The sequence below is a fragment of the Lissotriton helveticus genome, chromosome 8 (genome assembly GCF_964261635.1).
Source record: "Lissotriton helveticus chromosome 8, aLisHel1.1, whole genome shotgun sequence".
Classification (NCBI taxonomy): domain Eukaryota; kingdom Metazoa; phylum Chordata; class Amphibia; order Caudata; family Salamandridae; genus Lissotriton; species Lissotriton helveticus.
This window is the reverse complement of record NC_136069.1, coordinates 546,545,413-546,617,501: the sequence shown is the minus strand read 5'-3', so window position 1 is coordinate 546,617,501 and position 72,089 is coordinate 546,545,413.

Genomic DNA, 72,089 nt, shown 5'->3' with positions numbered 1-72,089 from the left:
ATTAAAAAGATAAGAGATATGTGGCCGTTAGATAAAAAGTATTTTTAAGCTTCTCAGATGTGAGGTTCTGGTGTGTAGCTTAGAAGGTGGTTGGCAGGGTCCTCCTGATGAGGTTAAGGTCGTGGATGGATGAAGGCAGTGTGCTCTCTCATTTTCAGGCAGGTTTCAGGCAGAAGGTTGGCACGATGGACCAAGTCTTTAGATTTTACATGATCCACTGGAAGGTAGTGGCCATTGGAAAAGGCAGTTTATAGCTGGCCTTTATTGATCTTAAGACCGCGTTCGACCTGGTTCCTCGTGCCAAGCTTTGGCAGGTGCTGTCTGACTTAGGTGTCCCTCCTCTGATTCTTGATTTCATCAAACGCCTTCATGAGGGCAACTATGCGAGAGTCAGGTGGGGAGACCAGGGCCAGTTGACAGAAAGGGTGGCGGTGAACAGGGGGGTACGCCAGGGTTGCGTGTTGGCTCCAACATTGTTCTCTCTGTTTGTTAATGGGGTGGTAGACCATTTGAGAGAGGACCCATCAGATGCTCCAACCCTGGCCGGGGAGAAATCCCCTACCCTCCTTTTTGCCGATGACACCCTTTTGATGTAAAAAAGACCAAGTGGACTACAAAAACTGCTAGATAGGTTCAGTCAGTTTTGCGACTCACGGGGTCTAGTGATCAATACTAGTAAAACAAAGCTGATGACTCTATCCCCATCCAAACGCTTTAGGAACGGGATTACACTTAATGGCACACCACTAGATATAGTAGAGTCTTTTGATTATCTGGGTATTAGGGTTAATAACTCGATGAAGTGGAACACCCATCTGGCCAAAATGCTTCTCAATCATAAGCAGGTGTCTGGGGTAATCCTAAGAGAACAGCGGCTTTCCATCAGTAGACCAGTAGCCCCGGCCCTCGTGGTATACGATGGGAAAGCATTAACCTCAGCACTCTACGGGTCGGAGCTTTGGAGGGTTGAGAACATTAGTGACCTCGAGAAATCAGAAAATAAGTTTTATAGAGGTTTGGTTTCTCTTCCGCCTTTTACCCCACTGTTACCGCTTCGTAAAGATCTGGGAAAGCGTTCCATCAAAGACATTGTAAGATTACATCCTCTACTTTTTTGGGTGTGCTTAAGAACTACCCCTGAATTGGCCATTTATGCCGCTGCACTGAATGAGATCATTAAGTTAGATACAGGTAACAAGATCAACTGGATCTGTAAATTAAAGCAGCTGGTAATAGAAATTGGGTATGGGGAGACATGGGTCAGCCAGACTCCACCAGCAAAGCAAACCATTAAGTAAGCATATTGGGACTGGGTGAAAAATGAAGAGGCCCGCAATCCCAATCGGGGGATCCTTACTGTTCAGTTCTTAGAACATAAGCTTGATGACAAACTAGAACAGTATCTTGACTTTATACAATCTCCACGAGATAGAATGCTTTATTTGAATGTCAGGTTAGGAGTACTCCCGCTCAACGACTTGGTAGCAGGTTGGAAAAAGAACACCGTGACATCTGCTAATTGCCCTGGATGCCGGGTCCCCAAAGAATCCATTCCCCATTTCCTCTTTGCTTGCCCAGCCTACGGCGGTGCAAGGAGGAAATGGCTTAGACCAATTTGCAAAAATAAGGGCTTTGAGGATTACAGAGTGGCGCTGCGTACTTTTAGAACTGATGCCTCTTCCCTCTCCTTGGTTTGCGGGGTAGCCAAATATCTGGGATGCGCCTGGTTGATGCGTACAAAGCTGCTTAGCCATACTAAGAGCCAGGTCCAACGCTGGTTCCACATTGTTATCTCTAGAAGATGAGTTTTTTATGGTTTTTATTGTAAATACTTTTTTAATGTACATTTTATATATTCACTTGTTGTAAGTAATGCGGTTTTTTATAGAATTAAATCAAGTTGTCCTACTTTTATGATATTTTATATCGAATAAAGTATACTACAACATTGTAGCTTATTGACTCTGCCCACACCAGTGCATTCTTTAAATAGATATGGCTGTTTTACAAATTCACAGACACATTTATATAGTTGAAGTGAAGAAGGGTTATGTTGTATATGTAATTGTTATACCTGCTGCTCAGCCAGTATGACTGTGTTAATGGAATGTTGGTATGTGAGGTGGCAGTGGAATGTTGGCGAGTGTATCCTGTATTAGCCTACTTTACTAATCTTCATGGAACTGGACGTCTTTCTTCCACAACATGTTTTGGCGATGATTTTGAAAAGACCTATGTGTGCAAGTGTACTGAGAGAGGAAACTGTTAAAACTGAACAGGACTGAATTTACATGAAACAAAGCAGAGAAAACTAATGAAACAAGAAAGTTTTAAGGACCTTTGGAAACTTGAAGTGCACATAAGGACAGTTTGCCCTATAGCCCCACCAGTGTCCTATTCTAGTAGACAGCCCAACACCCAGGACATGCTGGAACCTAATACAACCTCACAGGTGGTTTACAGCAGTGTTATTCCCAATCTTCATCTACGTGTCTCCCTGCAAGCAGTGTATGAGGATATGGGCCGCTGGGTCAATTTGTGTGTGCTGAAAATGTTGTTAGCACACTGGAGGCAGATTGAAGTGTTGAGGTGTCATAAGGAATCTACAGTGCTGATTGTGCCAATGGTTTGCTCCTGGACATGATTTTGTGTAAAGTATTGTTGCATGCTGCGCTATCATCTCTGCGTGTGTTCCCGCTTCTGGGGAATGTGCAGTGCTTCATATGAGCATGGCCACAGTGCTGGTGGCAAGTTATTCTTTTGCTGTGAGTATAGTTTACTGGCGTATGGTTGTAATGCTTCAAGACACAATGGTTTTACAGCCATGTTGATTGCAGTTTGTGTTGGACTTTGGCAGTGAAACAACAATGCCAGTTCAACAACTTTGGTGTATTTTAAAAGGTGACACGAGTCAAGTAATGCACGCTCACTCACCTTCATCTGGCCTCGCGCGCACCCTCTCTCTTCAGCTATGTTGGGACAAGCGCGTGGCTCACCAGTTTGTATGCTCGAGCACTCCCACGAGGATCCTTGAATCTTCATGTGTCACAATCCTGCCTTCTTCCGCAACAGTACATCTGCATGACAATGTTTGGCGCATGTTCACTCCTGGAGCCACTCCGCGCATGTTATGCATGCGTGCCGCCATCTTGATTTAGTGGCACATTCAAGCTTTAGACCTCCATAGTTCCTGTGTGATGCAATGTTCATCAGAAGTCACTAGCAAAATCCGCGTTTTTCATTTTCTCCACATGTTTGTTTCCATAGGGGTAATTTTTGACTAAAGGTACTTTTTACTTCGTTTACTACCATCCGCCTGCAAGTCTTCAAGCACATGACCTGCAGTGCAGTATTATGTTAGTGTCTTTTTACACTTCACACAATGACTATGATTGTATTATTATTAATAGTTTCATTTTGGTTTAGCCTCGGATGACTTTGTGGGGAAGTTGGAGAGTTCGACTTTACTTAAGAGGCAACATCGCTATCCTGCCCAGTGAACCGGTTTCCAAGGACTACCGCCGTAATCTACTATGGATATGTGTGTGAACACATTGTTTTGTTTCCTAAAAACAGCACCTTTTTGTGGTTTATTTCAAGCATGATCTCGGGTGAGAGGTCGCTCACCTATGTGTTCACATTTCCTTCTTCAGTGTTGCCATATTTTCTGACTTTCAATGCCTTGTTTTTCCCCCGCTTGGGTCTGTTTTAACATTGTTGCTTTCACGAATTTTAAGGGGGACTTATCTTGGTGTGTTTAGTATATTTGCAAAGCTTTCCTTCCCTCTTTTAAGATGTTGTGTTATTGGGGATTATTTCTTTTAATTCTCCATCAAGATGTGTATTGTAACCTGTTTATTTTTCTGGCGTTCGTCTTGGTATGCGTGGAAATGTTCAACGAAGACTTCCCTTTCAGCAATTTTGTGATTTTGCACAGTGTGTGCGGACTGATTCCTTTGGTGAGGTACTTCTTTTCCTGTTCCTGAGGTGTTGGGAGAGTGCAGTGTTGTATCTTTGAGAGAGGCAATTTCTTTCTTTATGTTCCATCCTACCTATGGGGTATGGGTATAGGGAGGAGGGAGGAGTGTCAGCCAGATTTTGAAGTTTTAGTATTTACTGTGTGATTGGATGTCGAGTTGTGTTGTGAATGATTGGTGTAGAGTTTTTTCCAAAATACCACCCTTACTTAGGGTAAGGGTGAAGGGCAGTGGAGATGCCAAATTTTGTTATTGTTGTGTGGCAGTGTGAAGCCACAGTACATGAGATTTTAGCGTTTTTCAACCCAGCCAATGGGGTTAGGGTGAAGGGCAGAGAGTGAACCGGATTTTTGCGGGGTGAGTGTTTTATCACTTGTGATTGCTGTTTCCATTTTACTACGAGATTGGATGTAGAGCTATGTTGCTCTTTTCTTGGTTTATGTGGACTCTTTTTTCCTCACTTTCCACCTTTACTATGGGTAAGCGTGAAGGGCAGTAAGATGTCACTTGTTTTTTTGTGGGGTGTTGTCCCACACATACTTGTTTTGGATGGTTTCCTACCACGCCTCCTGGTTGGTTCCCTTTTTACCAGTTGTGTCCTCGTCTGGCCAGCTGGCATATGAGTGGCACAGGGGTTTTGTTGTTGTGGTCGGGTGCTGTAGAGCGGTAGAGGTTGTTTTTTTTTTTTGCATGTTGGAAAGGGAGAAGAGGTGAGTGTTGTGGTGCTTATGTGTTTAGAGAAGTTGTGGATTGCGTGGTATGTTTTATTCCTTTCCTTATTAATTGTTATCTTTGTATGTATTTCCCCCATCTTTACATGTATTACATTGCATTCTTGCATTCTCTTATTGACATTTACCATCTATACATCTATACATCTAATATGTTATTCATAGTTGCATGCCGTGTCTTTTACCATTTTTGTATTTAATAAGTCAACATGTACCTCCCGTTCATTTATTACCTTGATGTGCGAGTCGTACATGTTGTAGTAGCAACATTATCTTTGTTTATTTAAAGAAAGAATATGTGTTGTACCTGCCGCTCAGCCAGTGTTACTGTGTTGATGGAATGTTGGTGTGTGAGTTGGCAGTGGAATGTTGGTAAATGTAAATGTAAATGTAAATGTACAGGGATTTATATAGCGCAAATCACCGAGCGGTTTCTAAGCGCTTGCTTAGGGAACCCGTCCTGGTATTCCCCTGTGAGATAACCCCGGCAGGGTATCCGCAAGGTGAAAGCCAGGCATCCCGCCGCGAGGGGCCGTAGTGGAGATTAAGCAAGCTATTGCCCAGAGTCGCAGAGTGTGAACCCGTGAATCGAGTAGGCACCGGAGCGAGAATTGTCGAGTCGTTGGACATTTTAGGACTCAAGACCCCGCCGAGCCGGGAATTGAACCCTGGTCCCGGGCTGACCTCTGCTTCCAGGTCTGCCTCCTCTAACCAGTGAGCCACACTTCTCCACTTCTCTGGTGAGAGAGTCACTTGGTAGATGGGCTGAGCAGCAGGAATGCTGCTCCTGGTGGGGCTTCCCTACTTTGTAACATCTATCCCGAACACTAACAAAATTTGGCATTTCCACTGCCCTTCACCCTTACCCTAAGTAAGGGTGGTAAGTGTGGAAAAAACACTCCACACCAATCAATCACAACACAACTCGACACCCAATCACACAGTAAATACAAAAACTTCAAAATCTGGCTTACACTCCTCCCTTCACTCATACCCCATAGTTAGGATGGAACATAATGAAAGAAATTGCCTCTCTCAAAAATACAACACTGCACTCTCCCAACACCTCAGGAACAGGAAAAAGAAGCACCTCACCAAAGGAATCAGTCCGCACACACTGGGCAAAATCACAAAATCGCTGAAAGGTGAAGTCTTAGTTGAACTTTTCCTGGCATACCAAGACGAACGCCAGAAAAATAAACAGGTTACAATAAACATCTTGATGGAGAATTAAAAGAAATAATCCACAATAACACAACATCTTAAAAGAGGGAAGGAAAGCTTTGCAATTATACTAAACACACCAAGATAAGTGCCCCTTAAAATTTGTGAATGCAAGAATGTTAAATCACACCCAAGCAGGGGAAAAGCAAGGCATTGAAAGTCAGAAAATATGGCAACAGTGAGGAAGGAAATGTGAACACATAGGTGAGCGACCTCTCACCCAAGATCATGCTTGAAACAAAACACAAAAATGTGTTTTAGGAAACAAAACAATGTGTTCGCACACATATCCATAGTAGATTACGGTGGTAGTCCTTGGAAACTGGTTCACTGGGCAGGATAGCGATGTTGCCTCTTAAGTAAAGTCGAACTCTCCAACTTCCCCACAAAGTCATCAGAGCCTGAACCACAACTAAACTATTAATAATAATATAATCATAGTCATTGTGTGTACTGTAAAAGGACACTAACACAATACTGCACTGCAGGTCATGGGCTTCAAGACTTGCAGGCGGATGGTAGTAAACGAAGTAAAAAGTACCTTTAGTCAAAGATTACCCCCTATGGAAACAAACATATGGAGAAAATGAAAAACGCGGATTTTGATAGTGACTTCCGATGAACATTGCATCACACAGGTACTATGGAGGACTAAAGCTTGAATGTGCCACTAAATCAAGATGGCAGGCGCATGCTTAACATGCGCCGAGTGGCTCCAGGCGCGAACGTGTGCCAAACATTGTCATGCAGCTGTACTGTTGCGGAAGAAGGCAGGATCATGACACATGAAGATTCAAGGATACTCGTGGGAGTATTCGAGCATTCAAAATGGTGAGCCACTCGCTTGTCTCAACATAGCTGAACAGAGAGCGTGCGCGCGACGCAAGATGAAGGTGAGTGCGCATGCATTACTTGACTCGTGTCACCTTTTAAAATACACCAAAGTTGTTGAACTGGAATTGTTGTTTCACCGCAAAAGTCCAACACAAACCGCCGTCAACATGGCTGTAAAACCATAGTGTCTTGAAGCATTACAACCATACGCCAGTAAACTATACTCACAGCAAGTTCAAGTATCAGTTAATATGTGTGTGGGCAATGTATGTTCCAATGTGCATATGTTTAAGTCTGTAAGTGTTTTATTCATATGAGCTTTTGTTTGTACAAATATTTGTGAGTATGAGTATGTGTGAACACATGTGTGTGTGTTTGTGTGTGAACGCATGAGCAGATACTTGAACTTGGCACTCCTTACTTAGCTGACTTTTGGGCTAAAATGTCTTCTGCTCTTCTCCGAGCAGAGCTCCTGCACCTATTGAAACTGTCCGATATAGATAGGAATCAACCAATTTGAGCCTCATGAAACTGTACCTTGGCTGAAAAGATACAAACAACCCGAGTCAGGGTAGGTCATGCTCAACACGCTATTTCTGGTAACTAATAAAATGTTCCAATATGACGAGATTTGTCATAAGGCAGCAGACTAGAAGACCAGCAAAAAGATACATATTTGATGAAATGTAACAGAGTGCCTTTCTGTCCTTGCAAGTGGCAAAGAAATTATACGTAAAACAATGTTTTCATGTTGTTGCAAACTGTTAAAGTTACATTGTGTTCTGCATGAGCAAGTCGGATGATTTAATTGGAATTTCCTGACATGCAATAATAACTGTAGAACGATACTAAAACAGAATGTACTTTTACATAATTATATATAATTATACAACTATTTATTACATCTGTAGAGAATCGTCTGTGCCATGTAAAGCACATGATCACTGGGCTTCTGCTTGATACATCATATAACTTAGGGTGTTTAATGATATTCCTAATAAAACATTTTTCTCTTAACAATATAGGAAAAGGTTTTACTCTTTCGAAACTCTCATTTCAATTCAATTTAAAAAATCCATATTCGGCCAATCATGGCCATACAAGACACAAGTCAATACAATGCAATCATATACAGAATAATACGATCATGACATAGAAATTAGGTGAAACAACATCATCCACCACACTAATACTTGATAAGAGAAGTTAACATATCCTTTTGGGACAGCCAAATCACCTAACAAACATATTAAAATTACAAGCGATTAGCAGCACTTGCATATAGTGTAAAGTACATAATAAAAATATAAATAAGACATTTTCAAAACAACAGTTATAAAAATACAGTAGAATCTAAAGATAAAAATGCCATTATAACAATTATTTAATCAACAAGATAGAAACAAGTGTAATTACCCTTCCATAGTATTCCTAGCTCAGATTGCGGCTTCAAGAAAAAATCACATCCGAAAACAAATAGTTGGTGCATTCAGTACTTGCAGGTGATACAAGGCCTCTCCACATCTACAGTTGCCTAAGGATTTAAAAAAAGATTTAGGAAAAAGTCTACGAACATAACTAAATTGATTGCAAAAAAACATATACTGTAATAATGATTGCAAAGAAGCCCCACCGCAAGAACAGGGCAGAGCTGTTATCCCAGGGTAGCAATTTGATTTCTAACACTCAAGAGCCGCCAAACTGGGCCAGCTCTAAAGTACTAATGCGTTAATTCTATAGATATATAAAAAAAACAGGCTCTGCACTAGCGAAGAGCGTATAATAAACCAGCACGATGTTTTTCGACAAGCTGACACAGTCTAAGATGATATTTCTACAAATCTGTTCTTGGGAGTTCGTCCATACACTGACCTAAAGTAATAGGGAGCCAATTAGACCCTGTCCTCAATGTAGCACTGATTTAACTCTGCATGGATTATATAACTAGAGGCAGCCAGAGGACGCTGCAAAAGATAACGACATATGCTGTTTTTCTCAAGCTGGAGAAGGGAACTCTTGTGATAACCCCATATTTCTGTCCCATACATAGCAGCCAGGATACATTGCACTTTATACACTTTTACAAGGGGTGGGCCTTTCCCCCTTGCTTTGGAGAGATTAAAAATGGCTCCAGCTGACCTGCTAAACTTAAGACATGAGCTCGTCAACTGAGGCTGCCAGTAGCCTGAGGGATTAAAGATTATGCCCAGATAACTGAAGTCTTGTATGCAGTGCAGAGACTGGCCCTTGATAAGAAGCCTATGAGTTTCGCTTCTACCTGGCCCACAGGCCATGATCTGAGATTTACCATAGTTAGTGACCCATAAACTGGAAGAAGTAGTTCACCAGCACCCTCAGTGCATTAGGAGTTCGAGCCAGTAGGACCGCATCATCCACATAGGGCAATGCTGGCACCTGGGTGTCAACAACAATGGGAGTGTCAACCTGGATAGAGATCTGAAGAGGGCAAAGTCCATTAACAGATCAAATAAAAAATTTGAGGGCCAAAATGCAGCCTTGATGCATGTATGACTGAATACCGGGGACATTTCTCCATTTGGGCTTAAATGCACTTTAGCTACCAGATCAGTGTGTAGATTGTACAGAAAATTCAACGCTAATTTGGTAGGAGGTGGCGGGGTGCTGGGTACATAAGAGATGGAGGATACCTATGTACATTTTGCATTGTACATTTACTCATAGCAATCGTCTCAGATGTCTCTGGGGGGTTGAGGTGAAAATTAAGTGAGGCATTTGCCCATAAGGAAGGTTTTGGCATCCTTTTTGAAGCATGGCAGTAAGGGGATTCTTCTGAAGGCGGGTGGGAGAGAGTTCCATACTCTTGGTGCGGCCCCAGAGAAGGCCTGATTGTAGTTTATTTTTCCGCAGGCGCACAGGTTGGAGCAAGAGGTCTCTGGCGAACATGGAGTTTCGGGTTCCTCCAGATACCATGAGTTTCTGTGCAAGATATGCAGGGGAGTTTGAGTATAGTTCCTTGTGCATAATGCATGCCAGTTTGAGTTGAATTCTGGCCTTGAGAGGAAGTCAACTCAGAGCTTTCAGATGAGGTGAAATGTGATCGAATTTCCTTGTGCCAGTAAGAAGTCTGGCGTCCACATTGAGGCAGGCTTTTAAAGGTAGAAGACTAGAGAGGTACGGTGCTCCTGGGTGGCTAATTGACCACTCTGTGAGTACTCAGAGTTGTGGGGAGGTGGGAATACCTCCTTTCGGAACTAGAACCCTCACAAGCAAGCTAGGTGTCATGCTTCATCATATGCGTCTGCTCCTCATCGAGCCAGCGCTGCAATGCTGTTGTCAAGTAGATGAAAGTTGTTGATGTGATGGCTTCTCCAACACTTTGGCTAAGAGAGGGATATTGGAGAAGCTGGATCCAGAGACTGCTTTTTCAAGATGGGGAGAACTTGGCCGGCTTTCAGATAGTTGGGTATCGATCCCTGCCTTAGAGAGGCATTGATTATTGCAGTCCAGCTAGGAATGATGGATTGGGTGGTGGCAGCTAGGCAGTTGGAGGGGAGCGAGTCATTAAAGTGGTTGTTCGGGTTTAAGGTAGATAGGATTTTTGAGACAGAGACTTCATCATAGAGCTTGAAGTTTTAGATGGGTTTACCACAGTCAGGAGTTAGTCAATGTTTGCAAGAGGTTCAAATCAATTAGATGTGGGGATGGAAAAAAGATCAGTAGGTTTCTGCGACTGTGGAAGCTTGATAATGTTATCTGTACCATTCCAATTGGTTGAGGGCCAATACATTGGGCAAGAGACAGATGGTGAGATTCATGAATGATTTTAGGTCGATGAAATGAGGCACCCATCAGGCTAGCACTTTTCTGAGAATGGCGGCTCGGCAGCTTGTAATAAAAGGAAAAGCCCAGTGGAACCAGGGCAATAATGCTCCTCAGGGTAAAGGGCAAACAAGAACCAAACATTGAACAGCAGACTCAAAACGAGAATCCAAAACAAAAAATGACCTTGGGCCCGATGTAGTTAATCCTCATTTACCGACTCTAAAATACCGAATTTTACCGATTCGGTATTCTAGATTCGGTAAATGAGATGTAGCTAAATATTCAGTAATTTTTTACCGAACCGGTAGGATTCGGTAATTACCGAATCGGTATTTACCGATTCGGTAATTGCCATTGATTCCTATGGGCCTTGATGCCCATAGGAATCAATGTCAATTACCGAATCGGTAAATACTGATTCGGTAAAAATACCGAATTGTTAAGGGGAACAGGGTGTCAGTTTGCACCCCTGATTTTGGCTTGTGTGCCATGTGACACACATACATGGGCATGTATGTGTGTCACATGGCACAGGTGTACATGCTCAGATGTGCATGTACACAGTAATTCTTTATTTACCATGCAATAGTATTACATGGTAAATAACGAATCGGTTATGGCCTGTGGCACTGTTTGAAGTGCCACCTACATCTGGATTTACCGATTCGGTAAATTTACCGATTTGGTATTTTACCGAATCGGTAAATTTACCGAATCGGTAAAATTAAGGCCACCTACATGTCAAAACCCAAATACCGGTCAGTAACGGCCGAAATCAGCCGTTACCGACCGGTATTTGGTGACCTACATTTGGCCCAAAGTCACTTATGGGGTCTCCAGATTCAGTGTCAATTGAGGCACAGCTGTGCACCTTTAGGATGCCTTTCTCATGCAATAATGGGAACCCTTGGTGCCGCACTAACCAATCCAATGGTTTATTATCGAGTTCCTCATAATCTTCAATCTGTCCCCTACACAAGAGTGGGACCCCAATAAGTACAGCCACATATGAACATGCATCTGACGGCATTAACTTCAACTTTATCCAGCACCAACCTGTCACTAAGAAGCCCTTAGTTAACTTTGGTTCCAAGGGGACTGCATAAGAGGACCCCAAACCTGTAGCCACCAAAGCACCGGCAGGTGTATCTCACAGCATAACCCCATTTGGTCTGCTCTTCAGTCGGTTCAAGCAGGCACACTCCTCACATGAGAGATCCCTGGTAGAAGCCGAACCCACAGACGCCTGACTGACAAAACAGACATGAAAGACATGGACAGCAAAATAAGGCATCAATGTTACAAAAGATCCTCCCTTAAAGTAGACTTAGTGGGCATTCACATTGAGACAATGATCTTAGCCATGTAATGTATTTGATGCAAACAGAATTTTACCCGTATAATCTATCATTTTGTCTCGACCATATTAATTTACAATCAGATGTTGTGGAGATATGGATAATATTCTTTGCTCTGCTCACTTGATCAATGTCACACATTTTAAGTCTAAAGTAGAAAAGCTTGTCTATTCATGCATTTTGCTATTTGGGGACCGGTTACGATCTCGTTTGGAAAGCATATAGACCGAATCAGTTCCGGAATGCTTTGTGAAGGACTCAGATCGGGGGAGTCAGACTGAGCGATTTGGATGTATCTGTATGCATCCAGATACGATTCAGTCGGACTCCCACTGACTTCAAAGGAAGCTTGCGTTCAGAACGTAAATACAGGCTCACATTGATGAGAGGGGTGACTGGGGAAAAATGTGCTCCCTGTGGAGGGGACCCCATGGGGCCCGCCACACTGTGCATTGTTGGGAAGAGGGGACCCATGGGTACCCCCCACAGGCCCGATTCGGAGGGCCCTACCGACGGGGGGACTATTACGGGCCCCAAAGACCTATTCCGACAGCCATTTAGTTCCAGGCAAAACAAATCTGAAAGGCTGTCGGAATCGGTCATGGTAATCATTTGCTCAGAAATCGAGTCCCTAGAGCTGTATGAATCACCTCCGGAAAGGCTCAACCTGTCGGAATGCCTTTTGGAACCGTTTCGGACAGCCCTTACGGTTTCCGGGCACCATAACTGGTCGTTCGGAACTGGGAATGATTCGGTTGAAAATAAGGCTTCCAAATTTGCTTCAGCAAGCCCTTCTGAATGAGATCGTAATTGGCCCCTTGGTCTTTTAGATGGATCTTTCTTGGAAGTTTGTAACTATTTCACATCCACATTCATCACATCCATTGTTGCAATGAATACCGGCTGATTTACAAATTAATATGTTCATATTTTTATGTTTATAAAGGTTAAGATATTGTTTAAGAGCAGCTGGGGCTGTGACATAAAACTGTTCTACGCCAGTGCACAGTTAGAGAAGGCAGCATGCTATCCATTTACAAAGAAATCACCAGTTGGGCATCATTTGCAGTCAGTAGCTGTACAGGTTAAAGCATGAACTGCAATCAGCACATGTATTCAGCACAGGAATGTGGTTGCTGTGCATACATTAGCTTGTAAGTTACTACGTTAATACATGTATTGTAGACAGTACAATTTCAGGATAAAATGGGCACACAGTTCTATGCTGCACCTCAGCGGATGTGTGGAACCAGTTTACGAGGCACATGGGGCTGTACTGTGAATAACATGCCCTTCTGCAAATATTGGGGCCATTTTTCACGATGCACCAACATAGAAGTCGTTTTTTGGGCCTCTTGAGTGCATACAGAAATTCAAAATATCTCTGACCTAATGCATGTTTTGCTCACAGCACAGCTCAGAAGAACAAGGCCGTAACTGGTTCTATGTTTTTCCAAAATATGCTGTCAGACAATTAATGCACTAACGTGGAAATATTTCCAGTTAATGTATGTAAGACACCAAAACAGAAGTGCACAGACCCTTTTAGTGCTGGGTAACTCATGTGGGTGGTGGGTGCTGCCGGGGTTCACACACAAAGGGAAAAGACCCAATTTTTGATGTGGCACGTAACTATCAGGTGGCTTCACCCAAAGACCACCAAATTGGAGGGGATTGTTTTGAACATGTGATAGGTTTGTGCCTACTGTGTATATATGTATGTATATCAACATCAACACCACACATTTCCTACATCCAAAGGCACGGACATAGACCCAAATTTCCATGTAGTTATTCCTTTATTCGCTGTGCCGCCATAATGTTTCTTTTCCCAACGGAGCCTTGATCACATATATATGCACATAATCCTTACTCCAGCAGGAAAAAGTTACGTACACGAGGGTTGTATGTTTACAGCTTATTTTAATTAAAAGGGACCCTCACGACCCAGCATGTGAAGGAGAGACGCCTTTCGGCTTTGACAGCCTTTATCAATCATACAGACGCCATGTTATACATTGACTATATAGTGCCTAATGTATAGAAATGGAAAGGATCACTGACATTATATCGACCACAAAAATATCGAGATACAAAAATATCGTGGAAAAAATATCGAGGGACAAAATATCGACTGCCTATCTTCAAACAGGTAAGTACTAAAATATCGACTCAAAAATATCGAGTTACAAAAATATAGACTGTCAAAATATCGTTTTTTTTAAATATCTTTAAATTAAGTTAAAACTAATATAATAATAAATATATTTAATATAAACTTAGTTAAAATTATTAAATAAATGTAATATTAATGAATAATTAATGTAAATTAAAAAAAATATAACAAAAATAATACATATATATATATATATATATATATATATATATATATAAATACATATTATTGAATAAACATATATAATATTTTTACCGTAGCATAGCAAAATGGTTAACATTTATTGTAACAACTCTAGTGAGTTCAACAGTAGCGAAAACGTTGGATAGCGTAGGGGTAAAATTTACTATTCCCACTCCAGTGGGTGCAACAGTAGGGAAAGCGTTGGATAGCGTAGGGGTAAAAATTACTATTCCCACTCCAGTGGGTGCAACAGTAGGGAAAGCGCTGGATAGTGTAGGGGTTAAAAATACTATTCCCACTCCAGTGGGTGCTACAGTAGAGAAAGCGCTGGATAGCGTAGGGGTTAAAATTACTATTCCCACTCCAGTGGGTGCAACAGTAGGGAAAGCGCTGGATAGCGTAGGGGTAAAGATTACTATTCCCACTCCAGTGGGTGCAACAGTAGGGAAAGCGTTGGATAGTGTAGAGGTTAAAATTACTATTCCCACTCCAGTGGGTGCAACAGTAGGGAAAGCGTTGGATAGCGTAGGGGTAAAAATTACTATTCCCACTCCAAAGAGTGCAACAGTAGGGAAAGCGTTGGATAGCGTAGGGGTAAAAATTTCTATTCCCACTCCAGTGAGTGCAACAGTAGAAAAAGTAAAAACTTCATAAATAAATATAATTAATAGAAATATTATTACCAATTAAATTTAATTTCCAATACCAATTACTTTTATTTACCTATTACATTTTATTTAATGGACAATTATTAATTAATTAACAATTTTAATTAATTTACATAATTAATTATTTTTTATTAAATTACTTCCCACCCTATCCCCCTATAAACTCACAACCCACTACAGAAAATAATTTACTAAATATTAATTATTTATCAATTAAATATTTATAATTACCAATTATATTTTAATTAATTACCAATTAATAATTAATTAACAATTATTATTAATTTACATAATTATTTATAATTAAATTACTTCCCACCCTATTCCCCTATAAACCCACAACCCGCTACAGAAAATTATTTACTAAAAATTAATTATTTATCAATTAATCAATTATTATTAATTACCAACTATATTTTAATTAATTACCAATTAATAATTAATTAACAATTATAATTATTTTACATAATTAATTAATTATATTTAAATTACTTCCCACCCTATTCCCCTATAAACCCACAACCCGCTACAGAAAATAATTTACTAAAAATTAATTATTGATCAATTAATCAATTATTATCAATTACCAATTATTTTTTAATTAAATAACAATTAATAATTAATTAACAATTACAATTATATTACAGATTTAATTAATTATAATTAAATTACTTCCCACCCTATTCCCCTATAAACCCACAACCCGCTACATATTTATATTACACAATTATTTAAAACTTACCTTATTTTCGATTTTTTGGTTGTCTATATTCTATCTAGTCGATAATATGTCTATATTTTTGATTCGATATTTTGGTTATTAATATCAATATTACTCGATATTTTTGTAGTCTATATTATGTCTGGTCGATATTTTGTCTAGTCTATATTTTTACCTCGATATTATGTCCAGTCGATATTTTGGAATCGATATTATGTCTGTTCACCAAATGGGATAGCATACTATTACACAAGCTGCTTGACTGATCTTAGAAAAGTTCGCAATACTAAAACTGCTCAGTGCAGCCAACAAATTGCACTGAATATGCAAATGTATCCACATTGAAAATATATGGCGCAGCATTTGAAATACTTTGCAACCATTTCATTCTGAATGTGCATGGCGTCATTCATCTCCCATGTTTTCTGTATAAATATATTGTAATGTTAAAAGTTATCAGTTATCATAGGGCTGGATGTAGTGCGAGTCATTTAAACTTGCGGAGCTGCCAAAACGAACATGTACGTTCTGCTAGCCAGATGGCTGCTGAAGGGAACTAAAGTCCAGATTTAGGTAGAATAGATTTACCGATTCTTAATTACCGAAAATTACCGAATTTTACCGATTCGGTAATTAAGAATCGGTAAATCTGATGTGCTGGAATAACGAATCTGAAAAATTCAGTATTTACCGATTCGGTAAATACCGAATCGGTAATGCCCATTCATTCCTATGGGCTTTGGAGCCCATAGGAATGAATGGGCTTTACGGATTTGGTATTTACCGAATCGGTAAATACCGATTTCACGAGGGTGCAGGGGGTGTCACTTTGACACCCTCTGGCCCCCCCAAAACAGGCTTGGGTGCCATGTGGCAGGCATACATGCCCTAAGGGCAGGTCTTCCTGTCACATGGCATAGGTGTGCATGCACACATGTGCATGCACACCGGAATCGGTATTTTACCATCAAATTGGATTTGATGGTAAAATACCGATTCGGTAAGGCCTCTGGGACTCAGAAGAGCCCCACCTACATCTGGGTGCCTCAGAATAGGTAAATTTACAGAATTTGAATTTTACCGAATCGGTAAAATTACCGATTCATTAATTTTACCGATTCGGTAAAAAAATGCCCCCTACATACCTGTCACCCATTTACCGATCGGTAACGGCCAAAATCGGCCGTTACCGGTCGGTAAATGGGCTGAAACGGCCACCTACATCTGGCCCTAAGTCATTATTTCTGTCAGTTCTTCGACAGGTGAACTACAAGTAAAATCACAGTGTGTAGTAACTCAGCTTCAAGTCACAAAAAGCATTATCCAGACCTTGTGCGGTGATGCTTGAAGCTTAAGATAAACAGCACTCACAGCCTAGAATTCGCCGTATTGCATTACTGGACCAGTCCGAGACTCCCACTTCCATAATGCAACAGTACAACATTGTCATTTCACTGTCCTGGAAAACGGCGACTGCTGAATGCCATTAAGTAATGTCAAGCACTGAATTTCACCGCCAACTACCCACTGTGTCACAAGCACTTCACGATGCTGCAAAGGCGTGCAAAGTCACAGAAAAGGCTGGAAAACGTTCAGCATGATGCAGATCGATGGCAGCTCACAAAGTCACAGCAAACCCCTGTTTACAACAGCCCCAAGTAAATCATGATGCGGGTCGGGGGATCCCCATGAAAAGATTAATAAGCAGCACAATCCTCACTATATATATATAGGTTCCTGGGGTAAGAAATCCAAAAGTCCGATGTACATTTTAGGTATATTATTCTGTATTTATTTGTTGCCAGAAATAAAAGTCAACAAAAGAACAACTGACAAGTGTTTTGCTCGTGTGGCTGGCAAACCAAGGGCTTTCTCCAGGCAGAAAGCTTTGTGTATATATGATCAGACAGTCTTTTTTCCTCACCACAGAGACCTTACCTTGCTTAATACGAAAGAAGTACTCAATCTTGGACATAGCCATTCTACGACCACCACATAATTACAAGACTTTCTGACTATATATTTACAAGACTTTCTGCAACAGGAATGAAAGGCTACTTGTGTTGGGTGTCACAATCAGTACTGCAGGCCCACTAGTATCATTTAGGTTACAGGCACAGAGTATATGGTATACCACTTTACAAGGAACTTACAAGTAAACTAAAGTTGCCAGTTGAGTATTCACCAATGTTACCATGTTTAGGGGATAAGCACATGCAGTATAGCACTGGTCCGCAGTGGTAAAGTGTGCAACGTCTGAAGACCAACAAAGAAAAACAAGTGGTAAGCATACAGAAAGTTTGTGGGAAGCCACCCTAAGGATGACTTGCCTGATACCCCTCAATAACAAAAACCTGTGGGTTTTAATGAACAAGAGGATTACTTTACAGGACTGCAATTGGGAAAAACTCACTTCATCTACAGTGATGATAGACAGGGAGAAATTAAAACAAATATTATAGTCTTTTTGGTTGGTCTAGCCTCTAAAGTAAATCCAGAAAAAGGGAAAGATGGTTTAACTGACAAAGTGTTTTACTAGCTAAGGGGATTTGGAAAGCCTGAAAGCCTACCTTGAACAGCTAGGAACTGCAGAACTGACCAGAAATAACTTTCTGGCTGGTTGGACAAAAAGGGTGACTTGGTCATTCTCCACCCAACCTTCCTAGAGGACCGTGCCAACTTGTTCGAGCTTGCTCAGTAAAGTTGCACCTTAGGCAGGCAAGAAAATCAGGTTCAGCCCTCTTGTATATTTTTATCCCACAGAAAACTGGTTCAGTAGGACAACATGGAGCCCTGCCCTGCCACAGCATCCTGCCTTGCCCACTGGAGGATTTTAACTTAAAAAAGTGACTATGTACAAATATATAAAGCCTTGCACCAGGGCATGGTGGTAAATCTATCCAACAAACAATGGATGCTACTTGGTCACAAAACCTGGCTTTATCCCACTTGAAAATGCTGCCAACAAACGAGTGGCTTCAGAGAGAGGTCAGTGATGCTGTACACCACTTCAAGGGACCCCCTCCAACCATTGCTTTGGACCTTTCCTTGTTGGAATATTTTGACTACCTTTCAAATACTTTGACTGTGATGACCTGCTTTGTGTGTCTAAATTTTACTCCATCGCGTTCAGCTGCAAATCACACCAAGGTCCCTGCCAACCACGAACTAATGTTTTCAAAGGCACTTTCCTTAATTTGTGTTCTTTTGTCTTAAAAAATAAAATAATTTATAACTCTCCTTCTCATTGTTATTGATGTTCAGGTCTTTTTGCTCCTTAAAACTTATTATTTTCTTCTAAATGTGTTTGGAAATGTTATTGTGTTGTTCTCTATACTTTGAAATTGTTGGTAGTACTTGCACTTAACATGCACTTCTCTGGGGATTGCCTGTTGCTTGTGCCATAGCAGCAAGGGGTTGAGCAGAGATGTTCTCAGTATTGTGTTTGGTCTAACCAAATCTATTTAATTATGCAATTTTTCCTAACCTGGAGAAAATGCTTGCTACATATGATTGAAGCGAATGAAAGTTGGTTGAAAGATATTACCTTTTTTTCAACATCTAAGTCATTTATGAATAATGAAAATATGAGTCCTAATGAGTCATTTGATAATATGTGCACAGGTTATAAAAATCTTTACTAGTTTTGAATGTCAAACAAGAAGCAGTGTTTGGTCATGCTCAAGAAATCAATGTTAACTAGTGAAATCATTTCAGTATTGCTCAGTGCATAGACTTTTAAAATTGTTTTTCAAGACAAGAACACCAACAGTTTTACGGAACTCATTTTGTTCAATCCGAAAGTATTCATAGGAGCTCATGATGTTGTAGTTTATTTCAAGCCACATTATTCTTCCTAAAGAAGGGGATTCCAACAGAATTTGCAGGACAATCAAAGATAAATAAAGTGAATGACTGCCTTTTGGTATTTTAGTCATTGAGATACAGAAATTACTGACCAACACGCAGACTAGGCACCACAGCAATACAATGATGTATTAGATGTGTAGGACTCAGCTCCAAAAATGGCCTCTATGAGATTTCAAGTCTTTAATGCTGCTGTTACTACTAAATATACCCTGTATTCCACTGCCTAAAATTGGAGCCTTGCGAAACCATCTAATCACAGACCAATTTTACTGCTGGATAGATTAAGTAAAATCTATGAGTAGTCAGTCAGTCAATCCACTTTATTCGATTACTTAAAATCATAAAAGTACAAAAACAATACACAGACATAAGCAATAATACAAATCATTAGACATGACAATTAAAATGCATAGATGATATTACAATTTATTTAGATAAAACACTATCACCTAGTCAGGCCCCTTGACCTAAAAATAGCAGGAGACCTCGAGCGATGGCTTAAGATGAGCTCATCATCAAATTTCTCTTATTCTTAATCCTCACTGCTACAACCAGAAAAGATGCAATGTTAAAAATATCACCAGGGTTACACAAGGATTGTAGAAAAATTTGCGCTGATCTAACCTTGGAAAAACCTCTACCTCTCAGGTTAGGTATTAAAAATCTCCTGCGAATATTGGAATAAAAGTCACAGAACATCATAAAATTTAAAGTATCCTGGGATGAGAAATTATCACATTGGCAGGGTTCGGCATCATCAGGATTACACCATTCCTGATAATCCCCCAATGTTAGATAAATCAAATTAAAATGGAGCCTAGTTAGGAGCCAACAGTGATATGGCTTGTTAACAATTAACAAATAAGGTTCGATTTTACTAGATGTTTTTAACAAGTAATGGGCCTTAACTAGGGGTTTACATAGCTCCAGTTCTTCTTGTCCCAGCGACAGGAAGTTCTTAAAATTCAGTTTTATCCACAGCACATCCTCCTTCGAATCTTATCAGGTTCCTCATAAAGCTCTGGCCGTCCTATTTTCAAAAACATATTTTCAACATACGCCAACCATTTGATTTTTGCAGACTTATTCAGCGTAATACAATATCGTAAAATCATGTAATTTAGGGTTAATTCGGGATTCAGCCAAGTTTTGAGCCAGCAAAGCAACGGGGCTCTACTCAAAATGTCAGTGACATAGTCTAGCCCTAACTCCTGATGTATAGCATACAATGGGATTGATTGTGTGCCAGCCTGATCTTTATAACCCCATATAGAGAATCCATAGGCCGCAATAGCCAGAGACTTGGCCTTGTAAACCTTTAGGATAGCCTGTATCGGTCTGGCCCCCAGACACCGTGCAAACCCTAAACGGGATGAGGAAGCTCGTATAACGGTGTTCTTTTTAACTTTTTGTTGTTGAACCCAGGATGACCTATCTTCAAAAAGGACTCCCAGGTAAGTGAAGGAAGACACAGAGGAAACCTCCACACCATTACAATAAAATGTCTTTCTAGGTCTGTGACCTACTGTCATATTGTGTGACTTTACATTTTTCACAATCAAATTCAGTGAATGCATGAACACCACGAAAGCATCTAAAAGCCGCTGTAGACCCACTGCAGTACGGGCTAAAAAAACGCGACGTCTGCGTAGAGGAGAACAGGGATTGGACATTCTCCCACCCACTTGCGTAATATCCAACGCAGCCTCTACAAGGGATTTGTTTAGATTATTCACATAAAGAGCAAAAAGCAGGGGCGCTAAAATACATCCCTGCCGTACGCCCCTGCCCGAGTTAAAAGATCTGGTACAATCGCCAGCCTGGGATATCCCTAGAGAGGCTGTGAGGTCTTGGTGAAGATTAGCTAAAAAATAAACTAAACAGGGGTCCAGTCCCTTTTCTAATAAAATATTCCAGAGCTTCGACCTATTAACCAGGTCAAGCACACTGGATAAATCCATAAAAGCCATTGTTAGACAACCCTCCTTGGCCATAGTGTATTTGCCTAATAAAAGATGCAAGTTTAAACACTGGTCCATAGTACTACTCCCACATCTAAATCCATATTACATATTAGACAAAATCCCCCTCTCATTTACCCAATCTGTGATTTTAGTTAAAATTACCTTTTTCTAAAATTTTCGCAGGAGTCAATAAGGGAATCGGCCTATAAAACCGGGGGTCCCTTCGCTGCCCCTTTTTAAAAATAGGAATAATGATTGATTTTGACCAGGAGGCCGGGAAGCCTGCTGAACCCACAGTACTAAAGACATTAGCAAGGATTTTAGCCCAGAATTGAGGGTTAATTTGATAGAGATCTGCAGGAACGCCGTCTGGGCCCTGCGCTTTGTTACTAGTGGTATATCTTGTAGCTTTCTCAATTTCCCCCTAATTAAACTCAATTGGGTGCTGGCTTGATTTAGGGAGAACCATGGGGTGCAATCCGCAACCCCCCTGGACTCGTATATTGCCTCAAAATTAGAAAGCCACTGGGCTTCTGTGATGTTTCAATCCTGAGCTTCATTATCCTCCCCTGTAAAAAATGGGGTGCTAATAATGGCCCAGAACCTGGAGCTATCCCTTAACACCTCCACAGACAATAGAGAATTCCATGCCTCTTCCTTAATCTCTTTTTTCCGCCTGTGAAGAACTAGCTTATACTCCTTCCTCCACCTGGCTATCAAGTCACTATCCCGAGGTTGTTTTTTCAGGGCTAGGGTTAATGAGCGGTGAGCATGTGAGCATTTCTCATCAAACCACTTTGGTCCACATTTGGGTCTCAGTTTGGTTTTTGTAGTTAGATCATGGCCAATCTGACTACAGATACCCTCGAAAGCTCTAAGTACTGCGTCCTTAGTGCTCAGGGGGTCAGTGCAGATAGTAATACCATCTGAGCATTTCTCCCAAAGGCCCTTGAGGAATGTGTCTGGGGTTATATTGACCCATCTAAGACTCCTCCCCTGATCACAGGGTAGCACCTTATTCGGGACCCAATTCCTGCCTCCCTTGCCCAGGATGCCACAAGTAGTGTCCAAAATTTAAATAACCGGGTTATGATCGCTCAAAGGAGATTCCTGAGCGTTGTAAAAATTGACCTCATTCAATAACAGAGGGGACATGAAAATGTAATCTATAATAGAATTTCTAGCCTTGGTTTTAAACAAGGGACACCGATCCTGAAAATTAACAAAGCTAGCTTCGAAAAGATCAGCATCAGTTAAAAGAGACTCAAGGTCCTCGCCTCGCCTAGTGTGCTCAAAATGCGGAGCCATTGCATAATTAAAGCCATGTGGATTGTTAATTAAACAATGTGAATCACATAAATGCATATTAAAAATCGCCCATTAATAAAACATAATACGCGGATAGTCCTTAAAAAAATGATTCAGGGTACTTAAATGCTGATTTACATAGTCACATTCCCCCGAAATATAAATATTCACTAATAGAAGCTTTGGATGATTGTGCATACTAAGCTCAAATATCAGACAATGTGGGAAGTCAATCTCAAGCCTTTTTACGGAGCCCCTTATGTCCAAAGAGAGGAGAAACAAGAGGCCACCTTTTGCTCTGCCCGCCGAAGCTGGACGTGCAGGTACGAAATATGAGCTAAAGCCGTCCAGCCCAATATTTTCCTCCCTGTCCCAGGTCTCCTGGAGGGCAATTATATCATAAGTTTTTATATAAAATGGCCAATTGGGGTAATCTCTTTTCGATTTTAAGCCTGCAATATTCCAGCTCAAAATACTGCATTTTTGGGTATGATCGCCAGGTCATTCGGCTCTACCCAGACCAGTGGGGAATGGAGCAGGAATGCAGTCCACATTGCCGTTATTAACAATTTCAGGTGCAGAGGGACTAACGGTCCCTGTACTTGCCACTAACTGTGTATATATCTCAGCCAGTGTAAAAACAGCGGGTTGACTAATAACTTCCTTTGTTGCTGATGCAGCTACTGGAGGCAGTCAATCACACGCATCTAGGTCTTAATGGGGGGGCACATCTATTGACTAATTCAAGGTCAGAAGATCTCCCTAAGGGTCTATAGGGAACACCCCGGCCTCCTCCCCCTGACAGAGAAGTATGACCAGGTCTATAAAAAAACCCAAAGGTAAAAGGGAGATTTCCCCGCAATGACACCCTTGCCTTCTACTCCCTAGGTGCTCCAATAAAACTCGAACAACCTGCTTGTTATTAAAATTGGTGATTACAAAATCACCCCCCATCCTTCCTAGAGTGTCCAGCCCACGGCGCCCGTCTTGCCATTATTAATTGGTTGCAAATATCCCATTCCCCAACCCCGGCTAGCTTCAATTGTGATGTAAGCCAATGCATAGTCTTGGCCATTAGCTGGTCAGTTGATTCCAGCTGTCCGTTTAGCAAGATCGGTACATTCTTCAAGACCACTACCAAAGAGGCAGCCGCTGGTGGGAGATGTAATACCCTAGGACCATCCTTCACAGAGCTGTGAGCCAATCCATTATGCATGGGACCAGGATTTCGGCCAGACTGTCCATTGGCCAGCGTTGATTGAGAGCCTATGCCACGGTTTGAGCAATTTTGTGTGGTATCACCTACTAAACTACCCCGGAGTCTATTGCCAATCTCTCTTGGGGTACATGGGATCAGCTGGGCAAATTCACTAGAGATGTTCCCATCCTCAGCAACCTGTCTGTCTAAAGCATCCAACCCTGCAACAGAAGTTAGACCTTCTCTATCAGGTCTGCTTGCAGATGGAAACCTTGAATTGGATAATGAGGTAGTCATCGGGGGGGATTTAGGAGGTATAGGTTGGCACACTACATTTGATGGAATTTCAATTGCACGACCAATAGTTATCAAAAAAGCTTCAGTAGTATGGACATTAGGCACATCCTGCAATTCAAAGAAAGTCAGTCTTTCTTCAATACAACCTAGCCTATCAAGAATGGGAGAAAGGGCTGGCTCAATTATGTCCCCCATTTTCACACATACAGCCTCAAAAACCTCTGAAGAAACACCCGACAGATCCAGGTTCACATTGCCACTACTAGGTGTTATAGGCTCATGGTCAGTGATTAAAGGAGGTGTCATAATAAGTGTCCTGCCATTCTTATTGGTCTTCTGCATTTTTGCGCTTTTCTGCCTTTGCTACCCCCTTCTCTCTTCCTCTTTGTAGGTAGCTCCAGTCTGGTTACTGTAGGTTCCTTGAGTTGGACTTTGGATTTAGGCACAGACCTAGCAGCCCCACGTGTTTTGGTGCCAGCAAATACACCTTCACACGCCCGATCACCAGTAGGTGCAATATTTGGAACCTCCCCAGTCGCCGATAAATCCAAAGAGGCATGGTGATGGCTGACTAACACCTTCAGATAAGCCACAAGAGTCAGCGCCTGTGACCAGGCAGCGTTCAGGCGTACGTGCCAAAGTCAGACGACCCAATGATGATCGTTTAGATTGTAGGACATCCAGGGATAGTCGGCGCTCAGTAAGAGCGATCTCATGTGCAAGGACAGTGCTGGCCCTGATTAAAAATTGGTCCAAAGTCCTTACAATACTCCCCCTGTAGGAGCAAGTCTAGTCTTTCCTTCATGGGTATTCATCTCAGGCTGGAGACGATAAACAAAGAAAGCCCATAAAATTAATAACCCAGGGAGACTACAAAGGATGAATGTCAAACAGACAGACCTGCCAGACTGCTGGAGTGAGCGAAGTTAGCACAGTCTCTTCGGTCTCCAAAGGGCTTAAACGGGCCCGCCCTTGGCGAAGCGGGAACGGTGAGGCGCTAAATAGACTGTGGTTGCGCTCAAGTGCGGGCGTGTCCACTAGCCCCCTGGGATATGGAGTCTCACAAGAAAGCAGCGTCCGTGTACGAGTCCGTGTCCTCTTTCCAAAAAGCGCTGCGGTCAGGGTCAATATCACCAATCAAGTCATAAAAAAAGCACCCTCCTCTTTCTGCTTTCAGCTTCTCATCTTAATCAGCCCTATTGAACCTGTTGCCGTCACTGAGGCCATCAGCAGAGAATAGTCCACTCTTTATTTTCTCCTTCAGAAGCCTCTTTTGGCCTGCCTTGGGCTTCTCCTTCTGCAAGCCCTTTGCTTCCCTTCTTGCCTGAGCCACACTGAGAAAATCCCTAGGTCAGAAACCAGCGTCCTAGTACGGACTCAATGTAGACCCGAACAAGCAGCAGAGACCAAAGTAAGGCTTCACCCACCGGCGCTGCTCGAGCCCTTTAACATTCAGTGCTCTTGGCAACAGAAGCATCAGCAATCAGCAGAGCAGAGCAGAGCAGCAAAACAGCTGCTCAAACAAAGCGAGCGAGTGCACTATAGTAGTGGGGGCCGTAGACCAGACGTGATCAAAGCAGCGCATACGCTTTATCCTTCCTGCCCCTTCAGCCCGCTATTGTCCGTGCCTGCCAAATACCGCCAAATTCTCTCCACTCTGCTCGCTTAATTCTCCCGAGCCTCATGCCGCCATCAACGGTCCCTATGAGTAGATTCTGATATGTTAACTTCAAGGTTGGGTTGCCTCCTTACAAATACTTTCTCATATCTAGGTGAAGCAGCATCATTTTGGCTCCACCCTTCCATGTTTCACTAGGTCATATTATGTTAAAGTTTGGCTTGATGTATTCATGTGACTTAAGGTTATTAATGTAATGTTGTGCACCTGAACAGACACAAACAGGGCATTTTCTGTGTAATCTTGCCATCTATAAGAAGGTGCATATTAACATTTTCATTACAAAAACATTGAATTGCAGTTCTCATATATATGTGCATTTGTGTGGTTTGAATAATATTGTCAATTCTTATATATTTGCGGGCCATTTGAATAATACTCTGCATTTACTTTATAACTGAAAATGTATCCATTTGATTAGTACTCTCCATCTATATTATAAGTGTATATGTATTTGTAGTCACAAATGGGAATTTGCCACTTTAACTTATTCAAAGAACTCAAGCACTTGGATTTCCTAATGTTTAACCTTCAGTGTGAATGTTTCCTTTGGCTACAATATTTTTCTCTCCTCTGCAGAAGCAGTCAGGTGATCTTATGAAAAGAGAATGGCACATTGTGTGAAAGAGATTGTGAAGTTTGGGAGAAGTGCTTTTAGCAAGGATGGGACTCCTTAATGAGGTAAGTGAGGTCTAATGTCCCCGCAGAATAAGGAGACGGGAGGAGTCCAAGGATGTTCTGTTGTGTGGAGCAAAGGAAACAAGTCTCAAATGTAGTTGCCAGGGTTTAGTGTTTGAAGATGGAAAATAATGAGACAAGTAACATTGGATTCTTGGAGGTTCTCTTGTAAGTATAAATGTTGTAAGTATAAATGAGGATCATGCCTTAGCTTCATTCAGATTCCCTTTAGACTCTGAGAAGTGCAGACCTCTTTGTGACATCTCTGTTGTGTTGCTTCATGCTATACAATATACTTTCCATTTAAAGAACTTCTACAATCCTTCCGCTATGCTGACACTTTTTTCTGCTTCCATTACTTAAACAGGGCTTACTGATCCCTAGTTCAGAATAAGGCTTAGTAGTTTTTTTTTAGAAAGCAGGAAAATCAAATCTTTCAATCTACTCACCAGACTTTGTTTCTCATTCTCTGTATTGCAGTTATGAAATTCCTCATGTGCTTTATTTTATTGCCCAACATTTTTTTCAGACATTTTGGATATCCATTAGGGATTCTGTATTGTATACCATGTTTCTGAGACTGATTTATATAAGCTTGGCTTTGAGTTTGTAATAAATCCATATTTAATCCCATCGTCAGACTCAGAGTTTTACTTTGTGGCCACATGGGTTACACTGTAATTGTTCAATTACAAGGGCGCAACCGGGAACTTGGTCACGCTGCCAATACAGTGATTGTGCTGGTCCCCGTTGCACTCTGCACAGCAGGAAGGCTCACCCATTGGCTCCACAGGCATTCTTCGGAAGCAGTTCAATGCGGTTCCGGGGCAAAGTGATAAAAACGGGTCCCTGATCTAGTGGGACCTGTTTAAACCTGTTATGAGGGAAAATGCTCCTTAAAAAGTGCAACAGAGCGGCAGGAAAGTCTCTTCTTTGCCGCTCTGCCCTAGATCGGATTTCCTCCCTGCAGGCGCAGAGGGCACTGGAAGGCTCCGTATTTGTTTCTCTCTCTTTGTGCAGGTTTAATTTATTCAGCAGTGGAGGATTCTGGCGGAAGCAGTTTGGAGTTTCAGGCTGTTAGGAGATTTTGAGGAAGACACCTGGAGCATTGTTCTTTTTCTCTCTTTTTCTTGTTTCTCCTCTGAATCTTCTGCAGGTCAACAGAAGCAGCTTGCAGCAGGAGCTTTAGGGTTGTAAATTTCAGGCCTGATTGAAGGCAGGATTCAGGTGTAGAACTGAGTTTTGAACAATGGCACCAAAGCTCAAGAGGGGGCAGGCCCCAGCTAGGATGGAACAATGGATGGCTGCAATGATGCAAACTATGAGCGACCTTGGTCACACTGTGTCAGAGCAGCGCAGGAGAGTGAATGGACAGAAGGAGGAGGGGGACAGACCCAGGCATTAAGAAGTTGCACTTAGGGTGGCATTCCCTCTGGTACCCTGTAGATCCAGGAATAAGCGGTTGCGGGGGGGGGTCCGGCCACTGGAGTGTTACCAACCCCAGCTTTACCGGTACCGGTGGTAGCAGGGCCTGTAGTCCCACCCCTCCCAGCACTCCCAGAGCCTCTAGTACCAGCCCTCCCAGGACCATCGGTCCTAGCTCCAGTAGTCCCACCCCTCCAGGTGCCTGGAGTTCCTGTACCTGTGATCCCAGCGGGGGGGGGGCAGCGCCAGGGGGAATAATTCCACCAGTGGTTATGGGAGGTCCAGGGTAGCCGAACGCCCAAGCGGTTCCTATGTTAAGTGAGGTCCTGGCTGTGCCAGTAATACCCACGGTAGTACCCCTAATTTGGTCCCAGGCCAGCCTGATTTAGTGGCGAATTTAGCAGCGGTGCTTCCAAGGTTAGCTAAAGCAGGCACAGTGATTCAATCTGCGGACAGTTAGCTCCTGTTAGCTGAGGGGGATGCTGTAGAGAGAGACAGGAGCTTAGTAGAGCAGGTTGAGAAAGCTAAACAGGTGGTGCCGCCACCAGTGGAGGGCCAGAAAGGCACAGGGAGCAATACAGGGGAGCCAGAAACCCCAAAGCAGGCCACAGCTGTTAAACCTGAAGACGGAAACATGCAAGCAAGCACATCAGCAGGAACATTACAATTGTTGCCAAGTTTAGGTTTGGGGAGGTCTGGGAAGGCATATGGCACAGGACGTAAAAAAACAAATATGGAAAGGGGAATAGATGAACATGTTTTCTTTGTTGGTAGACAAGGATGAGAAGGAGTAGGCCAAGAAACTGAGGGAATGGTCCCACCTAAAGTACTGGGCCATTTAGCCTACTAGGACAAAGATTGAGGAGACGTTAATTAACTGGGTTAAAGCATTTTCCAATTTTCACACAGTAATGGTAGCGAAATTCCCAGGGGTAAGCGCAGAATTGGTGCGCTACTAAAATAGGATAGCATGTGAACATGATAAGTATGGGGGGATGTGTTGGAAAGAATATGAGAAGGCATTTAGAAGGGTGAAGGCCTCTGACAAAGCATTCACATGGGACCAGGTGGATATGATTTTGTGGTTAAAACACATGAACTACCAAAGCAAGGAAGCGTCAAAGGGCAGTCATTTCAGGCAGGGGCACCCCAAAAGAGGGGGGGTGGCACCAGCAGCAAGAAGGGAGCGTGTTGGGATTTCAACAGAAAGACATGCACTAGGCTCAATGGCTCATGTAAGTTTAGACATATCTGCTCCTTCTGTATCTTATCCTCCCATCCAGAATCAAAATGTTTAAAAACATCAAGGGACAAAAGAGGTAAGAAACATGAATAAGGGTTACTTACTTGGTAAACTCTCACTCACCCATAGACACAATGGTTTTGATACCCTGGTTGAGCAAGTACTGCTACCCAAACATTGCCCAGATTTTGCTAGAAGGTTTCAAGGATAGGTTCAGGATTCCCACACCTGGTTATTCTGGGATTTCTTACTGCTGCAACCAGCAATAAGGGATGACATGTCTGTGGCAAGATACAAGGTGCTGAAGGAACTGTGTTTGGGAAGGCTGGCAGCGCCCTTTGAATCAGTTCCTGGGAAGGATTTTGTGTGCTCACCGCTGGGGGTGTAGTATAGTTCCTATATCCCTAATAGGCTCTGCACATTAGAATAATATACACTATAGTTTTGACCTCGGACTGAGGTCAGTATGTCTCTATCGAGCACATTAAACCTAATTACTTGTGTGTGCCAGCTAGCTCAGAGGTCACTAGAATATTTCTCGAATGAACAAGAAGGGATTTGTTTCTGACAACTGCATACACATGACAACTTTGTTTCCCCCAGAATCGGAACAGTATCTTCAGAGTCGTGGAACAATAGATAACCGTTTCACTCAGTCAATCGTGCATGCTTCGTTTCTACAGAGTTGCACAGAAATAAAGAGACAGGCGTTTCAATAAAAAGAGTTTATTGAACAGTCTTATTTCTCATGCAAGAGATATGCACTGCTACAATCGTAAGACAGAATGCGAAGTAAAAAATGTACAGTGTTAGCAGTGAGATAAAATAATTCAGTAATAGCATGTCTTGTAGCTAAGACATATATTCATTAAAATACATACATAAATAAAACAGGCTTCAATACTCAACTGGTGCTTCTAAAATAATCCTACCCCGGTGTACCTAACCTAAGTGTAGTGCGAGGGAAGAAGTAGGTGCTGTCTAAGTCTGGTTTAGTTATGCCAAGAGTCGCCAAAAGTTTCTCTAGGTTCTAATCAGCTCTATACCTTAGAATGAGAGAGGTTGGTACCTCTATCCTGGGACTCGATCTCTAACACCCCGCAAGGGGAGTCAGGAGTTAGTGCAGTTTGCACTGTTGTTTTACATCCTCAAGTGTAGATCTCTGTAGCCAATCAAGGCATAGTTTCCCTACACTGTATGTTGTTACTACCCTAGGATGCTGTCTTTGAACATATCTTGGATCTGGCCTATTGATAGTGAAACCCTGTGTTTGGTTCAGGAATCGATCTTGACAGTTGTTTGTGTCTGTGGGTCAGAGCAACCGTTTTCTCCATTCTGGATCTGATCTGTTGTGATGCAAAATATTGTGTACCTCAACCTCCCCGTGTAGTGCTATTACTTGTAGGTATAGCTATGGTCGGTGTGTTCATGTCTTTGATCTTGGCTAACCCAAGGCAAGACGTTTGTTGGACAGTGTCATTCAAAAACATAATTTGCTCAGGGATAATACAGGCTCTTAACAAAGCTTCTACCCCCTGCACTTGTCAATCTTTTGTAGTTGGGCAATAAAGGCTGAAGAATAAATCTGTTTTGTATTGGGTAACCTATTTTTCGTTCCTGTTTTGTTCTCATTTTTAAAATAAAATGATTCAGCATTGGATAAATTGAACCCTGAAAAATATAAAAATTTCATTGCAAACATTTTTGAGCTACCCTTTTGAGGTGTAGGACAATTTTCCCATTGGTTATACATATATACATTTCTAGGTATTGCAGATTTGTGCAAAAAATGATGACCATAATGGTTATAACAATACATTTGTTCATAATCTGATGAACCCTCTAAATATTCATGATTTGTGAATACAGCTGACATTTCTAGATCAGACATCATTTTATTAACAGTCTTGAAGTCCCAATCCTCAACAAAGTTACTAGAGGTAATAAAGTTACTTAATGAAATCTTGAATAAGGGGCCGATTAGGATGGCGGTTTTTCCGCATCCTCCGGGCCGGCGGAAGTGTCCGCCGGCCTGGAGGATGCGGAAAAACCGCGGCGGAGACTCCAAAGACCCACCGCCAAATTAGGATGGCTGGTGGGTCTGGAATTCCGTCCGCCGCTTTTCCGCCGCGGTCGGCTTCCGACCGCGGCGGAAAAGCTATAACATGGCAGGCGGTGTCTATGAGACACCGTCCGCCATATTATGATGTTGGTGTAAATATGCTTTTCCACGGCGGCTTTTCCGCCATGGAAAAGCATACGGACATTCACTTTGGGGGCCCGTTGCGGGCCCCCTGGGTGAATGGGGGGTGGGGGGTGCACATGGGGGTACCTATGGTACCCCCCTGCATTTGCGTACACAAAGCAGCAGGCACCGCGCGGTGCCGCCGCTTTGTGCATGTAAATGCAACACATGCATTTTTAACATTGCGGTGGGTGCAGCTTGAAGCTGCACCCACCGCAATGTTAAAAATAGAGGATGTGACCGCCACCCTGGCGGTCACATCCTAATTGCCATGGAGGGACCGCCGCTGCCCATGCGGACGGTCCCTCCTACTCAGGGGTGGCGGTCGGACGCAAGTCCGTCCGCCATCCTAATCGGCCCCTAAGTGTTGAATCTTCAACTGCTCCGACAGGCCAAAAATGTCATATTCGTTTGTTCGTTCGATAACTTTATTTCGGCCTCAAAGGACTATAAAAGTTCATAAAAATACATACACTACAGATAATAAGATAATAAATATAACCACATTTAAAATAGCATTTGCAGAGAATATTTAAAATTACAATGCTATATACACCATAAGATAGAATTAAACGAGAAATTCATTATCGAACATTTCATTAATTAAAATAGAAAATAAAAGCATACTAGACGCTGGCATCAATTCCTAGTTTCCTACGCCTTATCCACATCGCATTTAAAAAACACGAAACTGCAAACACAATTGGGGGGTGCGTATCGTATTTCAGAGCTCTAAAAGCATGTAGACATTGACGGAAGCCCAAGTTTGTGCAAATAGGCATTATCCAGTATCTACATGCCCCCTGATACCCGGGGCAGAAAAACAGAACATGAATTTCGTTCTCTAGATGGAATCCGCAGACAGGGCACTCCGAGCACAGTAGTTGGGCATGGGGATTGGGTGTTTAGGCCAGTCCCAAAATCTTCATTCCTTGACTTACCCACTGTATGCCCTAGGTCCCCTCTATTTGTCCAACCCCCTATAGAGCTTGAACCTTTATTAATTTGTGTACACTTGTCCGGGCTTGGGGGAACCACACATAGATCCTCCACATCCTCCCCTCGCGGCTGGCCTGCACCTCCATTCCAGCGTCAGTCGATCTGATCTAACAGACTATATCTATTAGTCAGAGCGAGCAACTCACTTCTTGGGTCAGTAGTATTATTTCTCATCTGAGCAACTTGTGTGACGTATGGCCTAAGTCCGGGGATATTTCGGCCTTCCCAGGTCTGTTGCCCTCTATGCCTAAATATCGGGGGTAGAAATAGGTCAATTTGTGATCCTACAGATGCGGGTGCCCAGTTGGAAATATGGTCCACCACCCTTCAGTCCCTAAAATTGATGACTATACAGCCACCCTGGATACTCTTTGCCCATGTCCCTACCCAATCTACACGTCGTACAAAAAGTATTTCACTAGAAACATACTGGGGTAGTGGCCTATTGGCATTAAGCCAATGAATACATTTATTCTTCAGGTTCCCATAATCCTCCCTTTTATCTTTGGCCAAAGGTGGAATTCCAGCAAGGACACCCACATATGGAACAGACTCAGGTGGAAGATTCAGACTATTTGGTTCTCTGACAGGGGTTGGAGGATTCCAACTAGAGTGCCTTGAGATTGAGTATATAGCGCCTCACCATTATGGGCCTGCTCATTTGTTCTATGCCCCTCTGCTTGACCTTCCGTACATACTATTGGTTGATCCAGAGATCTCTGCTCCGGAATACTTTGCAATGTCAGAGGTGGCGGATTAGCTATAAGTAGAACAGGGGGATTACAGGAGACATTTTCAGGCCCCTGCATCCTTTCACTGGTGTCATTGCTTACTAGTGGACGGGAGACCCCCTCCTCCCCCGACACAGCAGGATACAGTCTCTCTATGCATGACAGTCTACTTTCAATAGCATTTATTCTATCGTACAGCGGGCAACAAGTTTGGAGAAAAATATTTTCCAATGTGGCCTAAAACTCCTCACCCAGCTCTGTTGGGCATACTTTACTGAAAGCTAAGGAAGTCCTGGATCCAAGTTCAGGATGGGGATTAGCTGGGCTCTCATTGAATGGTGTCACTGAGTCTTTATCGCCCTTGTTACATTTCTGCATTTTGGCCTTCCTCTTATACAACGTAACACTCCCACGCTTCCTTTTAGTTGCTACAAGCGCAGTTTGTCCGTCCTTCTTCGCTTTGGTGGCCGAGCTTGTTTGGAGTTTCATAGTAATTGGGCCTTGGGTGGCCCTCATATTAACAGATACATCAGGGCCAGAGAGTACATCATCCTCCCCCTCATCGGAGGCTTCCTGGTTCGAGGATGCCACAACTAGCCGCACTGGGGATACCACCGGTCTAGCTTCAATTTGGACCTGCATGGAACCCTCTCCACCAACCCCCCTGGTCAGTGTTTCAGAGGTTCCTTGTGGGTTGGGTGATGGCACCTGTGCCAACCGACCCAAAGAGGACCACTTCTCAAAATTAGGGTCCAGCGAAAGCCTTTTCTCCGTAATGTCGATTTGGTGGGCCAGCATCGACGATGCCCTGGTGAGAAACTGATCTAGAGTTCCTATGAAAGACCCTCCAGGTGTTGTCTTCTTCCCCTTCCCCAATTTTGGATCAGCCATAATTGGCGTGTCTGTACCACCCGAGTGTTTGGGACCAACCAGGATGTTGCAAGCACTGAGGTACTACGTTCGAATGTATGGCAAAATTTAACACAATTGCTTTCCACTAACCTTATACTAGATCATTGCAGTACAGGCAAAAGGGAATGGCCCCGTCCCGTCCTCACTCGGTCTCGAACGGGCTCAAACGAGCCCGCCCTTGGCTCGGGCTTCGCCCGGCTCGTCCCGCGTCGCGGGAGAAGGAGCTCGATTAAATACTCCCATTTTGCTGATAGGCGGGGCTTCAGCAGCGCGTTGGACCCTTTGCCTCCTGGGTCAGGTAGTCCTCTGGACGATTGCTGTTAGTGCCCCCAGCAGCCTCGGCACCTGGATTGCGGTAGAACTATGCGCAGCGTCTCCGGCGAAGTGGGAGACGCAAGGAGTTATTAAGCCCCTGGTCGGTGGTGGGAGGGGCTTCAGCAGCGCGTTGGACCCTTTGCCTACTGGGTCAGGTAGTCCTCTAGACAATTGCCGTTAGTGCCCCCAGCAGCCTTAGCACCTGGATTGCGGTAGAACTATGCGCAGCGTCTCCCGCGGAGCGGGAGACGCAAGGACTTATTAAGCCCCCGGTCGGTGGTGGGAGGGGCATCAGCAGCACGTTGGACCCTTTGCGTCCTGGGTCAGGTAGTCCTCTGGACGAATGCCGTTTGTGCCCCCAGCAGCCTCGGCCCCTGTATTAGATATTCAGTTCTGTCCCAAACTATACCATCCGGTATAGTAACGGCTGTGATGTTCACTGCTGACAAGTCTCTTTGTTCAGGATGGGATGATTTGTGTGGCTGGAGAAGTAAGTTCACTTTTTTACTTGCTGTGTCCATTTGAATATATCTTCCATTTATCAGCATACACAGAGTTATTACCAGAGCTAACCAAAGTAGAAAGAAGAATATTCCCAAAACAATCCATTGTTCAATCTATGGTGAAACCAGATAAGTCTTTTTCAGGTGATGAAAAAAGTCTGTTGCTTGTTCTTTGAAAGTTCTTTGTGCTGGCGTCGTTTCAGGTTTGCTGGGATCCTCAGAAAACCTATCAAAGTTAATGAAATAGCCAGAGGCATTTCTGTCAATGGTTGAAATCGCATCCTGATTTGTTGAAATCACTGGAACCACTTGATCACTTGTTACTTCATTGTAGACAGGTGTATCGGGACAAACTGTTATTTGGGTTTCAAGAGGAACGAGTTCCATAGCTTTATTGCATAGTCCTTCTTTTCTCACTGTAGAATCTTCAAAGATGATGAGTCCTCCAGTTTGAACCTCTTGGATTCTAGCTAGCGGAGTGCGTCTGCTACATTTACGGAGACCACTTTTTCCTTCTGCTTAGTATCAGCCACATAGTGTGGTTTGATCAGGTCAATAGACACAAATCTTCTCTCCTTTTTACCAGCAAGGGGCAGCAGTAAAACTGGTCTTGAACCGTGGATTGCTAGGACAGGTACTGGTTGTCTGTAAGAAGACCAAATTCCTTCTTGTCTGCGATCTTTTCTCTGACTAGATCACCAATCTTCTGGGATCCAGACTGGCCTTTCTGGGACGGTTGATTTTTCCCCAGTGGTGGTTGGCTTCAGGAACACGTTGCTTTGTTTCGATCTTAGTTTATTTAAGTCCTTTAAAACAGCCAAATGATCTTTGATATCAAATTTCCTATTTTCCACCACTGTTCGATGCCAATCAAGATCCAGAACCAACATTCCTATCTCAAATAGGACCTCATATGGAGTGACACCCCCTAGAGATCTTCTTGGCAAATTGTTAAGACTACGTTGGACCCCATTAAGATGTTTGACCCATTTATCACCCGAACCTAATAACGTAGCTGTTACAGACTGCTTTATGCCCCGTTTTTTTCTTTCCACAACCGAATTTCCCTCAGGATGGAATAGAGAAGAGTACCGCAATTCAATGCCCAATCTGGCCATGGCTTCTTTGTAAGCTTGATAGCTAAACGCAGGGCCCAGGTCAGAGTGTAGTGTGCCTATTGTGTATGTGCCAATAAAGACTCGCAAATCTTTTATAACAGTTCAAGCGTCAGCCGAGCGCTGAGGCCACATCCAAATGAACCTTGAACACAAATCCACTGTGACCATGATATATTTATAGTTACAATCCCTTTGTAAGAGACCACAGTGGTCCAGGTGAACACACGCTAATGGTTTATCTAAAATGAACAGGGGCCGTCTGTGCAGGACGTTTCACAGTAGAGACTTTCATCTTTTGGCATATTTCACAGTCCCGGACATAGTTTCTGGTCTGTTTCCTAATGCCGTGCCACCAGTATCGTTGCTTTAATAACAACACTGTGACGGAAACACCTACATGAGCAGAGGCGAGCCCTTCATGTGCCGCAAGGATTATTCCTAATCTATGTTCCATGTTTGGAATTACCCTATCCCCCACTCCAGGGATTCGAGCAAACGGAACATTGTTCGCATCAGTTATATATGAGTATTTGAGTGGAAGTCCTTTAGGTAACGCTGCACCACTGCTTTAGTTTGATGCATTGACAGCCAGTATTATGTCACTGTCTGTTTTTGTTTTTGAACGAGTGATTGCAGCTACGGAAGCCGTTTGCACAGTTACCTTTGCGGCTTCATCAGCCAATGAATTCCCTTCAACGTGAATGCCATCACGTTGATGACTCAGCGTGTGTATCACATGAGTGTTTTGTAGTCCGTTTCGCAACTGAACCTCTTGTTCCCAAAGCATTTTGTGCTTGATTGTGCCACCTTTTGCATCTTTGAAACCATTTTGAAGCCAATTCTGTAAATAATCATTATAAGATTGAACACAGTAAAAAGAATCGCACACTATGAGTGTGGGGAATTCGCGATCCGTATTTTCAAGTGCCATTTTGAATGCTTGTAGTTCAGCTCACTGAGCTGTACAATCTCCTAGAGATTGCATTTTTGGGACCATAGGTCCAAATTTGCCATCGCGCATACGACCTTTAACAATCGTGCATGCAGCACTATAAGCATTTTTACCCCCGTAGCAGGTTGTGCTGATCCATCAGTATAAATTATAAATTTATACTGGTCTAGGGGTAGAATTTCAGTAGGCAGAGGACATTCGTGTTCATATTGCAGGAATGCTTGAGTTTTCAAATATGGATCAAAAACGTATTCAACATCAGTTGCAGCAAGATAATTAACCCATTGTATCCATTTCGGATGTAAAGCTTTTACATTCGGAATGCTAGCTTTTGTAACTGCCCCTAAGGCTGGTACAGGAGTTACGGCCATAATGTTTTTCCCCTGTGCTAGGGCTCTTTCTTTTGCTACAGCGGTTTGAACTGCTGTCAGAATTTGTTTCTGTTGATGTAAATTTCCTTTCTGCTTGTATATACAAATGTGATTTGTATGCAATTGGTACTTTTTCACCTTCATTAAAAGTTAAGTAGGTGAATCCGCATTGACCCGGAATGATTCGGATCACTAAGTTGCGTACGTTTAAGCGTCTTTGTAAATGTTGTCTGTTTGCAGCGAACGAGAAATGTCTGTGTGTTCTTTTTTCCAATGTGTGATCTTAAAATCAGGTTTGTATTAATTGGTAGAGCGATTTAACCCTTTCTGCATAGTTTAGAATGTAAGTTCTTCCAAAATTCAGGAAACCTAGAATCAACTGTAAGTTTTTCAGCTTTTTTGGAGGTTGGGGCAGCGCACACTTTTCAAAAAAGTTGGCTGCTAGGCTTTTGCCTTCACTTGAAAGTTCATATCCTAGAAAAAGGACGCTGAGATGGGCAATTCTTGATTTTTTAAAATTGAATTTATAACCCTCGGAGGCGAAGCCCAGTATAATGGTGTTCACCCTGTTCAAGTGCCTGTTCAGGTCATCATCTGTCGGATAGATATCATCAACATATGACAATGCCTCGTCATCATAAGTTTGTAGTAACTCTTTTACTCTCACTGAGAATAAACCCCAGACTATTCTTGAATCCTTGAGGGAGACAACAGAATTGACGCTGGGTCCCCATTATTGAGAAAGCGGTCAAATACCTACTTTCACGTGAAATGTTTTGACAAAAGAAACTGTTAGAAATTTCTAATGTGGTTTTATATTTTTTGCACACAATGGTATTCATTAATGCTGTACTGTGTGTATTTTGCACTGCAATTCTTTTATAAAATGAGTTTAGGTGTCTGTAAGCTAAAACTAGACGATATGTATTGTCTGGTTTGGAAACAGGAAACAAAGGTTCGTTCATTGATGAGGTGCAAGTTTCAATCACCCCTTGGTATTCAAGTGGATCTAAAATCTCCCTGACCTGTTTTTTAGCTTCTTGCTTAATTGGATACTGCCTTTATGCAGTTGGTTGATTGTTTAACTGGATTCTGTGGTGAGGTGAGTCCTCATCCCATCCTACATGATTTTTATATAATGCTGGGGCTTGGGCGATTGCCCATTTCCTGGCATAAGTATATTTTAAATATACTGGAACATGGTTGGAGAAGGCTGGCATAATGATGTCTTCAACACACTCTGGTGACCAGCGTCACCCGACCCTTCCTGCACAGCTTGTGGCAGAACTCCTTCTGTCTAAATTAACTCATCAAATACTTGTGTTTACTACTTTCTTATTTAATGTTCATTCAATGTATTTAGTAGACTCATTCATCTATTGAAAACTCTCTTTACACATATTATAAATCAACAATCATTTACTGTTTTTCAATGCCCTAAGCTAGACATATGATTTCCTGTCTAAACAAAAACCGTAATTTATACAAAAAAATATTGTAAATGAGGTTAAAATCTCTTCAAATCCCAATGCATTACAGGAATGATCCCTTCGTCAGGGGCACTGTGAAAAATAAACATGCGAAAACATCTATGTTAACCAACACTCAGCACATGAACATTGCAGAACAAATCACTGTCGATAAATACGGGCTTAGTGACTTTCTCCATTACCCCTCTGGAGTTTGTGCAGAATGTATAGTGAATAGTAAAAAGAATAGGGTGAGAAAAGAAAAGCAAGTGAAGAAAATTTAACTGAGCAAAGGCTTACAATGACATATGTCAGTTGATGTTGATGACCAATAACATTCAATCGAGACCGATTTGTAAAGTTCAGTCCGTAGAACCCAGTGATCTGAAATGATGTAATATAAGTCAAACACCGCTATTTCCTTCCCCTAAGGCTGGAAGACAAACACTGCTTATACTTCAATCTCCACGATGTAGGAACTCAATATCCTCATTGCCACTCCTTATTCTGCCCTCTAACTTTTAAATAAGCTTGGACCAAACCGCGTCCTCTACGAAGTATAAAATGTACAGCGTTAGCAGTAATATAAAATAATACTGTAATAGCATGTTTTGTAGCTCGCTCTGCCCCCCCCCCCGAGAATATAGGGTCCAACAGGTGGCCCTTCTCGTGGGTAGCACCGGAGTTGGCCAGGTTGATCCCAAAAGCTTTGAGGTCGCTTAGCAGATCAGCTCCCAGGGAGTTAGAGGGGTCATCCAGATGGATGTTAAAATCCCCTAGAGCAACGAAGTTGGCTGTTGAGGAAGCGAGAAGTGCAATTGTTTCTAAAAAAGAGTCGGAAAAATTTCCCGGGGTTCCAGGTGGGCGATAGATCAGCAGTCCTGCCAAGGACGCAGTCGATGTTAAGCGGAGAGAGAACTGGCAGCTCTCACAGTCACTCACCCCTCCGTTCTGAACCTTACAAACTAGCGTATCTCTGTAGAGGATAGCAATTCCTCCTCCCCTCCCCACAGGCCTGTCCAGATGCGAAATGAGAAAACCTGGAGGGAGTGCTCTGACCATGTCAGGGCCAGAGCTGGGGGTAAGCCAGGTCTCAGTTAGAAATAACACATCCAGCTCGTGGTCCAGAATGAGTGAGTTGATTTCAATAGCGTGACTAGGTAAGGACCGACAGTTCAGTAACGCCATGGAGAGCACAGATTTGACGGGAATAGAATCCTGACCCGCAATACAAGCTCTGCACGGTAGGAACGGGGGAGTTCCCTCCTGTGTGAATTTGCATAAGGTAGGATGGACCGGACGCCAAGACATGAGTTCCTCCCTCCCATACCGAACACAGGTAGTAGATGGCTCTGATGAAACGGGCATAAGGACCGGCCCAGGGCCCGTGTGGGCCCGGACGGGCACAGACGGGCTGAACTCTGGCGTAACTCCTGCGTCATTACGGCGTCTCCGCTGCGCGTTACCGCTGCGCGTCAACATGGCTGCCTATATGCTCGCAAGGCGAGTAGAAAGAGGACTAGCGCGATGGAGCACACTCACCCAGTATGGCTGTCCCGTGCAAGGGGGCAGAGGGACCCGCCAAGTGCGGTGGAATTCACAATTAAAATGCGAGTGAGTTGACAGCCGTGGGGGTATGCGGGCCAAGCTGAATTAAAAGCAGGGGATAAGTGCAGAAAGAAAAATAAAATAAGTAGACCAAAAAACGGGAGGTTTAAAAAATAATGCTGCCAAATACAAGCGCTACAGGTAAGCGCTACCGCTGGTAATAGGAAGCGCTGATGATATTTGCCTGCCTATATACTCGCAAGGCGAGTAGAAAGAGGACTAGCGCGATGGAGCACACTCACCCAGTATGGCCGTCCCGTGCAAGGGGGCAGAGGGACCCGCCAAGTGCGGTGGAATTCACAATTAAAATGCGAGTGAGTTGACAGCCGTGGGGGTATGCGGGCCAACCTGAATTAAAAGCAGGGGATAAGTGCAGAAAGAAAAATAAAATAAGTAGACCAAAAAACGGGAGGTTTAAAAAATAATGCTGCCAAATACAAGCGCTACAGGTAAGCGCTACCGCTGGTAATAGGAAGCGCTGATGATATTTGCCTGCCTATATACTCGCAAGGCGAGTAGAAAGAGGACTAGCGCGATGGAGCACACTCACCCAGTATGGCCGTCCCGTGCAAGGGGGCAGAGGGACCCGCCAAGTGCGGTGGAATTCACAATTAAAATGCGAGTGAGTTGACAGCCGTGGGGGTATGCGGGCCAAGCTGAATTAAAAGAAGGGGATAAGTGCAGAAAGAAAAATAAAATAAGTAGACCAAAAAACGGGAGGTTTAAAAAAATAATGCTGCCAAATACAAGCGCTACAGGTAAGCGCTACCGCTTAATACAATTTGAAAACTATCCCCCTGATTCATCAAACCCAAATTCTGCGAATTCCAAATTGCGATTCGGTATTTCCGAATCGCAATTTAGAATTCGCAGAATGGGATTCATGAACAAATGCGATTAAAAAAAGCGAATCGCAATCGGCCACAATTGCCGATTGCGATTTTGCCAAAATCGCATAACATTCGCAGAATCGGCCGTTTTCCATGTTGAAATTGCGATCTCGCAATTACCGAAATCGCAAATTGCGATCTCGCTAATTGCGAGATCACAAAAACGGGAAGTAGCATTTCGAGCACAGTGATGACATCACAACCAGGAAGCAGGCAGTTCCCTCCCTCATTCTGCATACTGAGCCTGAAGTGGGAGCAGCACTGTCCAGAGCTCCACTCCAGACCACCTCCAGCTCAAATTCAGGAGACACCCCACAGCAGAAAATGTCCCAGGAAGCAGCAGGGAGCAGTTCCTCAGGAAGGAAACGAAAAATCAATTTCTCAGAGCAAGAATTGGAATATCTAATTGAGGGAGTGAGCAAATACCATGACCGGCTCTTTGGGAAGGACTCAAGGAGGGTGCCTGAGGCGGACAAAATAGGCATTTGGATACGCATCCGCGCCAAAGTAAATTCCGTGGGAGTGACCAAGCGCTCCATAGAAGAATTGAAGAAGAGGTGGTATGACCTCAGAGGGCGTGCCAAGGAGAGGATTGCAGAGAGGCTGGGGGAGCGTGTCGCAACAGGAGGAGGAGAGCCCACTGTACCACCCAACACCCCACTGGAAGACCTTGTGGAGGACACCCTGAATCCCGAGGCATGCGTGGAGGTAACCCGGCTGGGCTCCTCCCGACCCACCCAAGAATCCCACGGTAAGTGCCAGGCGACTGCGATCCTGTCCCCTAACAATGGCCATGACCCCAGAGCTACCCATTAGAAACCCCAGTCATGCAGCCCATGCACACCAGAAAAGCCCTATTGCATTGTGGGACATGTAGTCTGACCACAATTTCCATCTAGCCCCATACAGCCAGACCTGTCTAGTGAGAGTCAATCCTACAGCCAGTCAGGGAATGCTAGCCTGCATGCATGTAGCAACCTTCCATGTGCAAGATACATGTCATTAATCAACGTCCACTTTTCATCACAGGTGGTGCAGAGGAACCCAGCACTGATAGTGAAGGCCTGCAAATAGATAACAATCCTGAGGACACCGAGGGAGACGTCCATCCTTCCTCTCAACCAGGACCATCAGGGCAAGCACCAGCACCAGCAGTAGTACCACCACCTGCCCCTGTGGACAGAGCCACCTCAGCAACAACAGGCGCGCCAGAACCGCACCATGTGACACCCATGCCAGTGGCACTGGCAACAACAGCTGCAACACGGAAACAAACACGCCACACTGCCACTGTGAGAACACAGTCCAGCGGACTGGTGAGAGAGGTGCGCGACACAACACCACGCGCCGGCAGGGGGGTGAATGTGCGGGTACCTGGCAGGGCCGGACTGGCTACCGGGCAGTTGTGTGTGCTGCCGAGCTGGGGGCTAATTACTCTGTGGTGTGGGCTTATTTCGTTGATGGGGACGTGCGTGCGCTTTGAAATAAAAAAAGCAAAACGAATTTCGTTTTGCACACACAGGTACCCATCAACGAAATCATCCCCCTGCTCGGCAGGACGCACCACTGCCCGGTAGCCAGTCCGGCCCTGGTACCTAGCCTATCAATTGAGCGCCGTATGCTCCGCATACACCAGAAGCAGGCACGTCATCTTGCAGCCATTCACCTGCAGCTGCACAAGACTGCAAGGAATGTGGGACAGCTCTCTGACAGAATGGAGAGGATGACCGCGGCAGTAGAGGAAAACCCCCAGGCCATGTTGACCTAGCGTGACGTCAACCGGCGCCGCCACCGCCAGCTGCTGACCCGCCTATCTGCGTACACACGCTTGAACCACATTATTGGGAATTCCACCTCCCAACTTTCACGTCGCTCGTTGGCCATGCAAGTTCAAATGGTGCAATGCTGCCAGGATGTCGCTAGGGCACTGGAGGAAGTCACCACTGCAGTGCAGAGTCTGCAGCCGACTGGCCATGGCCAGGCAGGTGGGGGGATGACGCAAGTGAGGGCAATTCAAGCCACAGCAGCCTGTCGGTGCCACTGGTGACAATACCCCGCCGCAGCACCAGGTCCACTGCTGCCTCACGGGCAAATGCTGAGGAAGATGTGGAAAGGCGACTGGGAGCTTCCGCCCGGAGGCACCACTGACAATTTATTGTGTACCATGCAGGGCCATGCTGACGAAACAAACATGCCCTCCTCACATATATGGGGTTGTATGAGTCAATACAGCTGTCATGTAACTGTAAGTAAAATGCAACATTATTGTGAATGAAACAATAATATTTATTCAGTACCAGTTAATCAGACTCATGTCATTATTTCTATTGTCATGCATGAGGGAAGTGTTGGGTGAGGGGAGTGAGTGCACTAGAAACAGTTAATTGTGATTTGGTTGCGGTGCCTGTGTCCTTCAGCAGGATTCTCCCCGCGTGCATGACACACATATGCAGGTGGGCGGTTGTCCCCTTCCGAGTCACTGCCAGAGATCTCTACAGGTATCCTGCGCTTGGTAGCAATGTTGTGGAGTATTGCACACACGGCCACGATGCAGCAACAGACCTTTTAAGGGCCCCACCAGTCTTGTGAAGTATGCGGAATCGGCTCTTCAAAAGCCCAAATGTCCTCTTAATGCAATTTCTTGTACGGATGTGTGCAGCATTGTAACGCCGTTGCTGCGGTGTGGCAGGGTTGAGGTATGGGGTGAGGAGGTACTCATGGAGGCCATAGGCGCTGTCACCTAAATGAAAGGAGCAGAGGGTGAGTGCTTGTTATGCGCAGCTACATGGTCACAATGTAATATTTGGTGGCATGTGTACTTACCTAGAAGGTGTCCTTCACCAAAGTCTCCCCTGGCCAGTCGTGTGTGCATGCCGCTGTGCCGGAATATGAAGGAGTCATGTGTGCTCCCCGGGTATTGTGCCACTATGTCCGTGATGATTGTCTTAACGTTGCACACTATCTGAATATTCAGGGAGTGGTAGGACTTGCGGTTCCGGTACATGTATTCGGTTTGTGCAGGTGGGCAGATGTGGACGTGGGTACAGTCAATGCATCCGATTACATGTTGGAATTGCGCAATGTTGTAAAAAGCAAGCTTGGTTTGACTCAAGTCCTGTTGGGTGGTCGGGAATGTGATGTGATGGTGTAGCCGGGTCAGCATTGCCTCCAGGAAACTCCTTAGGCAGCGGCACATGGTGCTCTGTGAGATCCCCCTGCAACGGCAACTACCCCCTGGAAGCTTCCGGAGTCCAGGAGGTGCAGGCTGCACAAGACCTGGACATGGGTGGGCACGGCATTGGTCCTCCTTGTTGGGTGCTGCATCAGGAGGTCTAGGTCCCGGATCAGCTTAGTGATCATTGCTCCATTCAGGCGGTACTTGGAGTAGATTTGCTCCTCAGTTTGGCCCAGTAGGGTGATCCACAGGTGGAATATTCGCTCATGGATCCTGCGTCTGTTCCTTGCTGCAGCCTGGAGCCTTCGCCGCCTGACCACAATGTAGAGTCCTGGCATTGTGAGAGTCCTCATGCTCCAGCTGTATCTCCTTATGTGTGTTTGGTCAGGCCTGCACCTGTGGCTAGTTCAGGGTTTTTTTTTTTTGTATTGACTTCATGGTTACCACCTGGTTTGGGTTCTCCTTAAATTGCGCGTCGCAAATAGCGATTTTCTCATTTTTCGCTATTTGCAAGTTTTCATGAATTGCGTTTGCGATTATTTAGCGAATTCGCAAAATATTTCGCAGAATCCTTGGATTCTCGCTATATCCGAATCGCTAAAGGGGTTCCACCTAGATTCTGCAAATTATTTTGCGAATTCGCAAAATATGTTTTGCGTTTTCGCAATTTTGGACTTTTTTTGTTCATGAATTGCTTTTCTTTTAATTGCGATCGCAAAAGCTAATTCGCAGCTATTGCGATCACAATTTTGGTTGATGAATCTGGCTGTATATCCACCACAGTCTTTATTGTTAACAGTTCTTCTCCACCATGTCCATCTTGTGATCTTGTGTAGACCTGTCCAGCTTGTCATCTTGTCCACCTTGTTACGTTGTTAAAGTAATTACAGAGTTTTTCCTTTATGCCTTGTCAGGTGATGAACAAATTATGTTTATACCGGAGTTACATGATTTTTGTCAAGCTCTTACTATTCTCTTAGCCCCAGTGTACTTCTTATCCCAACATATCATAGCTAAATTTAGATTCCGGGGTAAAAGGACACCTGCATGGCAGCCCCTCAATTCTGTGGATATGTTTTGTGGTAGAAAAAGTTATTTTTTTGTTGTTTGTTTTTTGCGGTTTTGCAGAACTGCACCCATGGACATCAGAGTGCTTTACTGAGAACCCTTTGTTGCACGAGAATTAGAAATCAAAATGAACCCCTTGCTTGCTGATGACGAGCTCAGCTCGTCATGAGGCACAGTGGAGCTGCGCGCATAAGCTCGTCATAACTGCCGCGCCGGCCCTCGTGCGGCTAATTCCCCACCTGTGCAGGCGTTCTGTGCGAGTGGGCGGAGTCATGACGAGTTCAGCTCGTCGTGAGCACAGCTCCACTGTGCAGCATGATGAGCTAGACTCGTCATGAGTACCACGGCGCAGCCCACGGCCCCTCCCCCCGCACCGCAGGGGAATTAGCCCCGCGTGGAAGGGGTTAAGTACACAGCAGTTAACTGAATTCCCCGGAATCATAGGATATTGAGCCGCAAAACCACATTACGTAAACAAATCTCAGTCATTTCTGAAAGTATCTTGTGTGCCTATCTGCAAGCCTTTATCCTACTCCTATGGAGGCCAGAAAGTGGTCTTTGTATAGGGATGTATTTTAAAATAGTGATTGACACTATGAGATGACTGGTCTTACTGATGCTTTTGTATAGTATCTGAGAAAATCGTAGGAAGAGGAGGACATTTTGTAGATAAATATACAGGTATGTTTCTATTCTTATTCATCGAATAGTCCATTATGTTTTCGGTTATATAAAATGTTATGTTGCCCTTGTGCTAATGCGTTACTATCAGTTACAATCCTGCAACTGTTTAAGGGCTTCTTTGCCATTCATGACTTTATCCATTAGAACAGTTTTTTTGCCCTTTCATTAGTGATTTATTTGCCTTCTATGCTGGTCAAACTATATTCGTGCACAATAAGGTTACGATTTTTCATTGTATGTTTGTTTTTCACAAGCATTTCATGAAGGAGGTCAATTTTGTTACCTGAAGTGGAGAATGGACTTAGGGCCATATGTATGAACACATTTTCCCATAGACACAGAATGGGTAAAATCATTTGATACATCTGGCCCTTAATCTTAAGTTAAGTTTTAGACCACTTTTGATGTCCGTCTGTCTTAAGCCTGGAACATCCAAGAATTGAGAAAGGTCAAGCACCTGTTCAATAAGTTAGATAGACATATATTCTATATTTATATCCATTGTCACTTATTTCGAGCACAGAGCACGTTCGTTCTTGTAGATTATTGTGTGATATGTGTCTAGTCACATTGTTCTGGCACATTTGTGCAGAAAAATGTTTGTTTCTGCTATTTCATTGCAAGTATCTCGACAGAAACTAAAAACCTTTTTAAAAATACATAGATTTTATCCATTGTGAGTGTTGTTTTAGATACATTTGCAATTTAGTTTTCCAACCCTTTACTGAAATCCTTCTTTTCATAGGCAGTTCCTTTTGTGCCACTTTTTCTCTCGCTCTTCTTTGGATTGTTTTTTTGGACTGAAGAGCCTTCACCTTCATTAGAATCCATTTCTGGACTTATGGTAACACTAAGCACATATTGCTAAAGATACATTTACAAGTGATGAACTCTACATGTGTACATTTGCTAGTAAGCTTTGTAATGACTTTACTACTTTAAGCTAATCACCACTTCTAAGTCTAAAATTACAGACAATGTAAAATTACATGTCCCCCCCCCAATTCAGGGGGAGCCTAATTTACAAGAGTTAAGTTACTACTAGTAACTTTTGAAACATAGACAGAGGTCTTCACATCAGTGCATAGATCTACTGTAAAATATATTTTAAAAAAAGTAAAAAAGTTCTGAAAATGTTTTTTTTTATAAATCTTAATGACATTATTTTTGTGTATTTATTTTAAATGAAGAACACAATATTTATTGCATTTTAATTTATTTTCCTGATATGTTTTAAGGATGTGTTTTGAAAAATCCGACTGAAAGTAAAATGTTTATATGTATTTGTTTAATTTGTAATGAATTACTAAACATTATAGAATAGTTTCAATTCATTTATTTATGTTGTTATAAAAAATAAAGTCAGTTATTTTTTAATTAAGTGTTTTAAAAATATTTATAATAAAATATTCTTTATTCTTTATTTAAATACATTATTAACATTAAATTAAATGTAAATATAGTTTTTAAATGCAAAATAAATTAATTAATTAGAACGTTATTTGCTACAATGTTCTATTTAAGGTCTCTGACTTAGTTGTTTTCTGTAAGATGGTGATTGCTTTACTAGTGGAAGGCTATGTGTGGTGATGTATGTACTTCAGGTCTGAGCTGACATACATTTATGACTTTTTTGGCTTTGTTAACAATAGAAGTGCAATTTGTGAATACCATTGACCTTACTCTTCTGTGGGTGGGTGCATGTCCCTCCATAAACCCCTCAATAATCCACACTTGAGCCCTCCTTACCAACCCATAAACCTCTCCCATTTAGTAGTCAGCATTTCCCATTTTCTGGGGGGGCGGAGCTTGCCAAGCCCGAAGATGGCTGCTGTTTGAGCGATTTCCTTCGGCTGTGTACATAATCCTTCATCATCCTGTGTCAACTACCCTTGAAACTACACTGCAAGTCTGGCCTGATGACCTTGCAGAGGAAGTAAAATGGAGATGGCCTCAAAAATTGTTCATAGGACAGCTGAGGAGGAATGAACTTGCGCTGATGCTCGCGGCAGCCTGGGGCAACGGTGACGACGAAGCGCGCCCTGCGGAGGAGACAGAGGCACCCGAAACGAGAGACCATGCTGCCCAAAACTCAAGTTAATCTTGGCGATAACTGCGCAACCCCTGAGAAAGGCATAGTACGGGAGGAGAGCTGGAGCGGCTTATGCAGGGCTCGACCTGGAGGCCGTATTAAATCAAAAGGGTAATGTGGGAAGGCCCGGAGATACCTCAACTCCATACACCTCGAGAAAACAGCAGAACAAGTGCAAACTGACTTGGACGACGTACATAGCAGTATAATTGGGCTGATATCACATCTCTGGGGGTGACTTTCCCTCCCCCCCAACCCACAACTATCTTATCACTGGACACTGCCACAATCAACACGGGCAAAGCAGACAAGCTTCAATCTAAATTGCACTTCGACCAGAAAGGGGAACGGTAGGGTGCACTGAAGAACAGCTGGCCTATCCCAAAATGCAGAGATGGGAGAGGAACTATGCCAAATCCTGGCCGCCATGCAAACTGCGCTCACCACCATAGATGGGAAAATTGATGCGCTAGTATATCGCTTAAACCGCATGTCAGAAAGGATAGATAAAAACGTTGAACACATAGACACGGTCGAATGCAGAGTGTCTGATGTCGAAGATATTCTGCATGCAACAGTTGAAATACAAGGCAAAAAGGAAAAAACACTGACCTTGCGCCAAAATAAGGCAAAATATCTAACGAATCACAGGAGTTGCGCAGTCGACAAATACAGGATATATGGAGAAATATGTGGAAAAGATCCTCACTGATCAGCTAGGCAGAGAAACTTTCTCAGACATGTTCATAGTAGAACCAGCACCTAGATCACTTGCCCCCCGCCACCCCCAGGAGCTAGACCACGGCCCATAGTAGCTAGGCTGCTTAATTAGAGAGACCGAGACGCTGCGCTGCGTCGCTCCAGAGAGCTACAACCATAAGATTGGAAGGTGCTGAGATCTCCATATACCCGGACTTCACAACTCAAGTTCAGGAAGTGAGGCAAACATTTTTGCCAGCGAAACGGGAGCTCCAAGATCTTAACATTCCATATGCAATGTTATACCAAGCTCACCTTAAAAGTACAGTGGATGGCAAGCCAATAATTTTGGGAGACCCTGGGGCATTGCAGCAGTATCTGAAACAGCGGGAGCAGCTGTCTACACACAGGAAATCGCCCGGAGGAGCAGCTGATGAATTGGAACAGACATCGGGACTTGGCGACACAGACTGATAAGTTAACTGGAAGCTTTTCGGTGCAATTGTGGATGTCTGTGTCAGATAAGTCCACTCATTAACTATATATAATGTTAACAGTTGCTTACCTACATGAACGATATCATTCAGAGACTTTCCTCAAGGCAGGGCAGACAAAGGGCTTGAATGTAGGTGTATAATTCGAGAGAGAATGGCATAGATTAGTAACTAAGTTAATGATGACACATGCACACAATATTACACATGGCCCTCCATGCTTCCAGCAACAGGAGAACCCGGCAGGCCGCTACTACTCCCCATGTGTGCACCACACCGAGTAAAGTTCATTGTTTTGGGATTGTTATTAAAGGGAGGGGGTGGAAAGCAGAAATGTAAAAATGTCTCTGATAAAAATTGGGGTACCGGAATGAGAGGGGGGATGTATGGAGGGCATGGGAGGAAATATGGTCAAGGATTCATGTTCAAATGCTATGATTGCTGATACACTAATGACAACACGACTCAGGCACAGGCACATCCAGAACATAATGCTCGAGGCAGGCTATGACACACTCAGTGAGGTCGCTCACTTTGCTTACTTGGAATATTTAAGGTTTAGATAACTCACAGAAGACATGACTGGTGTTGGCCTACCTTGACCAACACAGTGCGGAGGTAGCCTGTCTCCAAGAAATTCACCTCACCAGCACATCTGAAGCCCAAGTGGGGGCTAGATGGGCAATGTTTAGAGTGGCGTCCTCATATTTCAATTATGCATGAGGTGTTCTTATACTGGTCAAATGGGGCGTTCCATTTACTGTATTACACACACAGACAGACACTCAAAGCCGGTACATTATTATACAGGGAATTTTGGGAGGCACAAAGTTGACAATAGTTAACACTTATGGCCCGAATAATGATGAGCCGGCTTTCTTTGCAAAAATATGGGCAAAATTGCAAACCCTAGAACCAACAGAGGTAGCATGGGGTGGAGATTTTATGCATAGATCCGGTAGTTGACATGTCAACTAGCAATGCTAAACACGACAAGCAATCAGCTAAGATACTTGGAGATGGAATGGCAGATCGGGAAATGATAGACCTTTGACGGCTGCGGAACCCGGGATACTGAAGGGCACCTGCACCTCCGCTACGCATAACACATGGCCCTGAATAGATTATTGGATAGCAACGCAGAGGGCCAGCACTTGGACGAGCTCAATTGAACACTTGCCCAAGACATTTTCTGAACACACATCCGACTGTTGCTGGCTCTTCCCACGCATACGCCTAGGCAGTTTACATGGCGCTTTGCGACAGCTGCACTACTAGACCAAGTATTTAATGAAGACCTTAAGCAAGCCATAATATAATATTTTGAACACAACATAGCATCAGTTACAAGTGCCCAAACACTATGGGAAGCATTTAAAGTGACCATTCAAGGGTTCTGCATTAGCAGACACACTGGACTGCTACGGGACATAAGACAGGAAGTAGAGAAAGAAATACACTTGTTAGAGCTAGAATATACTCGAGCCCCAAGCTCTGCCACACTGGCTGAAACATGAACAAAATGACAGCTTATCAGAAATTTTCCGACAGTGAGGTGAAATATCTCTCAAGAAGGCATGTGGCACCAAACTATGGGGAGGGAGGTCGTCTGGGTCACGCACTAGCCTGCAGAATACAAAACATGCACGCCCCTCCACATAAAATACAGATTACAGATACGAGCGGCATGCCCAAATACGATACACCCTCCATTATAGAAAGATTCTCACAATACACGCATTTATATGCCACACACTCCCTCATTCATGATGATGAAATAGGCAAATATTTTGATGATATAGCTCTGGCTCGGCTCTCGGATGCACACCAGGAGTATTTTATACAGCCAATTACTGAAGACGAGATAAAAGAAGTGATTAGATCCCTCCCCAATAGTCAAGCTCCAGGAACAGATGGGTTGCCCAGTGAAATATATAAAGCTACCCACTAGCCCCGCACCTCCTGGCCATGTATATGGAGGACTATGGTAGTGGTATCCTCCCCCCTACGCTAAGGGAGGCATTATAAATCACATTACTTAAACCGGACAAAAACCCTGTTCAACTTGATGCATATCGGCCGTTATCCCTTATAAATACAGATGCCAAAATCCTAGCCAAAATAATAGCAACCTGGCTACAGCCATTAATGCAAAAACTAGTATTACCTGACCAGTCAGGCTTCATTCCAACACGATCATCGACACAGAATTTACGCACTATCTTTGCTATATTCCACCAATTTGACCCGGAAATGCCTGCGGCTGCATCCCTTCTGAATGCAGCCAAGGCATTTGATTCCATAGAATGGTCATTTATGTTTTCAGTCCCGCACAGAATGAGATTTACACAACCTTTTTTGCAATGAATATGGTCAATATTGATGAAGTTTTAATATTTAATCTTTTGACTTTAAATGACGGTTGGATGTGAATCATTACTTTTTCAACTAAAAAAAGTGTGTTTATAGTTATTTCTTATTGCTATATACCAAACCATGTGCAAGACTAAGGATAAATGTGGTTAAGCCCCCCATACATATCCATAAAGGAACAAGAAGGGTTGCCCACTGTCACCCCCATTGTTAACATTGGTGCTTGAAATGCTAGCGTGTAAGATTAGGCAAAACTATGCACGTACAGCTTTACAATTCCAATTGCGCCCTATCAGCATATCGCTATCCGATATCCTGAAGACAAGTTAAACAAGCTAATACGAGAATATACCAGATATGAATACCACTCTGGGCTAAGTATAAACTGGTCCAAGTCTGTAATAATTCCGCTCACACCAGTCACAGCGTGAATCCCATTGGACTAAACCCTGCAATGGCAAATGGAGCCTGTTAAATATTTAGGTATATGGGTACATAGGAACCCTGAGCTGGTGGTGTGCGAAAATTACAGCAAAGCCGTCACAAAACTAGAAAGCCAGGTAGCTAGATGGATATTGATGCTGCTGTCACTAGCTGACAGAATTGCCATTCAAACAATGGTGATATTGCCACGGTTTCCTTAAAGCTTCGCAAACATACCCATTGCCCTCACACAACAATACTTCATGAAACTGATAATCTGTCTGGCCATACTCACATGGGTGGGCAAACAACCTAGAGAGGTGTGGGAGGAACTTACTCGACCATATACGTAGGGTGGATTCCGGGTACCGGATTTGCAGTTTTATTATTTGTGTGCCCAAGCACAATATGCACTTTATTGGCTGCACCCACACAATTACGTCCCACTTGCTGTGGAAACAGATATAGCCCACCTAACACCATTAATTACACTAGTGACAAAACCAAAGAGGTGATTGCCACGTGCTGTAATAAACTCAGTGGCCACTAAAATGACAGCATGGCATACACTTATGCAATAAGCTAATAAATCCCTGACCTATGCCCCAGCATTGCCATTGAGACACCACTCTCAAATAACAGTGATGCAAGAACCGAAAATGTTGCCCCTTTTGGGAAAACTGGACATACAAGTCATGAGTGATGTCTTTCGTATGGTCAACTTATAACTGCCAACTACAGACTGCATGCCGCTAATGGTGTTCACTTTTTTTAGATTGCTGGCCGCCATAAAAGATATCTATCCCACATTTCCCCAATAGCCCCTATTACACAATACACTACAAACGCTACTTCTCTCACCTATGCGACATCGCCTTATTACCAAACTCTACAACGCAGCTCAGCAAGAACAATACAGGCTAACTGAGAGTGCATGGGAGAAATGGAACAATACATTAAATACAGAACTGACAAAGGAAAACTGGGAATATTGCTGTGCACTACTACAGGTAATTACACCCAATTGCAATCTTAGAATTATCCAGTTTAAGTTTCTGCAGCAGGTGTACAATACACCAGTACAACTACATAAATATGGCCTTCGCGACATCGACAGATGCCTACTCTGCAATGCCGTGCAAGCAGAGTTCTTGCATGTAGCATGGGCATATCCACAGGTACATAGATACTGGCAGGAAGTAACTATGACCCTGGGAGAAATGCTGGTGGAGCCAGTTCCTAACACCCTGCAGGTATGTCTCCTTGGTTCTTGCAGGGTGAAACAGGCACCCATACTCAAACTCCTGGCCATAGCTCTGTTGTTGGCTAAGAGACGAGTTGCTATGCGATTTGGAAGCAAACGCACGGCACTTAAGAAACACTGGCTAGCAGACATGACATATTTCAACGAGCAGCTAGCAACCTATGTAGAAGAACTAGCTAGACCCTCTCGACCAAGGTAGTTCTGGAACACATATGTACAGTATTTGCAATCTGACCTTGGGAAACACTAGTCATAAGTTATGCACGTCATAGAAGGGTCAACTGAGAAATGTAATGTTCAAGCTACCTATCTTATTTATATAAATTGGGTACGATATGAAGAGATGTAAGCCCTCTCTGGCTCAGGAAATGTATAAATGCGATTGTGTCTTAGCCACTGCATGAGGATGTATCATGCTGCATCAATGTAACCTTTGGATATGATGTGACAAGAACTCTAATTTTCCTTTGGCATGTACTGTACCACCAAGTAAAAGTAATTATTAAAAAAAAATATTCCCCATATTCCGACGAGTCCCACATCCCTCCCACATTTACTACTAAAACATAGGCATACATGTGTTGATATCTTCACAGTTGGGGTTGAGCTCGCCGCACATGAATGATAGAAGAGGAGGAGTCTGAAACCTCTGCTCATAGGTTTGTGAGTAGCATTTTGTAGTATGTGAGCCTTACTTTTGTTGTACTACTAAACATACTACAAAATGCAGTTTCGGAACATGCAGATCAGGTTTGTCATCAAATATCTTCTATCCATTGTTTCTCTCTTTCTTAGGCTATCAAACCTTTAGCAAATGTATAGATTCTACCTTCCTTATAGTATCTCTTGACCCTTTGAAATTCGTATTGTTTTTGATGTTCTACTTCCCCTTTATGTTTCACTAATCTTGATTGTATCTACTTTCCTTAATTCTTCCTGCTATGATTCATTTTGCAAGTGTTCTAAGTGTATAATTTCACTTTCTTTTTTTCTAAATCCTCTGAAGTGCTTTTGATTACAATTCCCATATACTTTTTGAGCATCTTTTCTTTTCTACTTTTCTTCATTCCATTTTTGTAACAATGTATGGGTGATGTTGCAGTGGCTTGGCAGTACTAAACCATTCACGACTTGCCCAAACATATACATATATAGTTTTTAGGTAATAAGATTATTGCCCAGCACTATACGTCTCAGTTACTGGTCCTCACCAGTATAATAATGAAAATGTTTACATCTTTGTACTGAGAAACCAAAACACAATAATAATGTGATCTTGCATTGTTTCTTTGTATATTTCTTTTGTTCATTCTTTTAATGATCCGTTTAATACAGCAATACAGCCAGCACGTTTTTCAAGCCCAATTGCGCTTCTTAAGGGCTGTTGAACATAAAATCATATATCAATATTTACCATCCATGAAAATCATCATAACTAAATAAATCTAAATAAATAGATACACATTAAACAAGATTCATATAACATTGAGATTACACTCCTGTTTAACCTCAAACTAGAAAAATATTTGTTGTAAATGCATTGAAAAAACAAAATATATTAATTATTGAACCATACATACTGCATTTGCTTACACCTACATATAGATAGACAACTTTTGTACATGTTCCAAGAGACATAATGTGCATTATTTTGTGGCTCATTTACTTCATTCTATAGTTATTATTCTATTCTATTTTACCTTACTATGGTTGAACCTTGTATTTACAGTTTTGTATACTGATAGACATTCTTGTCCCAAGGGAAGCATTACAAGACTGATCGTTTCCCTCGTAAACTTTAAACTTTGACATCCGTTTGATCTATATAATTATATACAAATCTTCATATTAGGCTCACTTGAAGTTATGGTATGGTTAGTATTTACCTCTCAGGTCAATCTATTGTGTTCATCCTGGTCAGTCTTTTCTCCTCAATCTTTGTTCAGTCTATTTATGTCTGCTTGGTTATCAGTCACTGGAATTGAATAGACAGGAATGGACAATAAAACTATAACTGTAGTTCTAAATGATAGGTAATATTTTCCTTTTTAGCCTTAGTCGACCTATTAATATACTCTATTTTCGATTATCACCTGTTCATGTTCATTTAAAGCATCTTAAAAGTCTGCTCTGTGGAAATGAGAGATTTAACAATGCTCTCGCTTCTACAAAGTAGAGCAGAAGTGCTTTTGGACAGAGGGAGCTCCATGCTAGCACCGCCCTCTGTCCAAAAGCAATGCCGGCTCCTGCAGAAGGCGGAAGATGGAAGGGACCGCGGGAGTCTTGAGGTTCCCCCGTGGACCCCAACATAGACGCCAGGCCCTGGCGGATGGCGCCCTTGAGGCTTAAATTGGCATGGGCAGGGGGGCTGCAGGGTCCCTCTCCCCTTTAAAAAAAAATGTATATAAATGCCAGGCCCTGGGGGATGGGCACCGCAGGGCTGAAATCGGCCTGGGAGGGGGGTTATGTGGCCTCCCTCCTGTTTTTTAATAAAGTATTTTGAAAAATGATCAGGAAGGGAGGCCACGCAGCCCCTTCCTTAAGAAAAAGGGGGAAAAAAGCTGGCAACTCACAGGAGGCCCCTATCCCTTTCTCCACTACACTGCAAATGCACCATCTGGCGTGCTCCTGATTGGTGGATGAAGTCCCACTGGATCCTGAGGGTCCTTAAGGTCCAACAAGACCTCCTGTTACCTCCAGTATGCCCCACACAGAGGGATTGCTGAGAGGTGGTCGGAAGTCACACTCCCTTTCTCCGCCTCTCACTTTTTGTCACACTGTTGGTGGGGGGAGGAGGTCCCCTTGCATTCTGAAAGCCTCAGGACTAAAGTGGACTTCATCCCGAAGCAGTAGTGTGCCAGGAGCCGTGTTTGCAGAGTGGCAAAGAAAGGGGGCATGGCGTCTGCCCACTTCTCAGCATTACAGCTTTGTGGGTCTTACTGGAGGTAACAGGAGTGCTATTTTGACCCATAGACCCTGTAGAGCCAAGGGGACTTCATCACCCAATTGCGCCGGGAGGCGTGACTGCAAAGTGGTGGATAAACGGGGCATAGCCTCTGACAACTTCTCATGTATCCTGCTCTGTGGGACTTACTGGAGGTAACAGGAGGGGTAGTTGACCCACAAGGGCATCCCACCCTCCTGTTACCTCCTCTCACACAGTGGGATTGCTAAAATTGCATAAGCATTGCATTGTGGGACACAAGTTATAGTATAGTTGGCTCAGCTAATCTCAGCTGCTATAACTGTTGGATTTCTCTGTTTTTTTATTAGTGAAATGTCAGCCTAACTTTAACGTCCCTGTAAGCTTTGATTTAAAAAAAGAAATCTGTTCAGAAACTGAAGTTACTGTAACTTTTTTCCCAGTCCTTTTTTTTCATTTTAGATTCCATTTCCCAGTTCCATGTTGCTGGTATTTCACAGAAAGATTGGGCTTCCAGCTTTTTGCCGAAGTTAGAGTTGAAATCTTCGAAGTTTCGTCTAGTATGTGGTTACCGGTTACTAGCAGCCCGTCCCGACGATGTCCGGGTATGAATTGCTGCCGGCCAGTAGTATATTGTTTTGTAGGATTTCGTTTAGATAGCATTTCTTATCTGTGACAGGCCTGTGAAACGCTCCGATTCACAGTGCACTGCTGATGCACTTAAGAGTGCGCGTTCAGTAGTGTGTGAACTCGAGTTTCCCTACTTTATTTTTCCTTGCAATATTATATAGCCCGAACTCGACAAAATGGCATGAGCACAATTTACATTACAGAAGAAAACATTCATTTGTTGTAGGCACGGGGAGACAAAGCGATTTGCCTGGAATCACAGGATGTTGAGCTGATGCCGAGATTCGAACGTAGCTCCCCAGCTCTAAAGTTCGCAATTCTAGAACTTGTGGCGGGAGATGTGTCTAAAAGTGTATGTCGGTGCTGGCCATCAATGAGAGAGACCTGTGCATTTTTCAAATGGGTGATGAAAAAATATGAGTATGTTGCTGGAGATGTGGGCCGCCGTGCCACCAATGTACTTACCGGGGGAGAGTAAACACCCATTATTCCGCAACTTTCTTTCCGCATACCATCACTCCGCATAATTTCATTACGAAAGTACCATGACTCCGCAATTCCATTATAACGCATGGCATTACATTTGATATGCTTTTACCACGCATACATTTACAACGAAATTCGTTGTAAATGCATGAATGGTAAAAGCATGTTTTTTTTATGTTTGGATAAGGTAAGTATGGGTATAGGGGTATATGTTTTGGGGTACTGAGGTATATGTCTTGGGGTGTTTGGGTATTTTAAGGGTTCAGATATAGTTTTGGGTTAAGGGGTACAGGGGTAGTTTAAGAGTTTAGGGATAGGTATGGGTTTTGGGGTACACAGGTTTTTTCTACGGTTCAGGGCTAGGTTTGGGTTTTGGGGTATAGGGGTATTTTTAGGGTTCACGGGTAGGTTGACTTTTGGGGTACAGGGGTATTTTAGGGGTTCAGGGCTAGGTTTGGGTTTTGGGGTACAGAGGTATTTTTAGGGTTCAGGGCTACGTTTGGGTTTTGGGGTACAGGGGTATTTTTAGGGTTCAGGGGTAGGTTTTGGTTTTGGGGTACAGGGGTATTTTAAGGATTCAGGGCTAGGTTTGGGTTTTGGGGTACAGGGGTATTTTTGGGTTCAGGGGTAGGTTTCGGTTTTGGGGTACAGTGGTATATTTAGGGTTCAGGGCTAGGTTTGAGTTTTGCGGTACAGGGGTATTTTTAGGGTACAGGGGTAGGTTTGGGTTTTGAGGTACAGGGGTATTTATAGGGTTCAGGGCTAGGTTTGGGTTTTTGGGTACAGGGGTATTTTTAGGGTTTAGGGATAGCTTTGGGTTTTGGGGTACAGGGTATATTTATAGGGTTAAGATGGGTTAGTGTTTAAGGGTGTTGGGGTATTTTAAGGAGTAAGGGTGATTATTATTATTATTATTATTATGATTATTGGGTGCAGGGGTACTTAAAGGGAGCAGGGCGGGATTAGCACACAATAGGAGACATGGCATGAAGGGCAGAACATACCACACGCCCCCAGCACACGCCCACAGCACAACGCAGACACGCCCACAAGGGACTACTTTTCTGGCACGGTTCCTTTACCTTTTAAATGTATATGGTTGGCGTCGGCATAGCCTATGTCCTTCTGCTGCAACTGCCCTTTCCAACGCTGTATTGGGTGTTGTGATTGGTGCTGTGGTTCCTGAGATTACCCGCCTCAAAGGTTTGGGCTCTCTCTTAATTATATTAGTATGGATATGGATATAGAAATCATAAAGGTCAACAAAATATAAAATACGTAAAATCAATTTGAAAAGAGCAGGGAGTTTTAATATCTTACAATTTATTTCAAAAAGTGTCACACTGCCATACAGCTATCAATGGATTTTAGAGTTTATAGTAAACATAAGCAGGTTTACATTTTATCAAATCATATCTTTTTAGTAAAGGGATAAGAATTAGGTTAGTGTATTTACAATCAAGCTTAATAAAGTGGAGTACGTATTGAGCAGAAATTCATTACTTGGACACACACAAATATCTAGTGTTAATGAAATAACATGGTGTATTGATTAGATTATATACCTTGTTAAGAGGGATATTATTCACTATTAAACAGAAATATAATGTAAGGTTAATTTGTAGACTGCTGCTTGTCACCCTTTGAAGGTATCCAGGCATGGTACCGTTCCAGCCCAGGTATTGTTTGTGCTAAGACATATTGTCTAAACAAAGGCTTGACAAGTTCAGATGACTTCCCAGATTCCCTGTTTCTTAATCAACATGTTTACTTAATCCAGTATTTGTCACGTCTCCAGATATAAAATGGATTTACAAACACTAGATACTAGATAGATTTAAAAGCGATGTTTCTCTGCCAAGTTCAGACAAAGCGTTTTTTACATATGGCAACCACAGGATCCGCATATCCTTACACAATTAAGACAGTCTTTGATAACCTCCTGGTTCAAGGATTTCTTTGCATTGCTCTATATGGAAAGCGACAAAGGGACTGGAACAAGATAAACATTACCTTCAAGATAGCTCCTCTCCAGGTCCACATGGGCAATAAAATGTGGTATGCTTAAAGGGAGAAAAAGTAAATGCCAGCAAAGCGTGTTCTCCTAAACCTGCAAGGATTTTGACAGCCAGTAAGTGACCCTGTTTTTAAGCTGCTGGCATTAAACTCAGAAATGAAGCTGAAATAGACGTGACTTTGGACTGTCTTTAGGAATAGTAGCCGCATGGGTACTAGAAATTTATTTTGGTATTGGTGATGGAGCTGAGAGGGGTAGTGCTGGTTGATAAGTCTCTGGGAAACAGAAGCAGGTGTCACTCTTGATGTCAAAGGCGAGCACAAACGACCAGTTGGCAGCGTCGGCAAAATAGTCACCTTTTCTAACAAGGATTCCAAACATTCTATATGAATGGAGGCTGGGTAAGCTCATTTAAAAACTTCCAAATTTTCGCACTAGACTTGCAAAGAGTAACAGAATCCAAAGATGAGTGATGCTCTGTATAGGTTCCTTTATCAAACAATTCAGGATAAGACACTCCAGCTTTTTCTGTTTTGCCATGGCCCCCCATCTAATGTAGAACTTGTATCTAAAGCTGTTAAAACAAGAACAGCACCAGTGACACTTACAATAGAACAAACTATGAAAACATCTTTGATGCTGAGAAAGCCCATCCCTGGAAGACACGCAGTAGGTCTGAACCTCCATCCACAACAGTCACCTTTCAGCAAGCTCAATCTCCTTGCCAATTGCTCCCACTGCTCACTCCAGGAAGCCCTCAATGGTTGTTCCTTTAGGAACTGTGGTACTAGGCTTCTTACATTTGCCCATTTGAGCCAGACAATAGGAAAATAGCCCAAGCTTTAACAGGTACAAATGAGCAGGTCTTGACCAAGGCACAGCCTGGGTGAGCCCTGCATACCTTCCGTGCAGTGGTCTCAGGATATGTGCTTTATAGCTTTCAGCTGCAACTCCCTCTAGCAAGCACTACTGCCTAGGTGATCAGTGGTACTCTGGGACTTGTAGTTACTGTCCCTGACAAGAGCCCTTCAGCATTCATGCCCCCATAGAGAGTGTGTGAGAGAGAGGCAGCGATAAGGAGCAGGACAGCCACGGTCGGTAATCGGTGTACCTGCAGGGCGGTGACGTGGTGAGGATGAGGGGCAGGGTGGGGGTAGTAATCTATGGATTATGGAGCTTTATAGGTAAGTAAACATTTATATAAATAAAACGAATTTCGTTGTGCGCACTGCATTGCATTTGGGGATGCAGTGCACGCAACGAAGTTCATTTTATTTAAATGTTTACTTACAGGCTCTGTAATCCATAGATTACTACCCCCCACCCTGCCCCTCCCCCTCCCAGGCACGGACTGGCCATTGCGGGCACCGGGCAATCCCCCGGTGCGCCGCAAGGGTGGGGGCCAGTTATGGCCCCTGGGGGCCGTTATGTCACAGGACCGTTTTTGCAGCATAGCTGCAAAATCGGCCCTGTAACAAAATCGGACGAAAACCGGCCCAGGCAAAGAGATCGGTCACAGCCCCAGGGGGCCGGCCGAGCACTTTGCCAGGGCCGGTTTTGGTTCTCGGTCCGGCCCTGCCCCCTCCCCATGTCACCCCCCTGCAGGTACACCCATTACCAACCGCGGCTGGAGCAGGAGGGAGACAGAGGTACATTACATACATAATGGGTAACTACATAACCAATATTGCCATTGAGGGGATCCAGTGACACAAACCATGAGGCCAAAGGCCCGGTGGGTTCTAAATATAATCAGAACCCTGAGATGGTATTATAGGACCAAATTATGCATAGTAGCCATTAGGATTTTTTTAGGTTACATTTCTGAATTATGTTATTCAGCTTGACAATCAGTTTACTTCCAAGGACATCTAACAATTGGAAATGATAACCCCCTCCCAGGCCCGGACTGGCCGTTGCGGGCACCGGGCAATCCCCCGGTGCACCGCAAGGGTGGGGGCCAGTTTTGGCCCCTGGGGGCCATTATGTTACAGGGCCGTTTTGGCAGCATAGCTGCAAAATCGGCCCTGTAACAAAATCGGACGAAAAACGGCCCAGGCAAAAAGATCGGTCACAGCCCCAGGGGGCCGGCCGAGCACTTTGCCAGGGCCGGTTTTGGTTCTCAGTCCGGCCCTGCCCCCCGCCCCATGTCACCCCCCTGCAGGTACACCCATTACCAACCACGGCTGGAGCAGAAGGGAGACAGAGGTACATTACATACATAATGGGTAACTACATAACCAATAGTGCCATTGAGGGCTTCCAGTGACACAAACCATGAGGCCAAAGGCCCGGTGGGTTCTAAATATAATCAGAACCCCGAGATGGTATTATAGGACCAAATTATGCATAGTAGCCATTAGGATTTTTTTATATTACATTTCTGAATTATGTTATTTAGCTTGACAATCAGTTTACTTCCAAGGACATCTAACAATTGGAAATGATAACGGCCAGTTCATTAAGGAGACTGTGGGGGCTACAGTGTTTACCACACGATTATGGATTTATTGCATTTGACATAATTATTTGCATCAAAGTTCGCAAAATTTCTATCTCAAATCAATAGAAACAATGCTGATAGAATGAGGTGCATAGTTTGCATTTTTTGGTGCATATCTTAGATACCTTTGCTGAATAATTTCGTCCTCTCTTCTACATAAACCCTGTAGTCCTAACAACGTTAAAGCTTGCAGAGTGATTTGTGGGCTGTCATTATGATGATGAAATCCGATTTTCACATTAAACCATGACGTATGTGTTTTATATCACTCCATTTTGTGCAAGATGTAACATTTTAAATTTTAAAATAAATGAAATTCATCGGTTATTTTTCTGAAGTAAATATAACTAAGGCCAATTGAATTACATTACATTTTACATTTATATTTGGGTGTTAAAATGCTACTAATGAGGTGCACCCTATTCACAGACATTGTCAACAAGTATAAAAAGTGCAATATAATGAAGCAATACCATCAAAGAAATTTGCTGCATTATGCCGCATAATTTGCATTTTCTTGTCACATCATTTACTCAACTCTACCTCACAATTTGGTCTTCCCTTGTCGCATAATTCCAGTGGCCCTGGCAAGTACTTGCCCCATGCACAGTTGTGTCATTTATGATGTCATATCAGTTATCCTCAGTGATGTTATCAATGGTGTCATAAAACATGTCATGCGTGATGTAATATGTGAGGTCATAAGCTGTGCATGCAGAGGTGCATGCCTCAAGGTGAGGCAAAGCAAAGTGTGAAGGTAACTTTCCGATTGTGTTGAATCTGGCCCAGGTACGTGACCAAGGCTCTAGCACAGTCGGCCTTAAACCTTACTCTAGTCCAAGTCTAGTGGGCCAGTTGCCCGCGAGTTTGCCCTTTGTGCTGTTCGGTGCTATTTTTATTTAACATTTTCAATTTTTTTTATCTCTGGCTCTTTATTTTGGAATTTTGTTGTTTTGGAATAATTGTATTCATTCAATTATTGTCTATTTTTATAAAGTGGAGTGGAATCTTTATTGTGTTGTGTTCTCAACTTTGGAACAGTTTTTCTGAGTATAAATGCCTTACATATTTTAAGTTAAGCCTCTCTGCTCTGTGCCATAGCTAGCAGGGGTTGAGCTCATGGGTGAATTACCGAGCTCCTTACTGGTCCGAACAAGAAAAGTGATATTATTACTTGAAGTGGGCTACCATCTCCCCAATTAATAATCCACTTTCTCACAGGACGTACTTAAACAAAAGCACCATGAGCAACAGCCACTCGTGTTGTGTTGTTTGCTTGCATTCACAAATTCCAGATCATTTTTTTCCATAAATGGCACATAAATATATAATAAAAATTCAGAAATTTCATGCAACAAAGCTGATAAAGCAGAAGTTTCATTGAAATCGTAGGGGTGCATTATAACCATGTGTAGATCACAACCACGTATAATCATGCAAATTATGTTAACATGAGGTATTTGAATTGTGAAACGTATAACGCAAGGCACATGCTTTAGTTCATGGATAAATGTCATGGAGAATTAACTTAGGAAATAGATGTAACTAGCTAAAAAAAATAATATGTGAAACCTATGCTGTCAAACTGACACTATTCACTTATTAAATGTGCGTGACAAATAATATTCTCTAATTAGTAGGTAAATATATTAATTGAAAGCTAATAATTGTTATTTTTTTTATTTTTTTTATTTAGTGTTTTATAGAGCAGGAGCGGTACCCGTTAGGGTATCAGAGCGCTTTATAGGGATAACACGTTGTATACAAGTATGAAATCGTCAAAGAAAAAAAAACATAAGTAGGGGTAGAAGGAAGTCAAACATTTGGGGAATAACAGGGGGGTGTATATAATGTTCAGATCATAATTCAGAGAAATCCAACAATTACATTTGTGGAAGTACAAGGTCAGTACAAGATACAGCCAGTCAGTTAAAACTCTAGCAGCACCAAAAATAAGCAAAGCCACTGAGCGGTGAGTGGAATCCATGATTTATGGGAGAAACTTGCCCATTAGGCAGTTTTTGGCTCCATTTTTGAATATTGACCAAGAGGGAATTCTTCTGATGAAAGATGCCAGCAAGATCCAGATTCTTGGCGCCGGCCCAGAGATTGCAAGTTTTTTCCTTTTGTACCTGGAGTTTCAGGCTCATACAGAAACCATGATTTTCCAGGCGAGATATGCAGGGGATTTCATGTGTAGCGCTTTGTGGCTGATACATGCCAGTCTGAGTTGGATTGTGTCTTCAAGTTCCGCGCCTTCAGATGCAGTGAGATCTGGTCAAATTTGTTTGAGCCTGTTCGGAGTCTAGCGGCGGCATTGAGGCAAGTTTTTAGGGGGGCCATGGAGATCTTGGGCAGGCCTGAAAGTGTTGAGCATCCTTATTCGATTCTGGAGATAACTAATGCCTGGAATGTTAGGTTATGCAAATTGTAATGCTGAAAAAAGCACATCTTATGTTGGCCGAAGTCATAGGCCTGAAATGCAAGTCCCAGGAAACTCTTATTTTAGAATAAATAGTTGAATTTCATGTGCATTGCAGATTCTGTTCTTTCTCATGTTTACATTGCAGGTGAAGAATACATTCTTTAGGATAGTAATGTTTTTGTTTTAATGAGCTATACAAGCAGAGAAGAAGTTATAATTACATAGGTTGGAGGTGATAAAGACAATGATGGTTTCACATTGGAAAAGGCATGGGAACCAAGGACAACTTGCTGCAATGAAGGCTCAAGGACTACATTGTATAAAAATACATCTCGAACTGCACACAGAGTGGAAGGCGTGATGTGAAGTGCATCATAGCTTTCTTTTTTTTTTCTTTTTTCAGAGTTTTATAAAGCGCGAGCTTGACCTGAAGATATCAGTTATCTGAGTGCTTTACATGAGCTCCGGTTACCTTACACAAGGACACAGTCATTTTTGTTACACAAGTGTTTCCCCCAGAATGACCGGATATTGAGCAGCATTTCCGAGACGCGAACTGGGTTCCCCCGATTTGAGATCGACCGCCCCTGCCATTAGGCCACATCCTCTCCCCATCTTCTTGCATTTAGAGAGAGAGAATCTCAGAATGAGCTCTTTCCATTGATAGTGGCTTTATGCTACTTAACCCATTGAAGGTGGAGAGACTTCTTAGGAAATCTACACACACGGGGTCCTTTATCCTTCCTTTCAATAAAAATGCTTACATAGGGGTGTTATCTGAGAGCTAGAGTAGGTGAGAGGAGTTGGCCTAATGGCTAGGGTGGTTAACCTGGAATCGGGAAATTCAGGTTTGAGTCTCTCCTATGACGCTTAACATCCTGTGATTTTGGGCAAATCACTTAGGGCCAGATGTAGGTAAAACCCAAATTGTGAGTTCTTATTAGTGATTTTTACCGAATCGCTATTAAGAACTCGCAATTCACGATGTAGCTAAAACATCGCTAAAAGATAGCGATTCGGTAATATCTGCTAAAATAAACACCAAATCCTTATTACCGATTTGGCATTAGATAATCCTTATTACCACATCGGTATTTAGCAAATCCGGTATTTCAAAAAATCGCAATACTGTGAATCAGCCAATCCTGTGCTTCCGTATGAACTCACAACCAAGAAGTGTCCACACCCATGCAGTTACACTGATCCTGAAGCTCTGTGAGAGGCAGGGAGCAGAAGCAAAACCCCAGGAGCTGTCCAGTAACCACCTTGCTGACACACCAAAAATACCATGGACACACAGGAGACAGGAAAGGGTGCCGGAGAGCGGAAGAGAAAACATAAATTCAGTGAGAGGGAGTTGGAGGTACTAATTGAGGAGGTGGTGAAGGATCACAACCAGCTGTTTTGGGAAAAATCACTGCACATTCCTGAATTGCAAAAAAGGAAAATATGGCTTGTGATCCAGCAGAAAATTAATGCCATCAGCGTTACCCAGCGCTCAATAGAGGAACTTAAGAAGCATGGTACAATCTGTACAAACGTGCCAAGGAGAGGGTGGCTGACAGACTCAAACAAGCCAGAAAGACAGGTGGGGGGAAATCAACAGCGCCTGCGCCGACTTCCTTGGAACAAATGGTGGAGTCCACCCTCCAGCCGGAGAGTGTCTGTGGCATTGGAGACGTGGACAGTTCAGCCACCGGAGCCAACAGACAAGGTAAGATGCATGCACAGCATGCTGTGCCCCCATCCCTAACCCAAATCCCCAATTACCCTGCAAGAATCCCACTATGGTCCATGCTTTGCCAATAATCAGCAATGGATCATGGGAGATGTAGTCCAAATCAAGTAATAGCCTAGCAGTCAGTCCACTGAAGCCAACACACTGGAGGAGGATGTCCTGTCACCTGCTGAGGTCACACCACCATCACCACCACCACCATCACCACCACCACCACCGAGAGCCAGGAGGAATACAGTGGGTAGCCTCCAGGAGATGGAGGGCTCAGAGAGGGAGAGCATGGGAGCCCAACAGACCCCGCAGGAAGAGGATGGACACACAGCAGGAACAAAGTCCCCCATGGAGCTTGGCAACATAGGTGCCCGAAGACACAGCGCCTGCAAAGCAAAACAATGAGGGCAATGCAACACCAGATGGTGGCCAACAACAAACACATGCGCAACATGAAGAAGGCCATATATTGCCTCAACAACACCGTGGCTGAGGTCATGCAGGATATGTCAGAGGCTGTTAGGCTGTTATGCAGCAAGATGGAAAGCGACCATGGGGCATGGCACACGGACAGAGTTTGGATGGGTACACATATGCAATACCACCCATGTCCTCAGCAGGCGCTCGGTGGCCATGCACTTGGAGATGGCCAAGTGCAGCCATGATGTCACAAGGGGATTGTTCACAGTCACCAGTGCCCTGAAGGAGCTGCAGACCATGCAAATCACTGCCACAGGATCGGGGGGTGGGGATGAAAGTGAGGGGGCAACAAGCCACAGCAGTATCACTCCCCCATTACAGGAGTCCAGGAGGCGCAGTGGAAGGCACGGGCCAGCTGCAGGACAGACTGCTAGGGAGGACAGTGTGCCTAGTGTACGCAGCAGTGATGCACGTGGGCGCAGAAAATAAAACCAGGCCCCCCCTGGCATTGGTAGATGGGTGAAGTAACTCATTTGACATAATGATGGGATTGTGAACATTGCATGGGGAGTATCTATGCCATGTTGGTCTTGTTGAGGCACTGTGAGGCCATCATGGTGTGGCAGTGTGCTGTCCTATTGCCTGACTTCAGGTCAATTAAACACTGTTACGCTATTGCAGTTACTCGTTTTGTCTCATTACTTACTTAGAAATAGTTGTGTGTGATCTCAGCTCATCTGTGTCTCCCATCTGGTGCTGCTGCGACACCTGCTGCACTGTGCTGTGGCTGTGGACAATCCTCTTCCTCATCCTCTGATTCAGTGAGTTCCATGGTTGTTCCTTTCATTGTAACCAGGTTATGCAGCATGGCACAGGTTGCTATTATTTTGCAGCAGGTCAGAGGGTTGTACTGCTATGCACCTCCACTTTTGTGGCGACAATAAAACCTGCTTTTGAGGAGTCTGAATGTACGCTCCACCACATTTCGCTTTGATTTATGTGCAACATTGAATCGCCTTTCACTTGGGGTAGATGGGTTGAGGTATGGAGTCAGGATGAATGCTCACACCCCATATGCGCTATCACCTAGATGTTAAAGGAAGAAAGATTATTCACAGTCAGCAATAGATACATCAAAGGTTGACATCAGGGTGTCTCACATTTATTTACCTAGCAGATATCCTTCTCCAAATCTACCCCCAGCAAGACAGGAATAAATCCTTCTGTTCCTGAAGTAGTAGGAATCATGCGTGCTCATTGGAAATTTCATAACTATGTTGGTAATGATGTGGGACGCATCACGTATGACCTGTACATTGGTTGAATGTGTTGATTTGTGGTTATGGTAGATGTACTCAGTAGCATAGGGGGGGGGCAGATTGGTATGTGTGTCCTGTCAATGCACCCTATTACATGTGGCAACTGGGCCTTCTGATAAAAGTCCATCTTTGTTTTGTGCAGTTCCACCTGTGTGCTGGGGAACCGGATATAGTGGTGCATCCTTTGCATCATGCATCTGGGAATTTGTTGAAAAAGCGCGACAGGCAACTCTTTGAGACACCACCAGCCACAGCTATTACCACCTGGTAACTGCTGGATGCTAGTAGGTGCAGGCAACAGAGGACCTGCACATGTGGAGGTATTGCATGCGCCCTTGGTGTCTGGTGCTCTAGGATTGGGTGCAGTTCACGTATCAGGTCCAGGATGGTGGTTGGGTGAAGCCTGTACCTCTCATTGATTTCTGCCTCTGTGAGTTGGAATAGTGAGATGTGCAGTCTGTATACGTGTTCCTGTCTTCTCCAGATCCTTTGAGCTGCAGCTTGTACCGTATCCGCCTTGCAATGACATGGAGGGCCGCCATTGTGTTTACGCAAATGCATTTGGGGCTGTTTATATGCTGTTAACCTGGTTACCACCTGCTTTGAGTTAGTGGTAACTTGCGACTCTTATTTAACGATTTTTACTGGAATCGATATTAGCGATTTTAGGTACATTGTTCTGCGACTTTAATTAGCGATTCCCTATTTAGCGATCCAGTAAATAGTGAGTCGGTGTGGCATATTCGCTAAATAAGGAATCGCTAGGTTCATTCCATTGGTTTTAGCAATTCTTTATTTTGCGATTCTGTGTTTCTGCCTCTACATTATGCATGAGGTTTTAGCGATCGCAAACGTGGAAATTTTGCACATTTCTGCGTTTGCGATCTCTAATTCACTACCTACATCTGGCCCTTAATCTCCCATGCCTAACAAAAATGAATGTGTCCTCATGTAACCCAACTGGTGCTATGTAAAGTGCTCTGATACCCGCTACTGGGTCACGTTCGTGCTATATATAATTTCTTAAAACATTTTTAAAAAAAGATTTGTGCTTTATAATTATCAACCCTCGATGCAGGGAAATTTGGACTCATGCTTCCTGATTCTCTGTACCCTACTTCTTGAATTAATAGTCCTGTTCATGTTGCTTTGTCTACATTGGATGTGTAGAATTGCTTTATCCTGATTCCATTATACTCCTATACCCATGTGTTGAGGTGTCTCTATGTCCAGTTATTTTTGGCTTTGTAATAAATTAACTAAACTAACCTAGATGTACGTGGATTATTATGCAATATGAACAATTGTTGATTAATTGGCTGTGAATTAATAATTTTCTCCCTTCTACACTTTCATGCTATGAAAAAGAAAAATGGATTTGTGCATCTAGAACATGTCTAGAACGAATGGGCCCAGTCCTTTGAAGTAGTAGCAGAGTAGAATGGTTCACACATGAATTATGGGGAGAATCTAGAAGTAGTCGAGAATATGTGGAACTCAGAAACCCTAAGCCCAAATTAGAGCACAATGCTTGAGAATGGAAGGCGATGGAACCTAGCGGAGACCGATGGAGTTTGATTGTGCGTCAAAATTAGCTGCGGAAGGAAGAGTGAGTATTAACAGGGCGTATGTAGTATGTTAGATTACAGGAGTGGGAAGGGCACAAAAAAACAAGTGGAACAGAGTGCAGAAGGGCACAGAAAACGAGTGGAACGGAAGGCAGAAGAGCACAAAAAAACAAGGGTAAAACGAGTAGCACAGAGGGCAGAAGGGCACAAAAAACAAGTGGAACAGAGGGCAGAAAGGCACACAAAACGAGTAGAACAGAAGGCAAAAGGGGCATAAAAACAAGGGGGAAAATGAGTGCCACAGAGGGCAGAAGGGCACAAAAAACAAGTGGAACAGAAGGCAGAATGGGCAGAGAGGCACGAGGTAGCGAGGGGAAGAGAAGGGAAAACCGGGCAGGGACACGAGGGCAGTGTGGGGTAGAGAAGGAAAGAGCGGGCAGAGAGAGCACGGGGACAGCGAGGGGAACAGAGGGAAGAAAAGTGGCACGGACCATGTACAGGCAGCCGGGGAAGACAGACAACAGCAGTCACAGACACAACAATGAAAATACAGGCAATACAATAAAAGCAATAAAGCGGAGGATGACCAAACCTACCTACGGCCTACCACTGGCCACCAGGGATGAGGTGCAGGTGGTAGACTACGGGTGGTGGAGGGCATCAAACTTCCTCAGCAGTGGCAGCTGGGGCAGGGAGAAACAGGCTGTGCTGTGCGGAGGGGGAGCGACGTACCTGGTAGGGTCAAAGGTCGCTCGATGGATTTGACACAGGTCTATCCTTTTGACCGTGCTTGAGTGGGGATGAAGACTGTACTCTTGGAGCAGTCTTAGACGTAGACTAGAGTGGACCATATATGGAAGCAGCTGTGGATGGTCATCCCATTACATTCTTGATGGATACTGGTGCTCCCCGTTCTACTGTGAGTTCGGCAGTAGCACCAAACCTGCCACTCTCTTGTGGAAATCTCTAACAAAAGAAAGACAAACCCTTTGACAAAAGAGGTGCCGGTAAAAATCAGAACCTTTGAGCATCATCATCAGTTTCTGGTGTGGGATATGAAGCCAAGCTGCTTTCTATGGCGGGACTTGTTGTGCAAATTGAACTGTACTATCTACTTCACACCAAAGGGAATGTAATTGCAGACTAACGATGAGGACGTTGCCTTTATACTAGCAAACCAGAACTTTTTTGCTATCTTGTTTCCTTTACTGACAATGGAAGACATGCTGCTGGATCTGAGAGACACCATCCCTCCAGTGGGAAGGGACTGCACAGGGGAAGAGATCAGACTGATTCAAGTAGTTGAGCCAGTCCGCATACAGGTCCAGTCAAATGCAGAGTTTATGAGAACACCTCAGTATAACCTAACCCCAGAGACAGTAGCAGAGTTTACACCTGTAATTGACTCCACGATTGCACAGGGCATTCTGCAGGAGATCATGGGCAGTCAATGCAATTCTCTTATAATGGGGATGCTGAAGCCAAGAGGTAAATATTGCATTGTTCCGGATCTTATAAAGGTCAATATCATAGTGATTCCATGTTGTCCTGTGGTACCGAATCCATCTGTGATCCTATTCCAGATTCCTTGTGGAGCTGATTTGTTCATGGTGACTGACCTCTGCCAAGTATTCTTCTCCATTGCATGAGGAGAGACTATTTTTATTTGATTTCTGTCTGGAGAATTGTGTCTTAACGTGGTCTTGTATCCCACACGGGTATAATGACAGTCCATCCAATTTCAATCAGTTCTTGAAAAAGAACGTTGAGAGCTTGATTTTGCCCTGAAGCTCAGTGTTGGTCCACTATATCAATGACTTTCTTATTGTGTCTGAGACGTGAGAGGCTTGCAGAGATAATACCATCCCCTCACTGAATCATCCTGCTAACAATGGGCATAAGGTGCCTCCGAGTAAGCTTCAGTACTATCTATAAGTAGTACAGTATTTGGGTCACGAATAGAGAAAGGCAAGGTGTCACCAGAAAGAGGGAGGCGATCTTGAAAATATCCGCCCAAGACACAAAAAGAGGTCAGAATGTTCTTGGGAATGGTTGGCTACTGCTGACAGTGGGTTACAAACTTCTCCTTGATGGCGAAGCCTTTACTGATGCTGACCCAAAAGGATGTGTATGATCCTGTGCCTTGGGATAAGGACTCTCTACTTGTCTTCCTGGAGTTGGAGTGCCTGTGTCATGCTCCAACTTTAGGAATGCCTGATTACAACAAAGCATTCTAATGATTTTTGCCATGAACGAGAGGGTTGTGCTCTATCTGTACTCACCCAGACACATGGAGGTGCCCGTAGACCAATGGCTTACTTCTCAGCTCCTTAACCACTTGGCTGCT